This window comes from Scyliorhinus canicula, chromosome 7 (genome assembly GCF_902713615.1).
Source record: "Scyliorhinus canicula chromosome 7, sScyCan1.1, whole genome shotgun sequence".
Classification (NCBI taxonomy): Eukaryota; Metazoa; Chordata; class Chondrichthyes; order Carcharhiniformes; family Scyliorhinidae; genus Scyliorhinus; species Scyliorhinus canicula.
The window spans coordinates 152,157,290-152,229,378 of NC_052152.1; positions in this window are offsets into that span (position 1 = coordinate 152,157,290).

A 72,089-nucleotide genomic window follows, 5' to 3' on the forward strand; every position below is an offset into this window, starting at 1 on the left:
AGAATACCGCTCCGGGTTATTCTGAGCACAAATCAGGCAATTCTCTATATAGTGTGTTACATCTGTCCTGAGATTAGGCCACCAACAGAGTTGCCTGAGGTGCCTCGTGGTTGAATCAATACCTTGGTGTCCGTGGTTGTCGTGAATAAAGCGATCATTGCATTTCTATCCTGCTGTGGGCACCACATAAAGTTGATCCTTAATGATCACACCCCATGTGTGGTCAGTGCGTGTTTAAAGTGCTCGTACGCAGGCACAAAGTTTCCCCTTCAAAACCTCCCTGAGGTCTCCATCCTGTTTCTGTGCTGCTACGAGATCTTTAACCTCTGTTTGTGAGACTTGTACTGCGCTCACAGGGGCGCTAGCTGGTGCGCTAGCTGGGGGGGTCCATAAGTGTCCTCTCCTGGAACCTGCCTTAGCCAACGCGTCGGCTTTTACATTCCCAGGGGGTGATGACCTATGGTGGCTGCGAACTTTTATTATGCCGAAGGTCCTGTCCTTCGCTTTGTCTAGAATATGCTGGAGTAGAGGGGCTGATGGAAGGGGTTTTCCGTCTGCGGAGACAAAACCTCGTGTCCTCCACAGGGGCAAAAATCTGTCAAACTGTTGCAGACATATAAACGTGTCCAGAATATATGTCTGCTGGGCTGGGGAAAGAAGCGGGGTGGTCCACTATATACGCTATGGCTGCTAGCTCTGCTGCCTGCGCGCCTAAGTGACCAGGTAACTTCAGTGCTATTTCCTCGAGAGCGCGCCCCTGCGCGTCCTCGACGTAGATGCCGCATCCAGTGATACGCTCACCATTTAAAACTGTGGATGAACCGTCCACGATATCTTGAGGGGTCCACACGTGTCCTGTGTGTGGGGTGCCTTGTGCTGGGTTTCCTAGCTTCCTGGGGGGTGTCTTTGCTATGAAGGGCCTGTGTTATGCAGGGAGCTACAATTTCACAGTCATGGGGGCTGTCCGGGGTATTGGAGGTTGTCTGCTAAATATGTGTGGGTGCGTGTCCGTTTTACAGTAATGTCCCGTCCTTGTAAAAGTAGGGTCCACGTAGCTGCCCTAATCTGGCTAACTGAACCGTCCTTTAGTCGACCGTCTAGTAGTAGCTGTGTGGGTGTATGTTCGGTCAGAATGGTTTATGGGTTTAGGTCCGGTTATGTATGAAAAGTACTGTACTGCCCAGAAGACGCAGGAGGTGCCTCTCACAGGCAGAGAAATCCTTGTTCTACTGGGTCTAACAGTCGGGAGGCATAAGCCACTGGTCTTAGCTGCTCGTGCCGTTCCTGAAGCAACACGGCCGAGGGGGTCAGATCTGTGCTAGCTACCTCGATTGCGTACGGGGAAAGTTGGTCTGGGACTAGCAGCGCGGGTGCTGCACTAAGGGCTCGTTTTAACTCTTCCACAGCATCTGTATGCTGCGGAAGCCATTCCCAGGGGGCTCCTTTCTTTAGGAGGTCTGAAAGTGGGGCGGCTTTTGTCGCGAATCCGTCTATGTGGTTCCGACAATAACCAACCAGTCCTAAAAACGACCGGAGGGATGATACATTCTGGGGAAGGGGCAATTTGACAATCGAATCAATTCTTTTGAATTCGATCTCGCGTTGCCGTGCGTGATGACTGTTCCCAAATACATCACTTTACTTTCCAATATCTGGGCCTTTCTGGGGGTTAACTTTACATCCAATTGAAGTCAACAATTCCAGGAGTTCGGCCAGAAGCGAAATGTGCTCTGCCTTTGTGTCTGTCTGCAGTAGTAGGTCGTCTACATACTGTACCAGACATTCGGGGCGGGAAAATTTTTCTAGTCCACTTGCCAGCTGTCGGTGGAAAATGGAGGGTGAATTGTGGAATCCTTGTGGGAGGCATGTCCACGTATACTGCTGAGTTTTAAAAGTGAATGCAAATTTGTATTGGCCACGCTTTTGCCAATGGTATGGACCAGAATCCGTTACTGATATCCAATACCGTGAAGTACTTGGCGTTGAGACCCTGCTTGAGCATGGTCTCGGGACTAGTAGCTACCGTTGGGGCTACTGCGGGGGTTACTTTATTGAGTTCCCGATAATCGATGGTCAGACGCCATGATCCATCGGGCTTCCTCACTGGCCAAATAGGGGCATTGTTGGTGGAGGCTACCGTTCTAAGTACACCTTGGTCCAACAAGCTACCTATAACTTTTTCTATTTCCACCTCTGCTTCAAGGGGAAATCTGTATTGCTTTTGCGGTCGGGGGTCCTGTCCGGTAACATGAACTTGTCCAGTCATTCTGCCACAGTCATGACGGTGACTTGCAAATGCTGTCCTGTGTTTGTTCAGTAATGCTTTAATTTGTCTGTCTGTGTGGAGTGTAGTCAGGTCGAATGAGTACTCTCCCACTGCGCTAATCCGATTAGCGTAGTCTCCTACTGTGAGGGTGGCTGGTGCTCTGTCTGCTCTTGCCATTCGCCAGACACACTGGTTTACTGGGTCGAACGATAAGCTGTGTGTGTTCATAAAATCAATCCCTAGGATGTGTTCTGCTGTCCTGGGAAGATTTACTAGAACTACGGGGTGCCTTGTGCTAATGTTCCCTAGCTGAATTGCTATGGGTGCTGTAATGTGTCCCTGCTGCGAGTGTCCGGTGAACCCGCTAAGTGTAATGGTGGAGGTGGTCGGCCACGTGTCTGAGTGTGCCGTGGTTGTGGAGTTAATGGTGGTGCGGGATCCTCCTGTGTCCCACAGTAACTCTATGGGCTTCCCTTTGACTTTCGCTGTGACTACGGGCCTCCCTGATGGATCCCATAGTGTGTCACAGACCCAAGTGGGGGAGCCCGAACACCGTCAGTCCGTCTCGTCCACATTGGTGGGTCCTGACTGTACTGTAACATTATGGATCGGTTTTGACTTATTGCGGTTCAGAGTGCCTGTCTGCTGGCCTCTCTGAGATCGCTGGGGTGCATTGCACTCTTTAGCCCAATGCCCTAACTGTCCACAGTTATAGCATTCCTGTCCTTTCTGCTGAGGGCTGTTCTTGCCTTCATTTACCCATGCGGGCTTCTGGTGCTCTCTGACTGCTTGGATATCTGCAGCAGCCTGAGCCTCTTCTGGGGATCTAACTTTGCCTTTTCCCTGAAGCGATTGCTCCCAAGCGCGGGACAATCTTTTCAGGACCCATTTCTCGTTATGGGCCTCTTCTGAGGGGTCATAGCTGTTGCAAGCGCTCTGTCCTGCTTCTGTTGCGTGGGAGATTATTGTGCGCGTCCACTTAACCATGTTTTCGCGGGTTAAATGCGCTCTATCTAATTGTCCAAAAACTGCGCTGAAATGAATCCACAGCCTTCCTGCGAATGCTGTGGGGTGTTCGGATCTTTTCTGCCTGCATTTGTTTAATCCTTCTACTGGGTCACCTCTATTGTACCCTATGGCATCTAAAATGGCGGTGTGCATCTCCTCTAGGCTGCCTCCTGCCACGTTCTGTGGGGTCGGGGAGGGCTGCTACTACACTTTGGTCTAAACTCAGCACTGTGAGCTTAACCTGCTCTCTCTCATCCAGGCCGTACATGGTAGCCCGCTGTTTCACTTTTGCGAAAAATTGGTGGGGGTCTGCGGTGGGGAGGAACGGAGTGATCTTTTCACACGCGTCCCTTAGCTGGGTTACTGTTAAAGGGGTGGTGTAGGTTATGTCTGGGGCGCCTTCTGATTCGGCTTTTCTCTGCGTGGTTACGGGATTCATGGGTGCGGTTATGGTCTGAGCTGTGGGGGGTTGGGGTGCCTGTCGTTTCTGCTGAGCTGCTGGCGCACATGTTCCCTGAACATAACGCTGCGCTGTCTCGCTTAATTCCTGCCAATCTGGGGCATTTTCCCCATCTAACTGTGCTCCAAAGGTGCTTTGGAAGCCATTCTGCACCGAAAGCAGAGATTGCAATTCCGCAATCTGTTTCCTGCATTTTGCGTGGTCAACTGTGCTTTGTCTTTGTTCGGTCGTTGCAGCATGGAGTGCTCTCAAAGCTGCTTTGAGATCAGAACATTGCCTCTGCAATGCCTCCACCTGCTTCTCCGATTCCTGTCTTATCAGAACGGCACGTTGCACGTCCTGATAGGCTTTCTCATACTGGGTCTGGGAACTGCTCAGATGAGCTAGACAAGACTGATGAGCCCTTTTGGCATCATCCACCTCTCTATCCTTCTCTGCCAACTTCCCTTTTAGATCCAGATTCTCCTTCTCGATGTCCCTGACATCGACCTTACTCGTCCTATTCCTCTCTTCTAAATCTGTCCGGAGCGTCCTGATGACCTCCTCTGCGCCTCGCAACTGTGCCAAACAGGACACAATCGCCATCGGCTTGCGTGCTTTACCTAGGTTCTTTTTGTGTATTTGAGAGAGGTTCTCCCACCAAGTATGACCTATACTCCCGGGACCTGTCTTCTCATTTGCACAAAACTCTTTCCAAAGGGGCCATCCCTTTCCTTGTAAATATTTGCGGAGTTCCAGCTCCCACGTGGGACACTGGCCTACCCTGCTACTGTTGCTGGTCGCTGCGACCACAAACCTTTCTGGATCCATCAGACGTTCCATTGCCTGCATGGCCATTTCCTCTGACTCTCTTTGTATAATTTGGAACAGGGGGTTGTTGGGGTTGTGTTTCAGGAAACGGGTACGGCTTACGCTATTTTCCGATCACAAAACTACCGAAAGTTTGTCGCAACAAAAAGCTTTCAGTTTTACCTTACAGCCCTGTTAGTACGCATGCACTAAACACACTTCCGAATTTCGCTTATTATTTTGAACACCTTGAATATTTGTGATCTCTTTCTTTCTCTGCAATTTGGAGTTCTAATTCAAATTTCAGGGTCCTGGACGGTGTGGGGTTTCCACTTACAACCGTGTCCCGTCAGGAGGTCGCCACTAAATGTATAAAATTCCAAGGTCAAGTTCAAAGTAATAAAGACGATACACCGATTAGTAAGGTTCAAACGATCAATATTTATTATACAGTTATAATAAATACTCATGCACACACTAAGAGACTAAGCTATAACTAAACTTAAGCAAACAGAATACTTATCTAACAGGAACAGGCAAGGTCAGAGAACGAGGCCTTCGTCCTGGTCTTGTACTGCAGCCTTCAGCAAGCGTTCTGGTACTGGGGGTCTAGCGGGCTTGGATCGCGTAGCGAGCGTTGAACTTACGGTTTCGGCGGCTGGTGCTCAACGGCTGGAGTCAGGATGCAAGATGTCTATCAGGGCCGGAGCACGGGTTTAACAGACCGGGCTATGTGGGGAATTTGCCTTTATACCCCTCTCTAATGTCCTTGCCCCCTTCTAGGCGGGCTCTACCTTTCGGTACCGATTGGAGCGTTTCCAAACGGTTACCTTCGAAATCCTCCAATGCGAGAGCCTTCCTCGATGTTGGGGGGTGGTTTCGATATTCTTTACTCTGGTGCCATCCTGTCTGCGCAACCAATTAAGTGTTACATTGAGATGGAAATGTTGCCATTGTCCGTGCCTGGATCTGGGCTGCCTCATCAGAATGCTAAGCGCTTTGCCATTAACACCTTTGGCTTGGAGATCTTGCACCTGGCCAGAAACTGGTTTGCTGCTTGCAAAATGCTAATTAGTTGAGAGCAGACTGTCTGTTCTCACTAAACAGGCTTTTCCTTCTGTCTTCCATTTTACTTTGGCTCAGTGTCCATTTTGCGTGGCCAGCATGGCTACACCTTGAACTAAACGGAACAGTTTGAAACATAACCATTTTACAAAGCCTCACACTTATGTCACGACAACCTGGGCTGGTGCACGATGAATGTCAGCCCCATTTGAATGGGAGTTGCAACATAATTGTATTAATCAATAATTCTCAGAAAAATACCAGAAAAGGCTTTGGCCCTTGGCTGCCCAATAATTACAGATATGCAGCAAATATAGCTGGTTAACTATATTGAATACCTAATTCCTTGCTTTAACTTTTCCCCTACCCTATACACATACACACATGACAGACAAACACAGAGGGGTCGACAAGGGTAAACAAATCAGAAGTAAAAGGGGAAAAAGAGTATTTATTTCAGATGGTGGTTACTCCTCTTCAAACTTTGATTTTATTTTCAAGCCTTTCTAGAGAGAGGGAGAGAGAGAGAGATCTTGTTTTTGTAATGGTTCTCCTGTAGATGAACTAATTGAGGTTCTCATAGAATCCCTACAGTGCAGAAGGAGGCCTGTTCCTGTTCCAATGTGATGCATTCGTATATAAATAAGCACATCATCATCTATCATAACAGACAAGGAAATAGACGGACATCCAGCATACGTCACCCTATGAATTAAAGGTTGAGGTGAATTTATGGTTTACGCATAGATGCAGCTAATATGAATATGTATGGTGCAGCAGCCTAAAGTCAGCACAAAGTAAATGGAACATTAGAAATTTGTCAAACAGTGAAGGGTTTGTTGATTTTGGGAAGAAAGCGCAGTGAAGAAGGGAGGAGAATGTGAAGAAGTGGAAATTCACTCACTCTCTCAGCACTTACAATTGCCAGTAGTTTTATCAATCTCTTTGTTACTGTCCGTTATACATTTGTCATATCCATCAGCAAAATCTTTTTAAAGATTTAGAGTACCCAATTCACTTTTTTTTCCAATTAAGTCATACGATGAGTTAATCACTGTGCTGCAAGAAGATTTCTCTCCTATCCACTATTAATAGCTAAAAGATTCCGCTTTCACCATCATGCACAGAAGGGAGGCTAAAATATTTCATAAATGTTGCCAGACTTTGGATGATACACTTCGCAATAGATTAATTTGTGGCCTCAGCAATGAAACCATCCAAAGTAAATAGTTGATTGAAGGTGCATTCACCACAAAATCTGCAAAAGTAAACACAATGGGCTGGGATTCTCCCAAAATGGGACTATACCCCCACACCATCATAAAAAATGTGGTGTTTTACTCCAGAAAGTCAGAGAAACAAGTTGTGCTAATTCAATGCCCTGCAGGGGCCTAGCAGGGACCCGGAGTAAATCTGGCAGCTTTGGCTGCGAATACAGGCCCCCTGCACTTCCGGTTTGGAGTCCACACATGCGCACGACGAGCTCCATGGCGGATTCGGATCGCGGAGCTGGACAGAAAAATGAGATCCCCCCCGATCGGCCGTGCACCTGAGCATCAAACCAGGCGGATCTAACCCCAGGCCGCCTATAAGGCGCCCCCCCCCCCCCCCCCCCCCCCCCCGGTGTCCGGTACCCTGCCCCAGATCAGGGTGGCTGTGGACTAAGTCCCCAACTGCCATGCCAGCATCCCAACCGGCATTAGGTGGTTAGTTCCACGCCGTCGGGAACACGGCCGGTAAGGAGTGGAGGTTTGCTGGGTGGGCCTCTGTCAATGGGCCCCCAGCCATGTGGCGTACTCAGCGGACAAGAGAATGTGCAGACCCCGCACAGACAGTGACCCAAACCGGGAATCAAACCTGGGACCTTGGAGCTGTGAAGAAACTGTGCTAACCACTGTGCTACCGTGCCGCCTGATCATAGTGACACCATCAAGAAAGAGAAGTGCGAATTTTTAAAATCTTCTATTCACCATCTCGGACACATCATTGACCAAGACGGTCTTCACGAAGAGACTAAGAAGATTTTGGAGATCCTAACCGCAGAATGTGATTCAGTTCAGGTAATTTCTAGGATTATTAAATTACTGTGGAAAGTTTGTACTTCACTTAGCACCAAGGCCTTTACACACGTTTCTTTGCAACAAACAAGCTTGGCTCTGGATGAAAGATACTTACTAAAATGTCAAACAACAATACAAGAATCTGAGTAACAAAGAGATTTTCGGGGCTCGGTGAATTGCCAGACTGGCGGCGGACAAGGTTCCAACGTAAAATTGGATTCTCCGACCTGCGCTGGTCACGATTTCGGCGCGGGGCTGCAGAGAATCCAGCCCAATGTCTATTGAACGTGCTGCGAGAGAAGCTTAGTTGATTGGAGTTGGAGCTAAAGTCCATAAGCTGGAGCCACTAAGAAGCACGTCCAAGTACCTACCATGTCATCGCTGCGAACGGTTTGCCATGGCTGGAAATTGTTGAAGCAAGGAGAACAAATTTAAAAATTATGGTAAAGTTGGTGACATTACCAAGGCATGTTGGTCATGTCAACCTTCATCAGCACAAAGGAAGTATACCAAGAAAAAACTGTGAAGTCTACAGGGCGAGTTTACCAGTTAAGTGATCCTACTGAAGATTCATTGAGTACCAAAATGTCACATCAGCATAACGATGTAAGCTAGGAGTCCTAGAAGTACAAGGAACCAGCAACAATTTGGGTCTACCCAAAAAAATTAAATGAGAACACTATTGAGATGGAAGGGGATACTGGCGCTTCAGTCTCACTGATACCTGAATCGATACTGTGGAAGTTAGAGAGCAGCAAGTAGAGTTGCCGCTTCACATTATTCAAGGAAACTTTCCAACATTGTTTGGGAGATCTTGGTCAAGGATGATTCAGCTAAATTGGGCTATCGTGAACCAACTTATTGATTCTATGAACAATTTTCAACCACTTCTGAGAAAGTATGCAAAGATATTCAAGGGGTCACTTGGATTCATGACTGGTGTTGAAGATAAAGGCAGACAATGTGCATGTGTTAGAAAGCACAGATCATACCCTATGCCATTCGATGCAGAGTGGAAGAATAACTCGAGACGCTACTGAAGACACGGGTCATTGAGCCTGTTACCACCAGCAATTGGGCAACCCCAATCGTCCCAGTCTTAAGGAAGGATGGTTCAGTATGAAAATACAGGGATTTCAAAATTACTATTAACCTTGTATGTGCTAATCAGTACCCTCTACCACTTTTTGAAATAAATTTAGAATACCCAATTCATTTTCTTTCCAATTGAGAGACAGTTTAGCATGGCCAAACTACCTACCCTGCACATCTTTGGATGTGTGGGATGAGACCAACACAGACACGGGGAGAATGTGCAAACTCCACACGGAGAGCCTCTGCCACTTATCAAATTTTTTTTGTAGGCTTCTCAAATAGCCAAAGGTTTTCGCAATGTTGATCTCTCCCAAGCCTACCTTAGCTATTGAGTCTCAACTGTTATATAGAATTCATAGAATTTACAGTGAAGAAGGAGGCCATTTGGCCCAGCGAGTCTGCACCGGGCTCTTGGAAAGAGCATCCCACTAAAGCCCACACATCCCCGTAGCCCAGTAACCCCACCTAACCGAAGGGCAATTTAGCATAGCCAATCCACCTAACCTGAACATCTTTGGACTGTGGGAGAAAACCAGAGCACCCGGAGGAACCCCGCGCAGACACGAGGAGTAAAGAGGGAGAGGTGTTGGGCGCGATTCTCCGCCCCCCACGATGGGTCGGAGAATAGCGGGAGGGCCTTCCCGACATTTTTCCCGCCCTCCCGCTATTCTCCCCCCCCCCCCCCCCCCCCCCGCCCAACTCCCGACACAAATCGCTGCCGCCGTTTTTTTACGGCCGGCAGCGATTCACAGCTGATAGATGGGCCGAAGTCCCAGCCCTTTACGCTGTTTTTACGAACGGCAAACACACCTGGTTTGGCCGTTCGTAAAAACGGCGGGAACAACTCACTTTTTATAACCATGGCACCGATTGGCACGGCAGTACCACGGTCGTGCCAAGGGTGCCATGGGCCCGCGATCGGTGGGCACCGATCGCGGGCAGCAGGCCCGATGCCCGCGCACTATTTCTCCTTCCGCCGCCCCGCAGTATCCATTCGCGGGGCGGCTGAGGGGCATCCCGGCCCGCGCATGCGTGGGTTTCGCGCAAATACGTGATGACGTCATCCGCGCATGCGCGGGTTGGAGTCTTCCAATCCGCGCATGCGCGGCTGACGTCATATGACGCGTCAGCCGGCGCTAACTCGGGCAAGCGGGCTTAACGAAATTCGTTAAGCCCATGATGCCGGAGCTTACGGCGTCGGGCTGCTAGCCCCGACCGGGGACCAGAATCGGTTCCCGGTCGGGAAGGGGCGCGCTGGCATCAAACCCGCCCGGGTTTGACGCCAGCCTTACGATTTCTCCCGTTTTGGGAGAATCGCGCCCGTTATGTTTCAGAGTAACACCATTGGCTGGTATAATGTCATGTGTTACGCAATTGCATGATTGGAGTTGTCCGCAGACTTTTCTGGAGTTCACATTGTACCCTGTTCAAACAGCATCTTGTTATAAACCCTTGCCCTTTGTTATACAAAATCAACATGTGCCATCTCTGATTCTTTCTATTTGCAGCTAAAGCAAAGAATATAACACTTTCTAAAATTGCCTTTCCAATAATTACGGTCAGTTGATGTGAGTGAGATGCATTAGCAACAGCAGAAGCCAACAACTTCAAGAGAAGCAGGAACTGGACTTCAGAGTAACTTCCTCAGTTTGAACAAACTACAGAAAAGCAATTGAGGGTGAAAATATTGACCATGGCGAGATATATTGGGCAATAATTAGTTAGGTATTATAAAATGAGTGAGAAATAATTATCAAGATGAAGGAATGCATCAAGGGAAAGAATTACAGAGATAGAGTGATAAAAAGAGGGGAAAATAAACAGATGGTGAGAGAAGAGCAAGAGATAAGGCTTTGCAGGTGTTTATTCTTTGAATATTTATTGGCAACTATGTTCAAAAAAACTGTCAGAATTCCTTGGTGAGATCTGGCACAGAAAAGGTCTCGAGTTGTTGCCGCAAGTCAATCATTTTGAATGCATATTGTTTTGGTGATCTGAAACAAGATGGGAGAGGAGAAAAATATCTAAACAGTAACATTGCATAATCAAAGGTGAAACTTACAGACAAATTGCTGAGGAGGAGAGCACAATGTGCAACACGCAGATCAAAGTTTTGTCTGGCACGCTTTATCTACAAATGTCAATGGTTTCTGCCAAGGTGTCAACTGATAAGGCAGGTGTGTAAACGCAAAGTTCCTGCGACAAATAATTGATTCGCAGTTGTAGCACTTAAGCTAAAGTTCTACTCTAATTGGACAATTGAAGAAATTCTTGCATACAAAGCATGCAAAAAGCTAATATTCTCACTCCCTGCAGTGACAGTTCTTAGATTGTAAAAATTCAGACTGTGCATTCTTGTAACAAGTATCTATTTTTCTTTCCTGAATTCTCAAAATCTTGTTTATGACCAAAACCGCATCTTTGCCAACGTGTCTATTTTTGACAAATAACAGTGTACATTGTTCATGGTAATCCAATGTATTTCAATGTAAAAAGCAAAGAGAAGGATAAAGCCGGTTATTGTAAACAACATAAATTGACACTGTAGTTCGTCTTGCCAAGGATTAATTTGTTCTGGTGTCAGCTAGTTTCAAATCACTTTAAGTTTTTATAGTAAAACAGAGATACTGAAAATGCTTCATTTATTTCAACGACAACACTTCTATGCCTGGATTATAACAAGAGGTTAGGTGCAGGGGGTGTAGCTGCTGTGAAGTTGGGTAACCCAAAAGAATGGGAATCCCAGATGTCCTTCAGAATTTAACTGCAGGGTGTCTTTAAGAACATAAGAACATAAGAACTAGGAGCAGGAGTAGGCCATCTGGCCCCTCGAGCCTGCTCCGCCATTCAATTAGATCATGGCTGATCTTTTGTGGACTCAGCTCCACTTTCCGGACCGAACACCATAACCCTTAATCCCTTTATTCTTCAAAAAACTATCTATCTTTACCTTAAAAACATGTAATGAAGGAGCCTCAACTGCTTCACTGGGCAAGGAATTCCATAGATTCACAACCCTTTGGGTGAAGAAGTTCCTCCTAAACTCAGTCCTAAATCTACTTCCCCTTATTTTGAGGCTATGTCCCCTAGTTCTGCTGTCACCCGCCAGTGGAAACAACCTGCCCACATCTATCCTATCTATTCCCTTCATAATTTTAAATGTTTCTATAAGATCCCCCCTCATCCTTCTAAATTCCAACGAGTACAGTCCCAGTCTACTCAACCTCTCCTCATAATCCAACCCCTTCAGCTCTGGGATTAACCCAGTGAATCTCCTCTGCACACCCTCCAGCGCCAGTACGTCCTTTCTCAAGTAAGGAGACCAAAACTGAACACTATACTCCAGGTGTGGCCGCACTAACACCTTATACAATTGCAACACAACCTCCCTAGTCTTAAATTCCATCCCTCTAGCAATGAAGGACAAAATTCCATTTGCCTTCTTAATCACCTGTTGCACTTGTAAACCAACCTTCTGTGACTCATGCACTAGCGCACCCAAGTCTCTCTGAACAGCGGCATGCTTTAATATTTTATCGTTTAAATAATAATCCCGTTTGCTGTTATTCCTACCTAGTGGTATTACTGCCCACAGGTCACCTCATTGCAAGCCTTTTGGATAGGAAGCCTGCTTTACAGGACTGAAGGCGGTGAGGGTACGTGAGGGTAAGTGGGTAGCGAGAGAGATGGGAACTGTGATGTGAGGTACATGTAGCTTTAAAAGTGTGTGATGTACATTAAGAGAATGTATCATAGGGCGACATGGTGGTGCAGTAGTTAGCACTGCTGCCTCACGGCGCCGAGGACCCGGGTTCGATCCTGGCCCCGGGTCACTGTTCATGTGGAGGTTGCACATTCTCCCCGTGTCTGCATGGGTTTCATCCCGACAATCCAAAAAGATGTGCAGGGTAGGTGAATTGGTCACGCTGAATTTCACCTTAATTGGAAAAAAAATTGGGTATTCTAAATTTTTTTTAAAAAAGAGAATGTATCATTGTTATGGGCCAAGCTTTAGAGAACCCAAAGTGCATCATGGAGTTCACCTGACCCACAACTTTTAATAGATCATGGTATGGGGAGCACACGGCTCACTCTACAGGGATGGTACAGCAGACATGGACCAGTGGTTTTTAAAACAAAATAATGTTTATTCTATGAACTAAAGTTAACCTTTCTAAAACAAACAGTGAACATCTTAGCAACCAGTAAATCAAATACACCCCCCCGAAGAATACAACACTAAGTAATCTGTATGCTGTTCTTTTAACATCCAAAAACTTAACAAACCTCTAAACAGGAGCACATTAGGGTTTACATTCAATACTGAAATCATTTATAATTCTGAATTCACCAAATGATTAAGGTAGTCTTTGGGTGGCAGACTTCAGATGCAGCTCTCTGAAAAACAGAGACACACCAAAGCTCCTCTCAAACTGAAACTAAAAAGCAGAAATGGAGCTCAGCTCCACCCACACTCTGACATCACTCCAGTAACATGAGCAGCTCCATTTCTTAAAAGGTACATTTCTTAAACAACCGTTTCTTAAAGGGTACTCTCACATGACAATAATAAACTACTATCAATCACAGCCATCAAAAGAGGATGTGATGTACCTTCCCATGCCTCTGTATGTAGAATACAGCAACAAATGTATAAATCAGACATGTGTACTTAACTTCCAAAGTAACATTGTATGTATGTACAGGGGCTGGTTTAGCTCACTGGGCTAAATCGCTGGCTTTTAAAAAAAGCAGACCAAGCAGGCCAGCAGCACAATTCAATTCCCGTACCAGCCTCCCCGGACAGGCGGCGGAATGTGGCGACTAGGGGCTTTTCACAGTAACTTCATTGAAGCCTACTCGTGACAATAAGCGATTTTCATTTCATTTTCATTTCATATATTCTTATCTTCAATAAAGAACCCACATCATTATTCAACAGTCCTTGTAGGGTTTGTGTGATTACTTAAAATAGAAGAATATAACAAGTGGGATCCTGATCATTTGGTGCAAGGGGCATCAAATAATTCTGGGGCAGCTGGGTCCGATAACAGTAGGGCTGAGCAGTTAGCGGTCAGGGGGGAACAGTTTAAGGCTAGTATGGAGGAATTGGTGATCATGAAGGGACAGTTGGAACATTGGATAGGAGCAATTGGCGGCTGGGGGCGGCGGCAGAGGATTTGGTTGTTGGGGCCTTCATGTTCTTTTATTTGTCACAAATGTACCAATCATAAAACAAGGATTGGTAAAACAATAATATGGGTCCTACATAGTGTTAAGTATAAAGTCATGGGATTACATATCCTGTCTGAGATGGATAATGATTGACAGCAGTTTAACATGTGCACCCTTAAGGGTACATGTACACCATGGGCGGGATTCTCCCCTATCCGGCGGGGCAGGGGGTCCCGGCATAGCGGAGCGGTGCCAACCACTCCGGCGTCGGCCTTCCCCAAAGGTGCGGAGAATTCCGCAACTTTAGGGGCCAATCCCTCACATTGAGGGGCTAGGACCGTGCCGGAGCGGTTGGCACCACACCAGCTGGCGCCCAAACCGGCTCCAGCGGCCTTTGACACCCGGCGCCCGGGCTGGCCGAAAGGCCTTCGCCGGTTCGCGCATGCGCCGGTGCGTCAGCTGCCGTTGACGTCACCACCGGCGCATGCGCGCTGTGGAGATTCTCTTCCGCCTCCGCCATGGTGGAGGCCATGGCGGTGGCGGACGAAAAAGAGTGCCCCCACAGCATTGGCCCGCCGGCCGATCGGTGGGCCCCGATTGCGGTCCTGGCCACCGTGGGGGCATCCCCCGGGTCCGATTGCCCCGCGCGCCCCCAGGACCCCGGGGGCCCGCTCGCGCCGCCCATCCCGCCGCCACCAGAGGTGGTTCAAACCACGGCGGCGGGAGAGGCCTCCCAGCGGCGAGACTTCGGCCCATCGCGGTCCAAAGAATCGCCGCAGGGGGCTCGCCAATCGGCGGGTGGTGTTTCCCGCCCCCGCCAATTCCCGGGTGGCGGAGAATTCCTGCCACGGCGGGGGCGGGATTTTCGGCGGCCCCGGGCGTTTCTCCGACCCTGAGGGGGGTCGGAGAATTTCGCCCCATATCTATGCAGGGACCATAACAATTGGCAGCCAGGGGGAGCAGTTGGTGGTCAGGGGGTGAAATTGGTAGTCGGGGAGCAGTTGGTGGTCAGGGTGAGCAGTTGGCGGTCGGGGGGGCAGTTGACGGTCAGGGGAGAAGTTGGCAGTCGAGGGGGGCGGGAGCAGTTGGTGGTTGGAGGGGCAATTGGCGGTTGGGAGGAGCAGTTTCTGGTTGTGAGGAGCGGTTCCTGGTTAGAGGTGGCAAACAGACAGATCCTGGTGTTTTATTAATTGTCTTGTTGGGCCTGGAGGAAGCATTTTTGCTCTTCGTGGCCCTTATGCTTTCCTGTAAACATACTGACCTTATGGATTTGGCCCTTCTTACCACCTTTAAGCTCCCAGTTGAAAAATAGAATGAATGTTAAAATAAAAACACACAGTGCCTCATGATTATATTTAAATAACCAACGCATTAACTTAAGACACGACCCCACCTCACCCATTTTGGTGAGTTAAAATTCAGCCCCTAGTATGTTATGAAATATGTAACTCATTCGCACTGAACATTTCTTCAGCTTTTCAATTCCTACTGAGCCATGAATTTAAACATTATAACTAGCTCCATGACCAACCATCAAAATACATTATTACTGGAGCTTATAATAGCTTATTCTATATCATCTACTCCCACTTAGAGGATTTCAATTATGGTTGGCAAACACTTCTGAAAAGAGAGTAATGACATCTCATAAATGTTAAAGGCAGGGCTGATGTCCATTTTAAATGTTGTAATCTCTACTAACAGACAGCCATTGACCTCCCTTATCCTGATGAGCATAAGATCCCCAAAGAAAAAGCAATAAAATGTTTCTGTCATAAAATAACCATCACAATGGGGCATCCAGGCAAGATGCAGATAACTGCAGTCTAACATTGGTATAAAATAGCTATAATTTAGCAGATAGACAAGCCACAATTTTTCACCCGGGAACAGCTGTGTCTCTCTGCAGGGCGGGATGTTTTAACCATCTAGTGGAATGACAATGTTTGGATAAAGTTCTGTACCTGGATAGGCACTTGTTCCCTGAAAACCTACATTCTCACACTGGTCTCGGTCCCTGAGATAGTGCAATGGTCCTTAGTTCAAAAAGACCATTCTCAATTTCCTTGCACCTCATTATGGTATTTGCATGTAATGCTGTCATAATGAAAACACTACAAAGGTATTTTTAAAAATTTCCTCACATGCTGACACTTAATGAAGAAACACACAAAGAAAATACAGATTGAATAAAGTAGTCTACGATTATTCATCTGCTAAAAAGGGCCTGAGTAATAAATAAGTAATTATTTTTCAAATTTCACAAGGATGGAGTACGTTTCTATTAGAGGTCTAGCGACCAGTACATATTTGCCTGGTATGACCAGTATTTTCAGTTGCCCAATGGAGTCAGCCGAAACCCCATGCATGTAAATGAGATGATGCTGCAGCCACCATTAGTGCCAGAACGAGAGGCAACACTTGTAGTCAGCTTCCATCATACAGATACATCCAAACCATACCAAAAACTGAACACTGGACAAGCCATATTAATACTGTGGCTACCATGGTAGGTCAAAGGCTAACAATCCTACAGCTAGTAACTGACCTACCGTCCGCAACCCCACCCCCCCCACCCCCCCCCCCCCCCCCCCACCCCCCGCCCAAAGGCCTGTCCACCATCTACAAGGAACAAGTCAGGAGTGTAATGGAATACTCTCCACTTGCTTGGATGAGTGCAGCTCCAACAACACTCAAGAAGCTCAACACCATCCAGGACAAAGCAGCTCCTTGATTGCTCCTCCTTCTACAAACATTCAAACCCTCCACCACCGAACAGGGGCAGCCTTTTGTAACATCTACAAGAAGCACTGCAGTAACTCAGCAAGGTTCCTTGGGCAACACCTTCCAAACTCACAATCACTACCATCTAGAAGGAAAGAGTAGCTGATACCTGGGAACCCCACCACCTGGTCCCCTCCAAGTCACTCACCACCCTGACTTGGAAATATATCACCGTTCGTTCATTGTCACTGGGGCAAAATCCTGGAACTCCTTCCTTAACAGCCCAACGGGTCGACCTACACCTCAAGGACTGCAGCGGTTTAAGAAGGCAACTCACCACCACCATCTGAATGACAACTAGGGATGAACAATAACATCTGGCCTAACCAGCAATGCCCACATCCCTTAAATGAATTTTTAAAACCCACCAATTTAACAAGGCGGTGAAGAGAAACACTTCTATAGGTGAAGGAGAACAAAAGTAAATGCAATGCAGAATGACTGAAACAGATAAAAATAGAAAATGAAGCAGAGACAGGGCTTGGAATTTTATGGCCCCTCCTGGTGGGTGGTCTTCCGGTTTCGCCAGAGTCAACAGACATTTGAACAGTTCGCCGCATTTTATGACTCAATCCCCTCGATGACAGGGACCCAAAATTCCAACCAGGCGTTTAGGGAGCAACATCTCTCCGAGTTGAAGTTGAACTTTCAAAATACTGGACATGACTGACACAGAGCTGATTTTTTTCTGCCTCCCTGCACTGACTCAAGGATAGTCTTTCAATGACCAGCAATCTAATTAATGGCACCTCTGTACTGGTATGTCTTTCTTGTCTGTCTCTGAGGATGGTCTCCCACTATCCCCATCTCGTCTAGTCCTGTTCACCCTTCCCCAGTCTTTCCTGTTCCCAATTTTGCCTCGGTCACTCCCCCCTCCTGGAAAGTCTTTCCTTTTCCACCATCAACCAACTCCACCTTACTGCTGGTCTGATATGTTGAGCCCCCAGAGGTCCCTCTGCTGTTGCCTGTGCAGCATGGCTTGGAGTTGGAGCGGTCAGGAGGGCGGCGCAGTAAACTAGAAAAGGTAGACTAGCATATATCGACGCCACAAGTGAAGTGCACTTCCTCAGGGGCACATTACTTTTATCTGATCGTGAATGACGCCATTCTAATTAGATGCTGGTGTGGTCATTTGACCAGGAGCTGGTGTGTGATTCTGGCAAACTGCCTCCTAATGGGTGTTTAACATTTAAATGTCTTCAAATGCCATTTCCGATATAGTGTGCCGGGAGACACGCAACAATAAAATCACAGAGGTGCTCCTTCTGACTTCATGTTAATATTTCAGCTGCATGCTGGCATGTGCTGGCCTCCACCCCGATTGCTATCCCTCAGCATAGTATCTTAGAATGGTACAGCACAGGAGTATGTCCTTTGTTGGCCCATTGAGTGTGCGTGGGTTTTTTGATGAGCAATCTAGTTACTCTCTCTCCTCCTCTCTTTCCCTGTATCTTTTCACGTAATTTCCTTTTGAAGGCCACTGTTGAATTAATAATCACTAGTCTATCAGCCAGTGTATTCCAAATACTAACCACTCATCGCACGTTGCTCTTCAGCTAAGCTAAGATAGCAGAAGTATCCTCTGAAGAGCCGCTGTGGGCATTGTCTCCTGCACAACAGTACCCTCTTCCTCTTCTCCGAGCTGCCAAGGCTTGCAATCTCCTTTCTGCTTGGCTACTCCACCTCATTGGGTAGCCCCAAAAGCAGTTCTACCAGGTTACGCATGGCCACAGAAAAAAACATTTTGAAGGCAGACAAACAAAGTCCAGTACCATGAAATTGTGTTATCAGAAGCAAACATGAGTTGCAGGAGTCAGAAAATAGGTCTGATATATAGTTGACCAGTGGTGCAAAAGGATGAATAAACAACTTTTAATGAGTGAGCCCTTCAAATAGCAATGTACTGAATGGTCCTTACTGGTTGCTTACCTCACAAGCTGTTGAGTGAGATATTCATGTGATGGTGGGTCAGGCTTTGAAGCAGCAGAATTTCATAAAGGACTCAATCATGGTACAACCCTTGTTTGGGGTAAAGGCAGGGAAAAGGCAGTAAGTAATGATACTTGTTTGCAAAATCGGTACAAACACGATGGGCCAAGTAGCCTCCTTCTGCGCCAGACCAAATCTGTGGTTCGCTGTGAATTGTTCAGAGAAGCAACATCCAACATGGTGGGTGGCGTGTTTTTGGCGTGGGGTGGCCGTGTATGTGACTCCTGTTGTATTAAGTGCACATTTTACAACAGACACAGTGCCAACAGATTGCTTGCTGCTACTTTCAGAACCAAATTATTTTTAAGTTGGCCATTAGTCCGCAATTTAGGCACAGACAGATGGCGGAAACAATTAAAATCTTAAATAAATGGCCTGGCTGAGACTAGCAAGTGTTTTACAACATTGTGATGGCCAATCACAGGATGTGTATTGATTTCACACAAATCTAATCAGTCGTTCACAACCATGTTATTTCTATATAAATTATTGTCATGTCCTGATTCCATAAAAGGGATGTTAATCACATAATTATTTATGTCTCAAGCTACTTCAGTTAACAGTTTGGGTACAATTACTGAACAAATGTGTAAAATGTTGGTGCAGTGAATTTTCAAATTCATTTCTGTAATTCATATGAGCCGGGATTATTTGAACAAATTCTGCAGATGAAGCATTTTTTCTGGTTATGATTTTTTTTGTTCAAGCAATTTGGGTAAATGAAAGACATGAGGTAGAATGTATTAGATTATATTTAGATATACAGAAAGGGGCTGACGATGACACTCAGTGTGCATGTCATAGAATCATAGAATTGACAGTGCAGAATGAGACCATTCAGCCCATCGAGTCTGCACCGGCCCGAGGAAAGAGCACCCCACTTAAGCCCATGCCTCTACCCTATCCCCGTAACCCAGTAATCCCATCTAACCCTTTGGGCACTAAGAGCCAATTTAGCATGGCCAATTCACCTAACCTGCACATCTTTGGACTGTGGGAGGAAACCGGAGCACTCGGAGGAAACCCACGCAAACATGGGGAGAAAGTGCAAACTCCACACATAGAGTCACCCGAAGCCAGAATTGAACAAGGGATCCTGGAGCTATGAGGCAGCAGTGCTAACCACTGTTCCACCGTGTGGCCCCTGTCGAATCAGCGGAACCGGAAGCAGATGTAATGTCCTCTTTTGCCTAACCACCGGCTGCCTTACTAATGCCCATGGTGCTGCTGGAGCATGGAGGGTTTGAGTCTTGGTGTGCACCCAATTAGGGGAGAGGGTGTGCACTGTTCTGCCATTTCATGTTAAATGACTTTATTCTGTTCTTCCCTTGGTTCTGATGGGGTCACAGAAATATTCATTTGGTTTGGCCCAATGATTGTACCAGTGATTGTTGCATCGTTCTCCTGTTCCATTTTGAGCCCAAGTATGTTGAGCCTTTTATTTTCTGCTCTCGTTATGTATGGTATTATTTTGTAACTTTGTTGCGTCTGCTTCTAAAATGTAAAATTCCTATAAATATACTTTTAAAAAACACACCGGCTGCCGATAGAAATGATACGCTGGTTTCTCAATTGACAGCTGGCCAGCAGGAAAGGTGTTTGCGGCCTCAGTGTACAGCTGTAAGGTTGTACGTAGAGTTTGGGTGCAGTGTTAGAAGAGGGTCAATGACTTTCTCAGCTTTTTAAGAACAGGAAGGATGGCAGGACCACCGAGAAGGAAAACTTCCTGCAATGTGTTGGACACATGAACCTGCAATGTTGAGGAGGAGCAGGTACACATCCTGAGCCTTCCCAGGAGACTAACAGTTGGAGGAATGTTGGAGACCAGAAAGGTACTGAGCCACAGGTCGGTGTCAAGCCTCTGAAGTCGCCCGTCAAGCAACAAATGCTGGATGTCCGGTGGGGAACTCCAAATGTTATGTCCCAGGGTCAGGAGGGGTGAACTGGCTCCCATTCTTTATTCAACCTCCTTGATTGGTCACAAAATATTTAATTCCCTTTCTGAACCCCGTTATATTTATGTTTTAATAGGAACCAATTAACTAGGCTTTCTTGAGTGAAAGGAAGAAGTTACTAAACGCAACAAAAATAACAGAACACATGCACATACGTTCACAGAGATTGGAAATGAAAAGTGAATTCAAAAATAAATTTAAAAAAATATGCAAATCGGCCTTTGTCCATGAGGAGTAGATGGTGAAACATTGCAGCAGGTTAAGATTTGTGATGGAGTAGCTTTGACATCAGCAGCTGAATGGTTGATTTTGAGATTCCAAAGTCGTGTGGCTTAGCTGGAATGTTGTCCTGCTTCCTTTTCAGCTGTGCCTTTGCTGACTTGTCCTGTTTCAGCAATTAGAGAGAGCAAGACTTTTATTTTACTTGCCGGAGCAGGACAGCCGCTGTTGTCTTTATTTGCCTCTGTGTCACACATTCTGACACATCCAGCGCTAAACCACACTGACCAAATTTTCTGAAATCCAAATCTCCTGTCTATTCCTGGAAAAGGGGAGAGCTCACAACAGGTCAGGAACATAACTTTCAGGATGTGAATCATGCTGAGATAATAATCAACTTTGATTATCTCCACAGGAGATTACAGTCAGTTGCTTTGTGCCTTTGATATGTCCCTGTCCGGTTTGCCGTGAAATTCCATTGTCTTTCATGACTTACTATTATTCACACAGGGAATTCTCAGATAGTCACTGAATTTACATCCTCAGAATTTAAATTATCAGCCATCTTTGGCTTGTCTGTCCATTTTTAAAAACACATTTCCAATTAAAAGTTCAAAATGTCTGTATGCAATTTGTGGCTTTGCTCCATCATCATGACACCAGGAATGGTGATCTAAGCTGCATGTTAACCCAACTCCAGCCGGGAACTATGACAGCAGTGGCACAAACTCTGGAAACACAATGAAGGAAAATAGTAGGAGGTGAGAGAAACAAAAACTGCTGCTGAGTCAATTGTTTGAAAAGGAGAAAGAAAATAAATTTGAAACCATCGCTCAAATGATGGGAACTTCTCCCAACGTCTGTGCCAAAGAATCTGAAACATGAGAATTAATGGGAAAACTTAAGGCGACTGGAATTTGTATACATTTCCTGTTGTTATATGATGAAGGGGCTGGTTTAGCTCACAAGGCTAAATCGCTGGCTTTTAAAGCAGACCAAGCAGGCCAGCAGCATGGTTCGATTCCCGTACCAGCCTCCCCGGACAGGCGCCGGAATGTGGCGACTAGGGGCTTTTCACAGTAACTCCATTGAAGCCTACTCGTGACAATAAGCAATTTTCATTTTCATTTCATTTCATGAAGACCATTTTTGTTATTTCATATTTAGCAACTGAATTTATATTTCCCAGTTTATTTGATGGGATTTCAATTCATCTCCCATATACCATAACCTGTTCACTGATGCTCAGATTACTTCCACCAGGGCCACTCCTCACCCCATTACAGTCTTGGTCCACCATGGAAAAAAGAGCTGAATTCAAGAAAGTGACTGCTCTTTACATCAAGGCAGGAGTTGTCCCAATGTGCCACCAAGTAGTCCTAGGTCCAATCATCTTCAGCTGCTTCATCAATGATCTTCCTTCTCTTGTAAGATCAGAAATGGAGATCTTGGCTAATGATTGCGTATTGTTTAGTGCTATTCATGACTCCTCACATACTGAAGCAGTCTCTGTTATATGCAGCAAGATCTGGAAAGCAATCAGACTTAGGCTGATGAGCCCCAAGTAACATTTGCGCAACTCAAATACCAGTCAATGACCTACTCCACCAAGAGAGAATCTAACCATCTCCCCGTGACATTCAATGGCATTCCCATTGCTGAATCCCCAACTATCAACATCCTGGCTTATTCCATTGACCAGAAATTGAACTGGACCAGCCATATAAATACTTTGGCTACAAGAGCACATCAGAGGCTTGCAGTTCTGCAGTGAGTAACTCACATCCCAACTCCCCAAAGCCTGTCCAGCATCTAGAAGGCACACGTCAGGAGATGATGGCATACTCCCCACTTGCCTGGATGAATACAGCTCCAACAACACTGAAGAAGATCAACACCATCCGAGACAAAACTATCCATCAACCCCGTCAACATGAACAAATGTGAAGAATTGTACCATTTACGATCCAGTAAAAAAGGAAATGTTAGAAAATTAGGAACAAAACAGAACAGTTCATAGAATCCCGACAGTGCAGAAGGAGACCATTCAGCCCATAGAGTCTGCACCGAAACTAGGAGAGAGTGCCCAATCTAGGCCTACACCTCTATCCTATCCCTGTACCCCAGTAACCATTCCTAACCTTTTTGGACCCAAAGGGGCAATTTACCGCAGCCAATCCACCTGACCTGCACATCTTTGGACTGTGGGAGGAAACCGGAGCACCCGGAGGAAACCCCCCCAGACATGGGGAGAACATGCAAACTCCACACAGACAGTCACCTGAGACCAGAATTGAACCCGGGTCCCTATCGCTGTAAGTCAACAATGCTAACCACTGTGCCACCATGCCGCCTATTCTAAGGGATAATGGCATTGCTTGCATTGATAAAATAGAATGAGGAAGGTTTTGACCGGCAGGAGTTGCCAACGAGAGCACTTCAAAAGGGTTTATGTGATCTGAAAATTTGAGATAAAGTTGACAATGGAAATTAATCAGTGACTGGAATTACTTTTCCTCCTTCTCCACATAATTATCTACAGAGTCCCCCAAGTATCTGCACCTGTCCTCTCCCTCATCTGCAGATTGATGACATCATGGTTCTAGGTTCGATTCCCGGCTTGGCTCACTGTCTGTGTGGAGTCTGCATGTTCTCCTCTGCGTGTATCCGGGTGCTCTGGTTTCCTCCCACAAGTCCCGAAAGACGTGCTTGTTAGGTAAATTGGACATTCTGAATTCTCCCTCCGTGTACCCGAACATGTGCCAGAATGTGACGACTAGGGGCTTTTCACAGTAACTTAATTGCAGTGTTAATCTATTTGTGACACTAATAAAGATTATTATTATTATTATTAGTGTACATGGGTTCAAATTTAACATGAATGCTGATGATGCCCAACTCCACTACCTTCTTGTCTACTCGAAAGCCATCGTGTTGTCAGACTGATGAGCTACAATGTCCCCCAGTTAAACACTGCAATGGTGATAACCTCAGTTGAGTGGTAGCTCCCATGCCACTGAGTCTGAGTGTCAAGCTCCATTCCAGTAAATTGAGCACATCATTCAGGTGTCAATTTTCAGATGAAATACTAAATCAAGGCATTGTCTGACGTCTCAGGTGAACATAGAAAGTAACCGCATCAGTTTTTGAAGAGACGTACTTTGTTGGCCAACATTGTCCCTTCAACCCAAACCAGATTATCAAGTCATTTACCGCATTGTTGTTTGTGGTATCTTGGACATGTGTAAATTGGTTGCCATGTATCACTTCATTATAAGAGTGATTATAATTTCAAAGTCAGTCATTGGCAGAAGCACTTGAGGATGACATTGTGAAATTTCAATATAAAATGTAAGTTAATTTGCTCTCTGTATCGCTCATTTTCCAAACACTGGACTGTTTCCATAGTTTCTTTCTCTCTCCTTCAAAACAGCTTGTACCAAAACGTATTATTCCGTTGTGACTTTGCAACATAATTAGTACCTTATCCTCCAAAGAGTTCACCTGTTCTCAGCTGAAAATTGAGCATTCTTTTCAGCCAAATAACATTCAACTAGCCACTCAAATATTATTCCTAGTATTGGAAAATTGTGAGCAAAGAAATAGGAAAGAGAAGTTGACCTATTTTATTAAAAATGAGATTGCAAAGCCTTGCCCTTCAATAAATCAGATAACCCTCTGTTTCACATCAGCACACAACCATGCATTTGCTATTACCATCCCAATCATAATTTTGTTTTTCAAGCTATTTCCAGGGCGAGAAATTAATTTGTTTACTCTTTGTTATAGATGTCATCAGGATGAGACTGCTTGTGATGGAAATGTCTTGTGAAGTCATCTTCAATTTGTCTCAACCGTTACGTGGTCAAATCCCTGCTAGTCAATCACAGTCATTCTTTCCCAATTAACAATAAAGTTAAACCTCCACAGTTATTAGCAATGGTATTTGTTTAATTTCCTTTTTGATATATGTTGCTAACTCCATCTTGTGTCAGTGTGCAGAAAGATCAGCAGTTTTGCTTGTATTTTTGGTTTAGCTATTAGAAGGTGAAAGGACCTTGGTTGAAACTTGTTTCACTGAGTGTCATTCACTGCCGGCCAAGGTGAGGTTTTAATGTTGGCACCCTACCCAACATCACCTCACATAAAACGTCCCATTCTGCTGGCTGCAGAGTTGGTCAGACAGCTGCAGTATAAAATTAAAGTAAAATAAAGGCGCACAAGAAACTGCGAGGCATGATATTGTGCTGCAACGAAGATTGAGGGCAGGCTAGCTTCAGAGGTTCATGAAAAGTCATTTCACAAGGGCATAATGTGTATGGCACAAGAAATTTATTAAATTCCTTAAGTTAACATTCAGTTCATCTGAGGTTTGGCTGTATGATTGCAGACAGTCAAAAAAAACCCTTCTTCTACTGGCTCTCTGTTAAATCAACATTATATTCCCAAAGGTAACGTAACAAAGTTAAAATGTTGTTTCGTTATTTCTCAAGAACAAAGAACAAAGAACAAAGAAAATTATAGCACAGAAACAGGCCCTTCGGCCCTCCCAGCCTGCGCCGATCCAGATCCTTTATCTAGACCTGTCTCCTATTTTCCAAGGTCTACTTCCCTCTGTTCCCGCCCGTTCATATACCTGTCTAGATGCCTCTTAAATGATGCTATCGTGCCCGCCTCTACCACCTCTGCTGGTAAAGCGTTCCAGGCACCCACCACCCTCTGCGTAAAAAACTTTCCACGCACATCTTGTAGCCACCTAAGATGGACACTGGGCTACAAACATGGAGAACTGCTAAGGCTGCAGGGAGAAAACAGTCGTAGCAAGGACAAGCAGTTTGCAAAAGGCTAATTAGCATTCTGCACGTACAAAAACCAGTTTAGGGCCAGGTGCAGGATCTCAGCTTAAGGTGTAAATGGCAACAACGATTTGCATAGTAATGAGGTGATCCAGATCTAGGCCCACACAATAGAAACATTTGGGTTTGAATGGATACTTTGAGTGGACGCCCAGACGAAACGGCACCATAAGTATCCATCACAAAGCACCATAGAAACCGCCCCACCCATCGAGAAGCGACCCTCAGATTGGGGGTTTGGAAAATATCGATTGGGAGAAGACCCAATCGATACCTAGCAGGTGAAAGAGCCCGCCCCACAGGGCACGGACCTCTCGGACCTATAAAAAGAAGGTCAAGCACATGATTCGGTCTGTTGCTTCCAGACTCCGGCCCAGATCTGTTGCCTCCGACCCAGAGCTGTTGCTTCCAGACTCCGGCCTAGGCTGTTACATCCTGACTCCGACCCCAGCCTCCAGATCCTGTCTTTCATCACCGGCCGTTGAGCATCAGCCATCGTTCAGTAAGTGCCAAACCAACGCTCGCTACGTGACCCAGGCATTGCTTATACTCTAGCCGACTATTAGTGAACAGAAGGTGCAGTCCAGAAAGGAACAAAGGCCTTGACCCCTGACCTTGCTGGTTCCTACTTAGATAAGTATTTAGTCGTTTAATAGTAGAAATAAGTATTAGTCTTTAGCGTATGCATGTGTATTTATTATATTGATTATAATAAATATTAATCGTTTGAACTTACTAATCGGTGTACAGTTTTATTACTTTGAACCTGACCTTGATATACTTGTGAGGTGTCTAAATATGGCACCTGGTGACTCCGAGCAGAATTACACACACAGAGCTGTAGTAGTGTTAAGCACACGGCCTTTAAACGGAGGCGTGTTAATACACTCCAATAAACGCGTAATACACTCAAGTAAAACGTGCAACAATCTCCCTTAAACTTTCCCCCTCTCACCTTGAAATCGTGACCCCTTGTAACTGACACCCCCACTCTTGGGAAAAGCTTGTTGCTATCCACCCTGTCCATACCTCTCATAATTTTGTAGACCTCAATCAGGTCCCCCCTCAACCTCCGTCTTTCCAACGAAAACAATCCTAATCTACTCAACCTTTCTTCACAGCTAGCACCCTCCATACCAGGCAACATCCTGGTGAACCACCTCTGCACCATCTACAAAGCATCCACATCCTTCTGGTAATGTGGCGACCAGAACTGCACGCAGTATTCCAAATGTGGCCGAACCAAAGTCCTATACAACTGTAACATGAACGCCAACTATTGTACTCAATACCTCGTCCAATGAAGGCAAGCATGTTGTATGCCTTCTTGACCACTCTATCAACCTGCGTTGCCACCTTCAGGGTACAATGGACCTGAACTCCCACATCTCTCTATACATCAATTTTCCCCAAGACCCTTCCATTGACCATATAGTCCGCTCTTGAATTTGATCTTCCAAAATGCATCACCTCGCATTTGCCTGGATTGAACTCCATCTGCCATTTCTCTGCCCAACTCTCCAATCTATCTATATTATGTTGTATTCTCTGACAGTCCTCCTCGCTATCTGCAACTCCACCAATCTTAGTATCATCTGCAAACTTGCTAATCAGACCACCTATACCTTCCTCCAGGTCATTTATGTAGATCACAAACAGCAGTGGTCCGAGCACGGATCCCTGTGGAACACCACTAGACACCCTTCTCCATTTTGAGACACTCCCTTCCACCACTACTCTCTGTCTCCTGTTGCCCAGCCAGTTCTTTATCCATTTAGCTAGTACACCCTGAACCCCATACGACTTCACTTTTTCCATCAACCTGCCATGGGAAACCTTATCATACGCCTTACTAAAGTCCATGTATATGACATCTACAGCCCTTCCCTCATCAATTAACTTTGTCACTTCCTCAAAGAATTCTATTAGGTTTGTAAGACATGACCTTCCCTGCACAAAACCATGCTGCCTATCACTGATAAGTCTATTTTCTTCCAGATGTGAATAGATCCTATCCCTCAGTATCTTCTCCAACAGTTTGCCTACCACTGACGTCAAACTCACAGGTCTATAATTCCCTGGATTATCCCTGCTACCCTTCTTAAACAAAGGGACAACATTAGCAATTCTCCAGTCCTCCGGGACCTAACCCGTGCTCAAGGATGCTGCAAAGATGTCTGTTAAGGCCCCAACTATTTCAACCCTCGCTTTCCTCAGTAACCTGGGATAGATCCCATCCGGTTCTGGGGACTTGTCCACCTTAATGTCTTTTAGAATACCCAAAACTTCCCCCTTCCGTATGACAACTTGACCGAGAGTATTTAAACATCCATCCCTAGCCTCAACATCCGTCTTGTCCCTCTCCTTTGTGAATACCGATGCAAAGTACTCATTCATAATCTCACCCATTTCCTCTGAGTCCACGCATAAATTCCCTCTCTTGTCTTTGAGTGGGCCAATCCTTTCTATAGTTACCCTCTTGCTCCTTACATACGAATAAAAGGCTTTGGGATTTTCCTTAATCCTGTTAGCCAAATATATTTCATGACCCCTTTTAGCCCTCTTTATTGCGCGTTTGAGATTCATCCTACTTGCCCGATATTCCTCCAAAGCTTCATCAGTTTTGAGTTGCCTCGATCCTATGTATGCTTCCTTTTTCATCTTAGCTAGTCTCACAATTCCACCCGTCATCCATGGTTCCCTAATCTTGCCATTTCTATCTTTCATTTTCACAGGAACATGTCTGTCCTGCACCCTAATCAACCTTTCCTTAAAAGACTCCCACATTTCAAATGTGGATTTACCCTTAAACAGCTGCTCCCAATCCACATTCCCTAGCTCCTGTCGAATTTTGTTATACTCTGCCTTTCCCCAATTTAGTACTCTTCCTTTCGGACCACTCTTGTCCTTGTCCATGAGTATTCTAAAACTTACGGAATTGTGATCGCTATTCCCAAAGTAATCACCGACTGAAACATCAACCACCTGGCCGGGATCATTCCCTAATACCAGGTCCAGTATGGCCCCTTCCCGAGTTGGACTATTTACATAATGCTCTAAAAACTCTCCTGGATGCTCCTTACAAACTCTGCTCCATCTACGCCTCCAACACTACACGAATCCCATTCAATGTTGGGGAAGTTAAAATCTCCGTTCACAACCACCCTATTGCTCCTACATTTTTCTATAATCTGTCTGCATATTTGTACCTCTACTTCATGCTCGCTTTTGGGAGGTCTGTAGTAAAGTCCCAACAATGTTACTGCACCCTTCCTATTTCTCAGCTCCACCCATATTGCTTCAATGCTCGAATCCTCCATCGTGCCCTCCTTAATCACAGCTGTGATATCATCTCTGACGAGTAATGCAACTCCTCCACCCCTTCTACCTCCCTCTCTATCCCTCCTGAAGCATCTATATCCTGGGATATTCAGTTGCCAGTCCTGCCCTTCCCTCAACCAAGTCTCAGTAATACCAATAACATCATATTCCCAGGTACTGATCCAAGCCCTAAGTTCATCTGCCTTATCTGCTACACTTCTCGCATTAAAACAAATGCACCTCAGACCACCTGTCCCTTTGCGTTCATCATGTCTTCTTCCCTGTCTACTCTTCCCCTTAGTCACATTGAGTCTATTGTCTTGTACCTTACTGGCTTTAGTTGCTGCTTCTTTACTGACCTCTAACTTCCTAATCTGGTTCCCATCCCCCTGCCACATTAGTTTAAAACCTCCCCAACAGTGTTAGCAAAAGCACCCCCTAGAGCATTGGTTCCAGTCCTGCCCAGGTATAGACCATCCGGTTTGTAATCGTCCCACCGTTCCCAGAACCGGTTCCAATGTCCCAAAAATCTGAACCCCTCCCTCCTGCACCATCTCTCAAGCCATGTATTCATTCTGACTATTCTTGAATTTCTACTCTGACTGTCCCGTGGCACTGGTAGCAATCCTGAGATTACTACCTGTGAGGTCCTACTTTTTAACTTATCTCCTAACTCCCTAAATTCTGATTGTAGGACATCATCCCTTTTTTTACCTATATCGTTGGTGCCTATATGCACCACGACAACTGGCTGTTCACCCTCCCCATTTAGTATGCCCTGCAGCCGATCGGAGACATCCCTGACCTGAGCACCCGGGAGGCAACATACCATTCGGGAGTCTCATTTTCGACCACAGAAACGCCTGTCTACTCCCCTTACAATTGAATCCCCTATGACTATAGCCCTGCCAGTCTTTTTCCCGCCCTTCTGTGCAGCAGAGCCAGCCACGGTGCCATGAGCCTGGCTACTACTGCCTTCCCCTGGTGAGTCATCTCCCCCAACAGTATCCAAAACGGTATACCTGTTTTGGAGGGAGATGACCGCAGGGGACACCTGCACTGCCTTCCTTCTCTTTCTCTGCCTTTTGGTCACCCATTCCCTGTCTCCATCACCAATTCTAATCTGCGGTGTGACCAACTCACTAAACGTGCTATCCATGACCTCCTCAGCATTGCGGATGCTCCAAAGTGAGTCCATCCGCAGCTCCAGAGCCATCATGCAGTCTAACAGGAGCTGCAGCTGGACACACTTCCCGCACATGAAGGAGCCAGGGGCATCGGCCGCGTCCCTGAACTCCCACATTGCGCATGAGGAGCATAACACGGGTCTGGGATCTCCTGCCATTTTTACCCTTTACCTTAACTAATTACAAATATAGTATCAAATAATTAATAAGTGAAAGGAATAAAGATTTTACTTACCAATCACAATACTCACCAACACACGAAGAGTTAAATTTCTCCCAGCAACTGCTAACTGGAACACTTTCCTTGCCAGCCAATCAGGTCACTGCTTTGCTGTGATGTCACCCTTCAAGGTAAGTTTTTAAAGAGATAATCTTACCTTCCCAAAAACCACGGTTGTTTGTTTTTGGTTAGAGGAGGAGGTAGGAAGTGAAACACTGAGGAAGTGTTTCAGGTTTAATTGTCACTTGACAACAGCCCCTTCACAAACCACCTTCAAATTATGCTGACCACACAGCACGTATGTAAATCTCCCCAGAACAGCCAATCAGTAGCTCCACTCTGCTGCCCTCTGCTGGATGCTTGACATCACTCGAACACCTCGGGTCTCTTCCACAAGTACACCTTCAAATTACGCTGACCGCACTGCACGTATGCAAATCTCCCCAGAACAGCCAATCAGTAGCTCCGCTCTGCTGCCCTCTGCTGGATGCTTGACTTCACTCGAACACCTCGGGTCTCTTCCACAAGTACACCTTCAAATTACACTGACCGCACTGCACGTATGCAAATCTCCCCAGAACAGCCAATCAGTAGCTCCGCTCTGCTGCCCTCTGCTGGATGCTTGACTTCACTCGAACACCTCGGGTCTCTTCCACAAGTACACCTTCAAATTACGCTGACCGCACTGCACGTATGCAAGAGTATGGTACACCAGCCTTACTATGGTTGAAAACCATTATATATTACCTTGATAAAGCTTTTCATTGGGTGGCAACCTGACAGCGCCGAACTCTCCCCCGTTTGGAGTGCACCTGATTTTTATTTAATTAATTTCAATGGGTGGGTTGTATAGTGGACAGGGCAACTTCCATTGTCAGATGACTGCCAAGTGAAACTGAAAAGATGTCAATGCAATTGCATTATCCTGATACTGTGTTGTAATGATTCAATTCAGCAGACAATGACTGGACAAGGATCTATCTTTGGTGTCCCTCTTATTTCCTATCTACATGTTGCCCCTCAGCAAGAAACAGTCATTTTCAAACACAGGGTTGTGATCCATGGGTGGATCACAGGCAGATTTCGGGAAGGTCGCTGGGCTATCGGTTGCGGCATTCCTGATCATGGGACGAAGTCCCAACGGCCACGAACGGCTTTTAACGATTCCGGTCGCAATCAGTTTTCAGAATGCCAGCCGTCCCGCGCATGCGTTCCCCCTCAGCAGTGCGCAGGTCCGGAACCCAGCGAGGCAGACCGCCTCCTCCTGACATCAGCACACTGACCCAAGAACAGATTCTTTTTACAGGTCGATGCAGTCTTTGTGGTAAACACCACTGGTAACACACTACATGTATTACAGTACTGCCATTGTATTACAGGTACCACAGTAAATCCCAGCCTGCTGGCTCCTCCCAGCAGGCAATGTATAAAAATGTATGCTACTCTGCGCTGCTTCCATTCTGGTTCCAGCTGCAGGAGGCACAACGTCTTGTGCAATATAGCCTCGATTGTTTCACCATTCTCATCTCGTGGTAATTGACAGCACATCAGTCTTCTCTCCAGAAGTGATGGTAGAGAGCAGGTCACGCGCCCCATACACTGACGTCACGTGCTCTGGGTGTGAGAGAGATTCCACCATTTTGTAGCTGCCAGTAGTGCTGGTGAGAGTTCAGAGTCCAAGCTGAAATCAAGAACAAAGCAGTGCAAAGATGATTTCTTGAGGTATGAGTTCATTAATTGTGGCACTGCAATTCAGGATGCAAAGCCCATGTGTGTTATATGCAGGGAAGCAGCGGCAAATTTAAGTTTAAAACACTCAAAATTTCTAACGTATTTGAAGACTGAGCATGGCGAGTTTGAGGACAAACTTTTTATTTTTTTCAATGGATGCAATGAGATCTTAAATCATCAGCTGAAGTCATTGTCAGAAATGTAACATTGAATGAGAAAGCAAGTGAGATTGTGAGGACCATGGAGGCTCACATGTCACATTAAAGGTATGTGAAAATGGTGGGTGGCCAAGTTTGGCTGTCGTGGGTCCCTGAAGACGGATGCCATGAGTTCCTAAGGTCAGCCGCCATGGGTCCCGAAGGTCGGCCGCCATGGGTCCTGAAGGATGGCCGGTTAGTAGAAATGGGTCCCGGGCAAAACAGTTTGAAAAACACTGATCTAAAAGCACAATGTTAGTTTTCACATGCACACTTATCACACCCAGCTGTACCTAACCACCACCCTCCTGACTCCTCCACTGTTGCTAAAATATCAGACTACGTATCTGTATTGAATGAACAGGAATTTTCTCCAATAGAATATTGGGAAGGCTATAGCCATTGCCTTCGGTCACCACCACAAACTCCATTACCTGGCTACTGACTCCATTTTCCTCCCGACCAAGTGTCTGGGAAAAAAAACAGACTATATGCATAATTAAATGAAAGCGGGTGTCCTAATTAAATGGAAGGTGTACTCACAAACATATATTCATGGAAGTACTAAGACTGCCAATTTTCACCTCTGAAACTGCCCAATTCCACCCTTGACTCAGCTTATCTGCTTCTAAAACTCTCATTGATACCATTGTTATCTCTAGACTTGAATATTCCAATGCAGCCTGGCTGACCTTACACAGTTTACTCTCCGCAACATTCTCCAAAATGCTCTCCATGTCCTTATTTGCACCAAGTCCCATCCTCCTTCCACTGATCAACATTGGCTCCCAGTTAAACAATATTTTGATTTAACATTTTTCAACCTGGTTTTCAAATCTCTCAATGTCCTCCTTCAGCTCACTATTCTCTCCAGCCTGCAACCTTCCAGGATACCGGTGTTCATCTAATTCTGGCTTCTTGACCATCACCTATTTTAATTTCTCCAACATTGGTGGCTGTGCCATAAGAATTAAGAGCCACAGTGGGCCCCTCTAGCCTGCTCCACCATTCAATAAGATCATGGTTGATCAGATTATGGCTTCAACACCACTTTCTTGTCTACTGCTCCACCAGCTCCACTCCATACCCTGTCCACTCTGTCCTCTTCCCCATAACCTTTACTGCTTAGGGTCTAAGCTATGGAATTCCTTTCCTGAACTTCCCTGCCTCTCTGCCACTCTTTTCTCCTTTATGATTCTCCTTAAAATCACCTTCCTTGACCAAGGACGAGATTCTCCAGACTCCCAGCCGCATGTTTCTCGGGAGGAAGGCGGTGTGCCATTCTCTGGAGATTCTCTGCTTCTTCTACCATAGCAGAAAAGATTACCGGTTAAGCCAATGCGGCATTTTGGCAACACCACGTGAGAGAAAATGTCTATACCGAGGACGAACAAATTGTGATCGGCATTCATGAGTTTGTATCTGATTGAAATATTTGGCAAGTCAAGGGATAGAGCATGGACAGCAGACATTAGCCACATACACTTTGCAGCAACAGAGTTGTTGCCTCTAACTGCACATTATTATTTATATGACTACCAAAAGTACAGGAGTCAGCACAAGTTCCAAGCACAAGAACATCAATTTTCATCACCAATCTGCAATGTGTTGTCATAAGATGAATTAAGGTACTGCTTTAATATATTTGCAAATGACCTTTCAATCTGACATTCTAATTCTGGTGAGCAGAAGAGATAATTCTGGAATCTATTATCTGAAATGATTTGTTTCAAAATGAAAGAACATTTGCAAATTTATGAAAATAATCTTTTTTTTAAACAGAGGATGATCCGAAGGTGCTTTGAACTTCTCCAATGAAAGAGTGAAGGAACAAGATGGTGCTATGATACAGCAATGCCAACACTAATGGAGGACCATACAGAGATGAAGGTTCTACCTTGTAAGTCCTGGGGTGGGGCAGGATGAGACAGGGATTTATATCTGTTGCAGGATTTTACTTCAGTAGTTTTAACCTTCGACACAATTTAGAAATTTTAAGGATATACTTAAGTAGTTGAAACTGAAAGCTAGAATAACAAGATGTTTATGTGAATAAATGACACAATTCACTGATACCTGGTATCAGACAGCTCAGTAAGTTTCAGTGACAACTCCTTGTGTTTCTGTGTGATAAAATGGGAATTGGGTAAACTATATATTTTTCTTCACAAGGGAGTCAGTGAAGCAAAACTGAAAAAACTGCATTGGTGATGCAAGAACCAACATTTACTTTAGATCACCAAAGCAGTAATATAAAATAACATTGCATATAAACTGCTTTCCCAATGCAAATGCCATTGAACTTCCACATGATATATGCATTATTATGCATTAAGTCAGTTACATTGTATTATTGGTAGAATGGAATTCTGTTTTTTTATTGAAAAGGGTTTTGGAGATTGAATGAATTGTGAATTTGAACAAGATTGGAAATTTAGAGGCAAGGCTAAATTATTTCAATTTCATTACATATTTGGTTGCCCAGCTCAATATATCACATTGCATTGCGTTCAGCTTGCCCAGTCCCCCATACTGCATAAGCTCAGCTCAATACATCACATTGCATTGCCTTCAGCTTGCACAGTCTCCCATACTGCATAACTTTCAGGACTTAAAGTAAAATGGAACCCAAAGCCAGGTTTCTTTCTGGCCAGTAATCGTTTTTTGCTCAGATCAGATCAGCATTTTTACTGTCTCCATGTATTTTGTCGCAAAATTAATGCGTACAGGCAGCAAATGAGTCCAGGAATTTGTGGGAGATATTGCCAGATGTCAAAAGCTGCTTGATGACTAGATTTAATTTTTGCTTCCATCCTCCTCACAAAGCTCATTCCGTACGTCACCTTTGAAGGTTAAATCCACTTTCCACTATTTTAAAGTAATGATTGAAATACTACTATTATCAGTAGCACCTGAGAAGAAGTCTCAAGTTCCAAATACTCACTATATGGTCCATATTATCGTCAGTGTACAAATGTGACAATTTTGGTATTAGTTGACTTTGAAATATGCAAATTCCACTCGTCAAGGTGTCAGTCGGCTCCAATGAAGATTTAAACCCGCCACTTAAATGGGTCATATATTATATGTTATAATGATTTTGGTTAATTCTTGGCGATTCTAACATTCAAATTTCACCATCTGACAGGAGGCTATTCAACCTTTGGGTTCATTTTTTCTTCTTGTTTTTCTTCATACATGAGATGTGAGCATTAGTAGCATCCCTAATTGACCTTGAATAGGTGATTGTGAGCGACTATTTTGAAGCTCTGGAGCCCATGTATGTTGGCATACATACAGTGCTTTTAAGAAGGGCATCCATGTGGGTCTAAGTACATCCACTATGCTATTTGGGAGGGAGTTCCAGGATTTTGACCCAGCCAGAGTAAAGGAACAGCGATACATTTCCAAGTCAGGATGATGTGTAACATGGAAGGAAAGTTACAGGTCGTGGTGTTCCCATGAGTCTGCTGCCCTTGTTTATCCAGGTGATAAATGTCCCTTGTTTGGACAAAGCTGTCAAAGAAACATTCATGAGTATGTTTAGTGTGGTGATGATGGAAGGAGCGAATGTTGAAAATGGTGCATGTTGTTGGAGCAGCATTTCCTCATCTGGGCAAGAGGAAAATATTCTATCACGCTCCTAACTTGTGCCATATAGATATGTGGGAAGGGTTTTCTGGGTCAGGAGATCAGTTACTCACAGCTGTATTCTCAATGTCTGAACTGCTCCTTTATCGACAGTATTTATTTGTTTGGTCCAGTGAAGTATCTGGTAACCCCAGGATGTTGGATTTATAGAACATAGAACATAGAACAGTACAGCACAGAACAGGCCCTTCGGCCCTCGATGTTGTGCCGAGCAATGAGCACCCTACTCAAACCCACGTATCTACCCTATACCCGTAACCCAACAACCCCCACCCCCCTTAACCTTACTTTTTAGGACACTCAGGGCAATTTAGCATGGCCAATCCATCTAACCCGCACATCTTTCGACTGTGGGAGGAAACCGGAGCACCCGGAGGAAACCCACGCACACACGGGGAGGACGTGCAGACTCCGCACAGACAGTGATCCAGCCGGGAACCGAACCTGGGACCCTGGAGCTGTGAAGCATTTATGCTAACCACCATGCTACCGTGCTGCCCTAGAATGATGCTGCCATCATTTCAGTGATGATAATGCCATTGACTGCCAAAGGGAGATGGTCATTGTCTAACACTTGTGTTGCTTGCCACCCAAGCTTGAATGTTGTCAAGATTTTATTGCATACATACATGGACTGCTTCAGCGCCTGAAGAGTTGCAAAAGAATACTGTGAAACTGTCACCAAATATCCCCACTTCTGACCTATTGATGGAGGGAAGGTTGGTGATGAAGCATCTGAAGATTGTTCGGCCTTGGGCACTAACTTGTGGAACTCCTGTAGAAATGTTCTGGGGATTAGAAGGTTTTCCTCCAACAACAACAGCAACCATCTTCCATTTTTTTAAAATTCATTTTTATGGGATATCGGCTTTGCTGGCTAGGCCATCATTTGTTGTCCATCCCTAAGTAGAATCACAGAATCACTACAGCGCAGAATGAGGCAATTTGGCCCATCAAGTCTGCACGGACCCTCTACTAGGCCCATGTCCCACACTATCCCCATAACACCACCTAACCTTTGAACACTATGGAGCAATCCAACTCACTTGCATATCGTTGGACTGTGGGAGGAACTGGAGCACCCGGAAGAAACCCACACAGATACAGGGAGAATGTGCAAACTCCACACAGACAGACACCCAAGGTCGGAATTGAACCAGGGTCTCTGGCACTGTGAGGCAGCAGTGCTAACCACAGTGCCACCATGCAACCTTTGAGAAGGTGGTTGTGAGCTACCTTCTTGCACCACTGCATTCCATGTGGTGTAGGTACACCCACTGTGCTATTATGGAGGGAATTCCAGGATTTTGACCCAGTGACGGTGAAGGAACAGCGATATATTTCCACGTCAGGATGGTGAGTGACTGGAATGTCTGCCATGCCCCCCATCTGCAAGAACCATGAATTAACTTAGGCAACACTGGATGCCTCCTTTAAAAGCTGGAGACAGGACGAGGTACACTGATGGTAGGGGACTTTTATGCAGAAGGCAAGACAGCAAACCTGGGGGAATTGACGATCAAGTTACAAGTAACGTGTTGCGATACATGCAACCAAGGAATTTCCTATGCAAGGAGACAGCAACGTTCCCCCAATAACCAGGACACTCCTTCCTGGACAGACTTCTAACCGCAGATGATCTAGGGGGTGGTAACTGTGCCGACATGTACGCAAGTTGACCGGGGGAGATAAGGTCACCACTGGACGAGATGAGGGAAAAATGGGAGGAAGAACTAGGCATGGAAATAGGGGGAGGACTCTGGATCGAGGCACTGCACAGGGCAACCTTCGCCTCCTCGTGCACATGGCTGAGCCTAATGCAGCTCAAGGTAGTGCACAGGGCGCACTTGACCCGACACGTATGAGCGGATTCTTCCTGGAAGTGGAGGTCAAATGAAAACAGTGCCAGGGAGGCCCAACCAACCATGGCCACATGCTCTGATCATGTCCCAGACTGGTCCATGACATCACCACCTTTTTCGAGGCAATGTCCAATGGTGTAGGGATGAGGGTGGAGCCATGCCCAAAAGTTGCGGTCTTCAGGGTATCAGAGCAGTCAAAACTCTTTATGGGCATAGGGGCAGATACTATAGTCTTTGCATCCCTAATCGTCCACCGCAAACTCATGCTCAGCTGGTGATCAGCAGCACCACCTAAGGCCGTAGACGGGATGCCCGACAAATTCCTCAAATTGTAAAAAAGGAAAATTCACAATCAGAGATTTGGAGGACACAATCAATTAACCAACTTGTTTGAGGACCTGTTTGTAACCAACAACCAATAAGGGACAGGAGGAGGGGATGACACAACCCAGAACATAGGGGAAGCAGGGCAAAGGGACCAAAAGGACATCAAAGGGGAGAGAAAAACTCAGGAAGGATGTCCAAATCATCAACAAAGACACCTGGGAGACTGCAAGCAAGCTCCCAGTATGTTTTAATACCAGGAAGCCACACAGAAAAAGGAGAACAGAGCGAGCGGGTACCCGATCACCAGCGGACTAAAGCAATCAGGCCCTAAACCTGTACTTATGTCCAGTTATATTTGCATTATATTTTATGCTGGACATTTATCGCTGGATCTCTCATTCTTGTATGTTTATACACTGATGTAACAATGTTATTACAATCCTGGTGGCTGCTTCAATGATGAAGCATGTACGGTGAGAAATCTTCGCTATCAGTTAAAATATTTGATTTTTTATCTTCACTCTGAACACTTTGGATCCTTCTGTCGTCATTGTAGGACTTTCTTTGTGTTGCTAAACTCAGGATGGAAGGCGTAGAGTTCATAAAGACCACAAAGTAGCTTTAACTTGAACAAAGCTATAAATTTATCAACACTACTAATTTGGATTCGCCACGTATTCCTGAATAATGCACAGGTGATAATTAACATATAATCTACACTCACCTGCAACTAATCTCTACACTATTCTAAACTATGATCTGCTTACTCACGTTATCTTTCCTTCAGTCTGTACACTTGCTAACTCTTTCACTTTACCTCCCCCTCAAGGCTCAGCTTATATGTTTTATAGACTTGTAATTCTCGTTCCCTCTAGTGGCTGATCTAGACATTTCATCCACCCTTGCAGTTCTTAACATTTATGATAATACCCCAGCTGCTCCAAGCAAAATGCCACTGTTTTAAAGGGCCCCTTCAGCCCAACAGCCCAAGCACAGAGTCTAACTTCTACTGCCTGCTTGGATCTTGAGGGCTTCTCCTCGGCCCTGTTCTCTTATTTTCTGACAACCAAAGCCCTTTTCCAACTTGTTGCCTTTTTATCTGCATCTCTGTTTTTAACTTAAATGAACTAGGATCGCTCCCTGTCACTGTCCTCTGTCTGGGACTCTTCTATCTGGAATACATGTCTTCAATGGCACACTGCTCCCAATCATACAACCTGGGTTTTGGCACCTGTAAAGATGCACTTTATCAGACCTCATTAGAAACACAAAAGATATTTATTAATAAGAAAAAAGCAGCCTTATGACTGTAGCTAGCTTCCCAAAAAATGTCTCCTGCCTAAGAAACCTCTCATATCCTGGGATGATTCCACACTGTCTGTCCCAATTGGCCGCACAGGCTATGTGACCCTTGCTCTATTGTGTTGCCCTTAAAAGGGACAATCACCAAATCCCTCCACCTTTAAGTCCTTTATACAATCTGCAATAACTAATTCACTCAGTACTAAATACTAACTAAACATTATATGCATGAGTTGGACTATTATAAATCAAGACTTTGAAGGATTATTATGTTCCTTGCAGAGTGGTGTAATTCTGTTGTACGAGACACTTCCACAGGATCAGCATTAACAGGATCTACAATAAGAGATACCACTCTGACACAAGTGATTTATCACTATTTGCTTTCAGAGACATCAGTTATGTTGACAACAGGCCGATCAGGTACATCAGTGCTTATGTGTTCAAAAATATTTCTTGATGGCAAGACTGACTGCTGGAGCATCTCTCTGCTCCTCAAGAGGTCCACATGCTTACGAACGATCCGTCCTTCCACGTCCACTTGGTATGAAAGGGATCTCAGAGACAATAATTTGGGGACTCAACTTGATCCACGACCAAAGTTGCTCATGTACACAGCTTCATTTACCATTAATGATCGTGATCTTTTATGAGGATAATGACTTTGTTAAAAAGTATTAATTAATAAGAGTTGTACAGCAGCCTCATGGCTGTAGCTAGCTCCCAAAATGGCTCCTTGCCACGGTGCCTCTCTCAACATGAGGTGATTCTACATTTTGAGTCCAGATTTGTCATACTGACTATGTGACCGTTACTCTGCTGTATGCCTTTAAAGGGACAATCACCACAGCACCATTTTCCCTTTCTATGCAGGTGTGCTGGACCCAACCTCAGGCCAAATAAATCAAAATGCCTAACTGAACATGCGCAGCCCGCTTAGTCTCTGCATGCATGAAAACTCCAAGGTCTGTTGGGACTGCTCTCAAAGAGATGCTAAGTTGGCTTTCATTACAGCCGTCAGTTCCACTCACGGGACAGTGTGGCAATAGGACCAGCACCTGCTTAGCTCAGTCGGGACAGTCGAGTGACCAGGGGGTGGGCTGGATCAACAGCAAGCAAGGAGATTCAAAACAAAAGCCATAAAACAAAACTCTCCGAAAAGATTTAAACTAGAAAAGGTTGCAGGAATAATAGGTGGCAGAGTTCCTGAAAAATAAATTGAATAATAAGCAACAACACTATTACTCTGTGGTGAATTCCAGCCAAAACTCATCTTCATGAGCAGAACTTCATAGAATTTGCAAATGTGGCTACAATAACACTTATCCCAGGTATTGCATCAGCAGGATGGTCAAAGGCAGATTGTCAGCATGTCTACAAAAGTTTCCAGTTTGAATTGGGATACAATTGACCTACTATCCAAATTGAAAATGTTTAAAACAGCATACAGAACTATGGTTTCTTGGTTCGGGTGTGCCAGAGCCAGGCAAGCAATCCATAAATATTTACAACCAAACACGCGTCTTGTTATGCTCTTGACTTAGCATAAGCGCCGTCTTTGATGTGCACTCTGACAAAGGAAGGTTCAGACATGGAAATAACTTCAACACATTTATTAAACTATTTTCAATTCTATCACTTAGGTTCGCCTCTACTGTTGATCCTTCTATAGCTACTCAGACTGACAAACCAGTCTGCTACAATCCACGTGGTGGGTGTGATATTGAATCAACCCTGTGTCTCTACTCACTGAGTGTCTCCACTGGAAAGAGGAAGATCATGTGTGCTGTGTCCTTTATATATGGGTTGGTGTAATGCCCTCCTGTGGTAGTGTCACCTCTGTGTGTATCGTGAATGCCCATTGGTCGTGTCCTATCTTACTGTTCTATTGGATGAGTGTCATGTCTCTGGTGCTCCCTCTAGTATCTAGCTAGTTTACATGTATTTACATTAACCCCTTGTGTATTTACAGTGATGCATATCACCACATCCTCCGTTTTTCCGTGTTACATATTTTCTGTACACTTAAAGAAAATTGAACAAAAACAGGTAGATAAGTGATTCTATGTACAAGTCATGAGAACAGTGATTAAATAATAAGTCCAAATCATATGTGTGAGTCCAAAACCCATTATCATGGTCGAATGTCTTTCTTGTTGGGTTGGTGAGTTGGTGATTTTGATGGTGGCATGTCCTTGTGAACGCCATCAGTGTCACTGTGCATCAGGAACCAAGAAGTGGTCAAATCACTTTGGTGTCTGATTTGGAGTCTTTTTTTCTTCCGATGCTTGTGATAGCGATGTTGGATGGCATCTGTCCTGAAAGCCAGGTTGCCTGTTGGTAGTGCAGCACACGTGAATTGGGAAGATGCATCGTCCTGCCATGGCATGTCATTGTACTGAGCTGAGCAATAACAGTGTCCCTCAGAGTCGTATCATGTAGTATCAGTCGTAGTTCCATTGGTGTAGTCTTTGTCGTTGGTATGCGTCGTATCGTTGTCTTTGAGATGGTGTTCATAGGTTGTGATGTTGTGTTGGATGGTTCTGTTGTTGTGTTCGCTGTGCTCAAAGACCATACTCTGTGGATAATACGCGTCCTTTACACAGTTACTTGTGTCAGTGTGTGTTGTGGCAACTTCTGTCACCCTGCCGTCACTGAGGTTGCAGCTCTCCCTGTCTGGAGTCAAGTCCAGCTTACTTGAATCAGCTTTGGCTCCCCATCTGGAGTCTGGTCTGTTTCACCTGAGTCAGTGTTGGTTTGTCGATGTCCCCCGTCTGGAGTCATAGCAGATTCACTGCAGTCGGCTGAGATTTCTTGATGCTCCATGTCTGGAGTCAAAAAAACATTCAGGAATGCATTTGCTTGTGGAGAGGCTCAAGCGAATGAGGTTTGAAGTAACGTGGTGTCACCGGAGTCACCAGTGGTCTCAATGTGATCATCGAGTGCCTCTGTACACACTAGCTGAGGTCTGTCACATTGCACATCTTGTATGGAGATAACTTCAACACGTTTATTAAACTATTTACAATTCTATTACTTAGGTTCACCTTTACTGTTGATCCTTCTATAGCTCCTCAGACTGACTAACCAGTCTGCTACAATCCACGTGGTGGGTGTGATATTGAATGAACCTTGTGTCTCTACTCACTGAGTGTCTCCACTGGAAAGAGGAAGATCATGTGTGCTGTATCCTTTATATATGGGTTGGTGTAATGCCCTCCTGTGGTAGTGTCACTTCTGTGTGTATCGTGAATGCCCATTGGTCGTGTCCTATCTTACTGTTCTATTGGATGAGTGCCATGTCTCTGATGCTCCCTCTAGTGTCTAGCTAGTTTACATGTATTTACATTAACCCCTTGTGTATTTACAGTGATGCATATCACCGCAACATGGTTGGTCAGTATATTACACTGAGAATCCCAAAAGCTGACTATGTTTTGTACCCAATTCAGATGATATTGCTTTCAACGATTTGGTCTCTGGCTTGTAGTTAGCCAGGACCTCTTCCAAGCTCACATGAACCACATTACATGCACTGTACCAGGATGCACATTTATCACAGATGATATAGTTGTTGTGGGAAAGACAGAGCAAGAACTTGACCACGATCTCAAAGAAAGAAGAATTGATGTTCAACAGTTTGAAATGTGACATCAAAGTGCAGCATATCAATTTCTTTGCTTCTATTTAAGTGCTGGTATATGTCCCAATCCCAGTAAATTAGAGGATATTCAATCCATGCCAACACCCTAAGGTCATCTTTAAAGATGCTGAGATCGCTTTAATTTCTTGTCTTCATATTCAAAATTTCACTCAAAAATCTTCACCACTAAGGGAATTATTGACAAAGGATGTTCTTTTCTTGTTGCATGGAGACCATCAATACCACTTTTAAGCACTGAAACAGTCATTATCAAAAGCATCAACACTGCAATTTTATGATCCGAGCATGATAACCATTCTGGAGAGAGTTGAAGCACAGAAAGGTCTGGGAGCATACATACTATAAAAAGACAAATGAATGTATCCTACTAAAACATCGAGCAGAAAATATGAGATTCAGTGTTTGGAATTATGCATTTTCATATCTATCTATTTGGCAAAAGATTTCTGGAAGAGATAAAGGTTAAGCCACTAGAGATGAAACCATTGAGCAATCCACTGCCAGATTGCAACGGCTCTTGAAAAAATTAAAGTTTACGAATATGAGATTAGGTACAAGGCAATAAACTTGATGGTCACACTGGATACATGTAGAAAATTGCCTCACCCAGCAAATACCCTTAGATCTACAAGTTGACTTAATCAACATCGAACTTGACGACATTCTCCAAATTGACCTGTTAGATTTTGTGCAATGCAAATGCCAGCAGCTACAAGAAGGAATGGCAAAAGATTCAACACTATAAAAACTGAGGCAATCCATAAATGAAGAATGGCCTGAGTGAATTCAGCATATCCACTGACATTATTTTATCCTTCTTGGGACGAGTGAGGCATCTCCCACGGTGCCACTTACAAAAGCAGGCAGGTCACCATAACGGTATTTTTGTAATCTGATATTCTTCAACGACTTCATAATTCACATATGGGCATAGGTCGGATTAAAGCCTTTTTCAGGCACAGGCACTGCACATTGATATCTTCACTTTATGGTGGATAGCGTACTGCTAGCATGTAATGGTGTGCACGTTCTGTTCGCCATATTGGAGGCCTAGAGTCTGTTTAGCATCCAGAGAATGGACACTGTGTGGGTGAATTTCAAAGCCCTGTATTTTCGGCTCTATTACAGGTCTTCAGAGCCTTGCAAATCATGCTGGGTTGATTCACTTACATTACAACACAATAGTTAATCCCTTTGAAGATGCAAATAAGTGATCTAACACTTGTCCAAGGCCAGCACTGCAAGATTGGATTCCTTTGAGTACCGAGCATTGACTCTTGACTCTTGTCAGGAAAAAGAGACCTACATGCAGCCTTAGAGGTGTTCCTTAAAGGAAGCACGTGTTAGGCCACCATCAGGAAAATAAGTTTTTAAACTGCACTTACCAAAAATAAGGCCAGGAAGTGCAGACGTGCTCCTCCTGACTGAACTTTCAAAGAATATGGGCCACTACCTGCCATGCGTTCCTCCTACCACCCTGATTATTAATTGCATCAATTGAGCTTAAGTACATTCAAGTGGCAGATGTTGATTGGATGGTTGCTTGTGCACATATAAAAAGATTGTCAATTTGTGCCCCTTTATTAACTGATTTACCCAAAAGAATATAAAGAGATACTTACTGAAAGTCAAATAGATTGAGATCAAGAGATGTATACCTGTACTATTCCACTCTGTGAATAAAGTTATTCTAATTAAAGACTACGTAGAACCGCTAAAGTAGCATGCATTAACCAAGCAGGTGGAAAACAAAGGTTAAATTTATTTATGATACACAAGATCTCCACTCCCTGAAGGATCTCCCTCCCTGGCCTGCACCCAGGTCGAGGTTTTACTACATGTGGTTTAATCCCCTGTTAAGGGGAAGCTCCATCCCCTCATTACCGGGGACGCTCGGATTCAGTTGAGGAATCTGATAATCCTGATGCAGTGATCTCCACGAGGGTTATAACGCACTGCCTCTGGTTTTCGTCCATCACCATCAGGAATATAACACCAGTCACCACTTACACGCAGCCTTGCCACCTTTGCACCACTGGCTCGAGGGAAATTAGGCCCAAGCTTCAATATGAGTCCTCTTGTGGTGTTTGGAAGCAGGGACTGTACCATACATGGGCTTAAAAATGGACTTGCCCAAATTCCTGGGCCATAGGTTCCTCCACGTCTAGTTGAACATGGATCAGGTGCATTTATATTTCACAGACCCATCAGTTGCAAGAGACCCATAGGTTACGAGTTGATGGGCAATGTAAAGCCACCTCGACACATAATATTCAAATCCGAATGCTCCAAAAGTGTATCATTAACAATTAATTCAAAGCCAAGGGAGATCAAAGTGTGACAATTCATCCAAGATGAGGAAACAAAAACCTAAATGAGGTTAATTGATATTTTTACACCCAATTTACTGACTGACTCCATAATCTATAATTAGTTGCTTGCTAAGAATGGTAAAAAAACAAAGCTATTATGGAATTGACCACAAACACTGGCATATCTGCAACCTTTTCAATATTTTATTAAAGAAGGTATGAATAGTAATAGCATGAATATAGTTTAAGATAATAGCAATTCTCCACAACAACTATCAAGGTTTAGCACTGTGGGATGAACAGCTGGCTTGTAATGCAGAACAAGGCCAGCAGCATGGGTTCAATTCCCGTACCGGCTTCCCTGACCAGACACCAGAATGTGGCGACTAAGGGCTTTTCACAGTAACTTCATTGAAGCCTACTCATGACAATAAGCAATTATTATTATTATTATTAAGGCAGACATGACTTGAAAAGTTATGGGCGGAATTCTCCGATCCCCCGCCGGGTCGGAGAATCCCTGGGGGGGGGGGGGGGGGGGGTGCTGTGAATCCTGCCCCGCCGCTCCGACGCCGGCTGCCGTATTCTCCGGCACCGGTTTTTGGGTTGGGGTGGGGTTTACGCCACGCCGGTTGGGGGCCGTTGGCAGCAGCCCACCCCGGCAATTCTCCGGGCCATGATGGGCTGAGCAGCCGCCAGTTCCTGGCCTCTCCCACCAGCGTGAAATTTACATGGTCCCATACGGCAGGACCTGGCTGGTAGACCATCTAGTGGAGTCCTCGGCGGGGGGGGGCGTTGGGGGATCTGGCCCCGCGGGGGGCCCCAACGGTGGTCTGGCTCATGATCGGGGCCCACCGATTTGTGAATGGGCCTGTACTGTGGGGGCATTCCTTCCTTTTGCGCCGGCCTCTGTAGGGTTCTGCCATGGCCGCCGCGGAGAAGAACACCCCTGAGCATGCGCAGGAACGCGCCGGTCGGTCTGGGCATGTGCCAACTAGCGCCGGCCCTCCGGCACCGGTTGGCATGGCACCAACCCCTCTGACGCTGACCTAGCCCATGGAAGTGCTGAGGATTCCGCAACTACCGGTTGGCCCGGCGCTGTAGTGGTTTGCGCCGTTCTTGGTGCCAGCGTCAGGCCAGCCCGCCAATTGCAGGAGAATCCCGCTGTATATCTTAGAAGACCATCATAGGGGACATGGTGGTGTTGTCACTAGATTTCATTATCCAGAGACACAGGATAATGGTTTGGGGACCTGGGTTTGAATCCTATCACAGCAGACGGTGAAATTTGAATACCATAAAAATCTGGAATTAAAAGTCAAATGATGACCATGATTGTCATTAAAAGCCCATCTGGTTCACTAATTTCTTTCAGGGAAGGAAATCTGCCATCCTTACCCGTCTGGCCTATCTATCACTCAAGACCCACAGCAGCGTAATTGACTCTTAAATGCCCTCTGCAATGGCCTAACAAGATACTCAGTTCAGGGATGGGAAACAACTGCTGGCCCAGCCAGTGGTGCCCACATCCCATGAATGAATAAGTTTCTAACATAGTAAATTCAGATTTCACACTCACTGATGATATTGCTAGTTTTACATGTAGCAAATGTTCAAAATTTCTTAATAGGATCGGTCCAAGACATCAGAAATATGGGGTGATATTTATACTGATTCTTAAATGCTCTTAATTTTCCTTTTAAATTATACCTATACTTTTACAGTTACTTTTGCAAATGTTCATTAATTAAATAATGGTATCATATACTAACAGTACATATATTTATACTTGGTAACTTCTGCTTCAAATAGACCAAGAAATTAATAAATAAAGATGATTTGGAAATGTGCATGATAACATCGTTCTTTCATATCTTGCACTTGGCTGTAATCCTGCATGCACAGATGGATTGGGATTTATTTTTCTGCTCAAGGCCAGTTCCAACGGCAACAAATTAAACATACACCTACATGAACATAACGGGCAGAGGAAAGTTGTACAAATATGTCAAAGATTCTTCTGTCAATATTGCTTGAAGTAATTCTTGCAACTGACAGTTCCCCCACATTGCAGTTAAATTATCCATTTCACGTAAGAATAAATATGTGAATCCTCATGGCTGTACAGGTTTCTTATTCAGAAAGCCATGAAGGGAAAACTGATGTGATTATCAAGGATTGTCCTCATGATCAGGACATCTTTACTTTGCTTCTCCCTAGATGGATTTGTCTCTGATTCCAGATTGACAGTGCATTCAGACTTGATCACATAATCCAGATTGACACTTCAGCCCAGTACCGAGAGAGTTCTTTTACTTTCTCTGCTCAATTTGAAACACAAATTATACAATCATGTTCTGGACATGCAATGTTATATGAGCCTCTGCCAACAGTGAAATGTTAAAAATTTACATAGATGCAAAGGGGAGACTTCCCTATACATTTAAGCTAACAGAATATCATGTTAAAAATGCATAAGGATTCAAAGGACCATTAAGAAAAATGTGTAAACCAGGTTTGTCAGAGCACTGGATTCACACTATATGTTGCACTGAAGGATATGAAACTTAAACAGTGTTTGGTCGCTTCTAGCCTTGCCCAGAGAATCCAGATTGACAATGCTCTTCAGACTTAAGAACATTACCCAGGATGACACATTGGTGCAGTATTAAGGGAATTATACATTGAGATATTATCTTTCAGGGGAGGTATTATAGTAAGGCCTTTATTGCCCTCTCACGCTTAAGTAAAAAATCCCACGTCACTATTTCAAAGAATGGCAGGGGCGTTCTTCCTGGGGTTCTGGCCAATATTTATCACTTAAGCAATATAATTAAAATAGAATATCTAGTCATTACCTCTTTGATATTAATGGGAGTTTGCTTTGTGTAGATTAGCTGCTACCTTACCTACATTACAAAAGCTTTTTTATAAATGTTTTTTATTGGGTTTTTGAACAAGGTATAATTACCGTTATGTACACAGAATAACAAAACATATATATATATATATACACATATTTAGAAGAGAAGGGCACACCCCAACATAAAATACAATTAAATATGAAATAGAATAACTGGTAGGGTATTGTGCACCTGCTCGACAGCGGCAGCTCTGTACACCTGGCAAAATTATTTGCACCACGTAAGTAGGCGACTGTTTGTGGGGGGGAGGGGGGGGGAGGGGTGATGGGGATTGGAGAGGCAAATATATATTTGGGTGCCGAGAAGATAATTACAGTGTGCGATACTTGGCTGTGTTTTGTGTTGTTGTCGCCTGCTTCTCCCGGACGGGTCTCGCTGCCGTTCCGCGCTCGCCTCCGCTTCTGCTGCTCCTCCAGTCCTCCATCTGTATTTTCCTTGTTCCCCACTCCTGGAGATGTCATGCACATTTTGGCATCCCATGCCTTCCTTCCGGCTCCCGTTTCCCCCCCCCCCCCCCCCCCCCCACCGCTGGTTCTCCTCTCTTGTTCCCCCCCCCCCCTCCATGGTTCGCCTTTCTTTCCTGAGGTTTAGCCGTCCCCCTCCCTCCCAGTTTATCTCTCCCTTTCATGCCTTGACTACCTTCCCCTGGTTCTTGACTAATTTCCCCTGATTCTTAGCTACCTGGCTATTCTTCCTCTTGTGCGTTGGCCACAAACAGGTCCCGGAACATTCGCATGAATGGCTCGCACGTTCTGTGGAAGCCGTCGTCTGACCTTCGGATGGCGAATTTGATTTTCCCCATTTGGAGAGATTCCGAGAGGTCGGACAGCCAGTCTGCAGCTCTGGGTGGTGCAGCTGACCACCAGCCAAACAGGATTCTACGGCAGGTGATCAGGGAGGCAAAGGCAAGGGCGTCCGCCCTCCTCCCCAGGAATAGATCTGGCTGGTCTGAAACCCCGAAGACCGCCACTTTCGGGCAGGGCTCCACCCTCACCCCCACCACTTTGGACATTGCCTCAAAGAAGGCTGTCCAGTACTCCACATGTCTAGGGCAAGACCAGAACATGTGGGTGTGGTTGGCCGGGCCTCCTTGGCACCGTTCACATTTAGCCTCCATCTCCGGGAAGAACCTACTCATACGGGTTCTTGTTAAGTGGGCTCAATGGACCACTTTTAGCTGCGTTAGGCTCAACCTTGCGCACGTGGCGGTGGAGTTGACCCTATGCAGTGCTTCGCTCCAGAGTCCCCATCCTATCTCAATCCCCAGGTCCTCCTCCCATTTCTTTTGTGTTGCGTCCAGTACAGTGTTGGCCCTTTCTGTCAGTCGGTCGTACATGTCACTACAGTTTCCCTTGTCTAGTATGCTTGCGTCCAGTAGTTCTTCCAGTAGTGTCTGTCGTGGCTACATTACAAAAGTGACTGCATTTCTAAAGTATTTAATTGGTAGTGTTTTTAAATTCATTTACAGGATGTGGGCAATACAGGTTAGACCAGCATTTATTGCCTATCCCTAGTTGTTCTTTTGAAAGTGTTGCTGGAGCAGGAGACAAAAGAGTATCATGAGTTACTCTTAGCTTCCCAAGTTACCGACTGTTCTCGCGCATCAACAAACTATTCACTATTCTCATCAATCTCTGCACATGTATTGTGTACATAGTCGTTAAATTGTGCAGCTTTCTTAATGGTATATGTGTGAGTTGTTGTTGGCCAGTCATCTGGGTGATGTTCCCTCACCAGGGAGTGTCTTTCAGTGGCACTTATTGGTGCCTTTAACTGTTGTCGTTCCATTTCTATAATTGGGAACCAGTAAACCTCTGGGAGTGATCATTGTTCTTTACTCTGTGTAGCTGGTGAGATCTCACCTTGCTGGTCGGCCACCTGTAGTGAAGGAACAGCTTCGCCAGTTGTTCGTATGTGCCTGCAGTTGCACCAGTATATTTGATTGTTCACAGCCATGGTATACGATCAAGGTGGCGACTGCTCTATGCATGTCCCAAGTAGTTACATGGGCTGATTCCTGTTGAGAGCATTGCAAGTTTCCACCTGGTCTGGCTCTCCGATGCTCACTTCTGGTAATGTTTTGCCATTTATTTCTAAATTAAATTTGGCTTTCTTTTATAATGATAATCTTTAATATCACAAGTAGGCTTACATTAACTGCAATGAAGTTAATGTGAAAAGCCCCCAGTCGCCACATTCTGGCGCCTGTTCGGGTACACAGAGGGAGAATTCAGAATATCCAATTCACCTAACAGCACGTATTTCAAGACCTGTGGGAGGAAACCAGAGCACCCGGAGGAAACCCACACAGGCACGGAGAGAACATGCAGACTCCACACAGACAGTGACCCAAGCTGGGAATCAAACCTGGAACCCTGGAGCTGTGAAGCATCAGTGCTACCCACTGTGCTACCATGCTGCCCACTTCTGTCACTTTGCCTTGATTTTTTTCACTCATGTCTATCACTACTTCTGGGATTTAGTAGTTTTTTTTGGCTATTGGAAAAGTAGCTTCAGTTCAGCGTCACATTGGCCTTTGGACTGAATTGCTTTCCATTCCTTCAGTTGGTGACTTTCTCCACTCGAGAAATACCTTGTATACATGTTTGCCAAATTTGCTTGATTACTTGATGATTCCTTTGGCAATTTTTAATTGTAGCCTCAGCATTTAAATTTGATGGAGGATAGTGCAGAGATGATGTACAATGTTGAATTTCCAAAATCTTCTTGAAGTGACTGAATTCTTCACTCATGAACTAAGGGCCACCATCGCTCATCACAATGTCTGGAATGCCTTAACTACTGAAGTGTGCTTTCAGGTATTCTACAATCTCACAGGTGGTCAATGAAGTCAGCTTGTTCAACTTTCAGTAGTCAGAATAATAGTCTACAGTAATAAGATACTCAGTTCTTGCTGAAATGAAGAGGATCACTCCCATCTTCACCCATGGTCTGCCTGGGATGCTATGTGTCATCAAAAGCTCTATAGCTTGTTTAGCTTGGTACTGTCATGTGAGAGCACCTTTAAGAAATGGGTGTTCATTACTGCAGTGATGTCAGAGAGTGGGTGGAGCTGGGCTGTCTGTCAGCTTTTTCTTTTGCTTTAGGCTTTTTGCTGCAGGGTTGGTTTGGTTTCCTTTTAGTTTTGGAGAAGCTGAAATCACAGCAGGATGTGTATGAATCTCTGCAAGCTTATGAATGTTCATTTGCTGATTTCAATGTGGTAACTGTTCTCAATAGTGAATTTAAACCTGATATTTGTGTTAAAAGGATCTTTTGTCTTCTGAATGTTGTTTGGGAATTTATTAACAATTACTTAGTGTTGTATTCTTTGGGGGTTGTATTTGAATTGATGGTTGCTAAGATGTTCACTGTATAGTTTAAAAAGGTTAACTTGAGTTCATAGAATAAACATTGTTTGCTTCAAAAAATACTTTTTCATTCCTGCTGTACCACACCTGTAGAGTGGGCCGTGTGTTCCCATACCACAATCTATTAAAAGTTGTGGGTCAGGTGAACTCCATGATACACTTTGGGGTTCTCTAAACCCAGGCCTATAACAATTTGGGGGCTCAAGGGGGATAAAAGTCTATCCATTGGATTGGCTTAGTGAAATTAAAGACAGTGAGGGGTGAGCATATTGTGGTTGCTTTCAGGTGTGGTATTCCAGTTTAAGTGGGGAGTGTGTTGTGGACAATGGCTCTTTCAGAGGCTCTGAAGTTTTTGAGGGTGGAGACAGTCACACGCAGTACCTTATGGACAGAGACTAAAAGTCTATACAAGTCTAAAAGTCTATAAAAGAGACTATACAGTGAACATGAAGCTCTCAGAGAAATTATGCTTTGGGAGGAGTTTAAAAATTCAATTCCTGATGTAGTGAAAACTCATGTGGAAGTGCAGAAGGTTAAAACTGTGAGGTTAGCAGCAGAAATGGCAGATGATTATGAATTAGTTCATCAATCAAAGCTTGGTTTCCGACATCAGTTTCAGTCTGTGAGGGACAGAAACTGGGGACACGAGAAATACTCAAGTGGTAAAGGTAAAGGTGATTTGATGGGAGATAATAAGGGGAGTGTACCTCAGACGAAAAGAGAAATCCAGGAGGGTGGAAAGAAATGAAAAGTTTCAAATGTTTTCACTGTACTAAACTAGGCCATGTAAAGTCACAGTGTTGGTGGTTGAAGAAAAGAACTGGGAAGGCTGAAGTGGTAAAACAGAATAAGGGGTTTATTAAAGTGATAAAGGAAAGTGCAAGTGAAGTGAAGGAGGTGCAAAAGATTGTACAGCCTGATCAAGAGGTGATTGATAAGAAGGTGCCAGATCTCTTTAAAGAATTTACTTGTGTGGGTAAAGTTTACTCATGTGTATCAGGAGGAGCAGGTAAAGACGTCACAATTTTAAGAGATACAGGAGCTAGTCAATCTTTAATGGTAAGAGATGAGGAGTTATGTAGTTTGGGAAGAATATTTAGAGAAAAGGTAGTAATATGTGGAATTCAGGGTGAGAGGAGTAGTGATCCATTAAGGTAAGGGTAGAAAGTCCAGTGAAGAGTGGTGAACAATAACGAAAACAACGACAAAAATGACAACGAAACAATGACCTGCACAACATGGTACAACACAACAACTACAGGACAATATTACAGAACAGTCCAAGACAATGGCAAGAGTACAAACATAACATAGACATTATTCACACAAAACAAATGTCATACGAATGAATTTCGCGAATTCATATTTGCTCCAAAACAAAGAAGCAACACAATGTTTAAGGCAAATTACATATTAAATCGATACCACAAGCACAAGAAAAAGTGCACGCCAGACAACATACGTGATTCGACCATTTGAATGATGACTTGTTGGTACTTCAACACACCACAATTGCTTTTTTCCTCAAGTTCCATTTAATGAAGAAATATTTTGGGACACCATAGCCAACAACTCTACTAGTCGTGATTCAAACACATCTATCAAAACATCGATGCCTCCACCGCAATTTTTACGAAGGTTATCGAGAACAAGAAGACGACCTAAAAGACTGAAATTATGAACATTTTATTTTGCATATTTGTTGTGTGTATACGTCATACATCTTATCTTCTTATCTTTAGTCTCATATCCATTTTTACTTGTTACCAAGCAAGAAATGTAAAAAAAAGGGAGGATGGAATGATATGTGAACAGACATGTAACTAAAGGGTTAATTGCAATACCTGGCTCTGGCACTATCAATAGAGGGCATTACAAGACCCACTATATAACTGAGTTCCCAGAAGTTATAGCTCTCTTTCAGCTCCCTCTCCATGCAGGAGTTACCAGATGTAGTAGAGAGGATCTCAGCCTAGGTACCACGAGTGGCTTAGATACAGTTTGTACAGTTAGTTAACCTTACTTTGAAGACTCGAGTGCTCTTCAACATCATCTACAGTTAGTAACAACATATATTACTTAAACTCAGTAATATAACATGCTAACAGGAGTAGCAATATAATATAACATACATGACCCATGTACTTGATTTCAGGCATTTTCAATTCCAATTTTATTTTGTTCAGAATGAGCTTCAGTTTTCTAGCTCATCTGGCTAGTTCTGTCTAGTAGTTACATGGGAACATCAAAATTAGGAGAAGTGGGCAATTCAGCCCCTCGAGCTTGCTCCACCGTTCAAGCAGATCATGGCTGATGTCTTCCTGGTCTCAAATCCAACTCCCCACCTGTTCCCCATATCCCATTAACCCATTTTTCAAATCAGAAATATATCTATTTCCTTCTTGAAACCAACTAATGACTCACAATCCACAGCACTATGAGACAGCGAGTTCCACAAATTGACTGCGCTCTGCGAGAAATAGTTCCTCCTCATCCCAGTTCAAAATATACCACCTCTCAAAATATATCTGTGACCTCTCATTCTAGATTGCCCCATGGGGAACATTTGGTCTGCGTTTACTTTATCAATCCCTTTAGTATGTTAAATACTCGATCAGATCCCCTCTCATCCTTCTAAACTCCAGCGAGTACAAGCTCAAACTGTTTAATCTCTCCTCATACCTCAAACCTTGCACCCCTCGAATCAATCTGGTGAACCTCCTCTGAACTGCCTCCAATGCCACCACATCCTTCCTCAAGTGAGGAGTCCAATACTGGACACAATTCTTCAGATGTGGTCTCACCAACATCCTATGCAATTAGAACAGCACTTTTCTACTTTTATACTCCAGTCCTTTTGCAATAAATGCGAACATTCCATTTTCCTTTTGAATTATATGCTACACCTGCATACCGACTTTCTACAATTCATGAACAAAGACACTTGGATACATCTCTGCCTGTATTTTGAATCTGCTTTCCATTTAGATAATAATTTGCCTTTCTATGTTTTCATCCAAAATAGATAACCTCACACTTATCCACATTAAACTCTATCTGCCAAATTTTGACCTAATCTCTTAGCCTATCAATATCAGTTTGTAAAATCTTTATCTCCTTGTCACTGCCCGCTTTCTTGTCTATTTTAGTACTATCCACAAATTTTGCTATGTTATACTCTGTCCCTGATTGCAGATCATTTATATAGAATGAAAACAATTGAGGTCCGAGGACTTACCCCTGCTGCACCCCGCTAGTTACAGTTCGACCCTCTGCTTTCTGTCAGTTGGCCAATCCTCAATCTAATCTGGTACTCCACCCCAATCCCCTGTGATATCACCTTCTGGATCAGTCTTTTTTGCAGTACCTTGTCAAATGTCTCTGGAAGTCTAGAGATACCACATCCACAGATTCTCCATTATCCATCTTGCTGGTTACATCCTCAAAGAACTCCAGCAAGTTTGACCACCATGCTGACGATGGATTGAGCTTGTCTTTCCAAATGTTCAGTCATTGCCTCCTTAATGATTGATTCCAGCAACTTCCCCTTCAGAGCTTCAAGCTAACCGGTCTACAGTTTCCTACTTTTTGCCTCTCTCCCTTTTTGAATAGGGATGCCACATTAGCATGCTTCAACTCCACCGGGACTCTTCCAGAATCTCGGGAATTCTGAAATATCACAATGAATGCATCCACTATCTCTGTGCCACCATCCTTAATACCAAGTGTGCAAACCATCGGGACCCGGAGATGTGTCTGCCTTTAGTCCCAATAGACTATTCAATACTGTCTCCCTAGTGATTGCTATTGCACAAAATTCATCTGCATTAACAGCAGTTTTTGGAAAATTATATTATCCTCTACCGTAAAGACAGAGTCAAAATATTGGTTCAGTGCCTCCACCATCTCTGTGTTCCCTATTATTACCTCACTAGTATCATCCTCCAAAGGGTCAATATTTACTTCAGCTATTCGCAACCTCTTTATATACTTATAGAAGCTTTTGGTATTGGTGTTTATGCTTTCTGTTAGTTTCCTTTCATAGTTCAACTTAGCTCTTTTGATTTATTTTTAGTAGCCTTTTGCTGAACCTTAAAGTTTTCCCTATCCTCCAGTTTATCACTAGCTTTTGCAGTATGGTATCCCCTAGTTTTTGCCTTTATGACTTCCTTGACTTCCTTGTTTAGCCATGGAACATTTCTCTCCCTTTTAGAATTCCTCTTCCTCTCAGGAATATACTTTAATTGAGAGGTATTTAATATCTCCCTCAACATCTGTCAGTGTTCCTCAACTGTGCTACCCTCAATTATTTGTGCTCAGTCAGCTTGGGGCACCTTTTTCCTCAGACTTGTATAATTAATTACCTCTGCCCAACGCTAAATCTCTAATATGGCATTCTGTCTCCTCTCGCTCAATCTGAATTTGAAATTCTAGCATCCTGTGATCACGCATTCCAAGAGGATCCTTAACGACAAGACGATGTATCAACCCTTCTTTGTTCCATAATGCAAAATCTAAAATAGCCTGCTCCCTGGTTGGCTCCATAACATATTGCTCGAAGAAACAATCCTTTGTACACTCTATGAAATCTCCCTTGAGGCTACCCTTGCCAATTTTATTAATCTAGTCAATATGCATGTTAAAATCATCTGTGATTACATTGCGACCTCCCCACAAGCCCTAATTATTTCTTGATTTATATTATACCCCACTTTGAAAGCCGAAAAATTATACCTACAACGAAACTTTTTCCCTTGATTTTTATTTCCACACAGACCAATTCAACATTTTGGGCCTTTGTGCCAATATAATTTCTTAATACAGCCTTGATGTCAACTTTAACTAATAATGCAACTCCACCTCCTGTTCCATCCTGTCTATTCTTTTGGAATGCTGAGTACCCTTGGTCATTCAACTCCCAGCCTCGATCCTCATGCAACCATGTTTCAGTAATTCCCACCAAATCATATCCATTTGTTTGTATTTGTACTGTCAGCTCATTGGACTTATTCTGAATACTGCGTGCATTTAGGTACAAGGGGCGGGATTTTCCATTGCCCGACACCGATATCGTAATCGGCGATTGGGTGGAGAAGTCCTTCCAATGCCCAAGTCATGGGCGGCACCAGTTTGATGCCGGTTTATGAGTCTCCTGCCCCATGAAACCGGTGTCATCGCATCGCGCACCGTAGGCTTTTGGAACGGCGTTGGCACATCATCGGAAGGCCCACCCCCAATGCTCCTCCCCCGATGGGCCGCGTTCCCGATTATGCAGTTGACGTGTGGTCTGAGCGGTCGGGAACCTGACGTAGCAGCCGCGGACTGTGTCCAGTGCCGCCACAGTCAGCCGGGAACCGTGCTGCTGGCTGGGGGCTTCCGCAAGGGCTGGAGTGTCTGATGGGAGGTGGCCAGGGAATGGCCAGGGGGTTGCTTGGGGTTGTCGTCTGGGGTTGTATTTGGCAGGTCGAGTCCGAGCATGGCCAGCGACATATTGTACGGTGGGACCACTGCAGGCCAGCGCCGTTGCTGGCCTCTTATCGGTCCTGGAATCGGTGAGGATTCAGCGCCAATTTTGGTGTAAAACGCCACAGTTCCCACAATGGCATCGCCACTTAGCAGCCCAAGATTCTTAAATATGTCCTGCTGATTTGTCTTTCCATTGCAGGATTTTCTTTTGCACTATGCGTTCACACATTCTGACCTCCTTTATTAATCTCTGATAACACTCAGCCTCATCCCCAACTTTCACGCCCCCAATCACAATTTCATTAGATTCTGATTGTGGTCAGCAATGGCTTCTTCCACTGTGTCTCCAAATCCATAGACAAGCATATCATCCATGGTAGCTTCCAGTGTGGGAAGTTCACTGACTATCTCATGGTGTGTGTGTTGATGCTATTTGGGAGCCATTCAAATGCCAACCATCGTGCACAACCATCTGTATCTCCTGAATAGCATCCAGAATGTCATTAGAAACTGTTGCTTTCTTCCAGCCTCACTTGTCAGTAACCATCCTTCACATCTAAGGTAGTGAAAATTTTAGCCTTGGCAAGTTGTGACTAAATTAATTTGATGGTTGGCATGGGACAGTGAAACACTTTAACACATATTTAGATCTTTCGGGTCTGTGCCTACTCTCAATGTTTCTCATTGTTTCACTGCTAATCTCGTCTGGAGGAGTTGTTATTTTCTTGACTCCTCCCATTCTTTTCTGACTCTTCAATCTTTGTTTTTAGGTTAGACTTGAGGGCAGCTCAAGCAGATGGTGAATTGGTCTTACACTCTCACCTGCTTCAAAATGATATTCACCAGGAAGATGTCCAAACCGTAAAAACATCTTTTACTCCTCTAAAATCTGTTCAGCGGTCAATAATATAATGTGCTGTGACACACTGTAAATCTCCTTTTGCATGTTTAGGATTATTAGTCCAAGTTTTAGACTTGCTCCAGCTGAGGGAAATGATTTTTACTTACCATCGATGCTCTTGAACTCTAGATCATCATTTTTACCATTGCATTTTCCTCTCATTATGAGAATTGTGCCATCTGTTAGCGTCAAGCTAATTTAAAGGGGCTTCATTTTTGGATCGACATTATTTTGAGTGGGAGATATTAGGAACTCCAGAAATAGGATCGAAGATGTAGCAGGCAATTTAAGGTTAACAGACTGAGGTGAAAAAAACGCGAACAAGGAGTCATAGAGATATGTCTACTGGGCCTGAGTTACATTACCCATTCAGAATTAAACTTGTCGATGGGAATACACAGGATGCCCCTGTTCAGCAAGGGTGAGTCATTTGAGATTCAATGGCCCCTTTGTTCGTCAATGGGAGGTAAGTTGCATATCTATAGCTTGGCTCCGTTCTTTTGTATAAACAGGAGTGGGAAATCAAACAGCCAAGATAATGCTGATAGATTCAAGTCTGGGGACGGCAAGAGAAAACCTTTGTTTGTGGGGCTGGGCAGAGCTTAGAGAGAGAGACAAAACAAATCCTGTTTTGAACAGGTGAGGAGAAGGATTTCAAAAGCCACCAAGAGAAGTCATAAAAGAACTGTCCCAGAATCAGTCTTTTGAAAAGGGTCCAAAAGGAACTTGGCTAGAAGCAGAAAATGTCTTCATAAATACAAGTGTCAACTTTACCTGTCTATGTAAGTGGAATGAGAGTTGTATGTTCATTTGAAGTGATGTTTAATGGGAACTCGTGAGTTAAGTTTAAGAAACTACCTATTAACTGTTATTGTTAGGCATGAAGTTTAAAAGTTTAAATTATAGGCACTATGTAATGGCTGTGTTGTGCTTCATTAAGCATGAGAGGGCAATGTGGCAGTTAGATCATGGGAGAGGCCAAAATCGAGAGCCTCACCAGGCGCGGACAGTTTGCAATCTAGTCGGACCACTCCCATTGGCAAAATCAGGATCCTGCCTTGCGTGAGGAGAAATCAATAATCACCATTTGATCCCAATCTCCATAAAATTAATGAGAAAGGCCCCCTGTCTCACGGCTTCCTGTGATTTAACCACTTCCCGAGCAAGTGGTCACTCGGGCACTGATTAGCACAACTTTATAAAAGCGTGAAGCTGGCGGAATGGATTCTGCGGGGACCCGAGGAGGTGCATTGCTATTATCGCTCCCAGGCAATGAACACGGGAGCACTGGGGTTGCTCCCATGCTGCTTGAGAGAGCCGCCATCGATGAGGGGGCGTGGCCCTGGGCTGGGAGGGGGGTAGGTGTCTTAGCCATAGGTCCGCAATGCCACCACATGGATCACATTTACCTATTAGGGGGGGAACTACAGCCCCTGCCTGTCTGTCCCACCGACCACCCATAACTCTCACTTACTGCGGAGGCCTCTGGCCGCATGGCTGAAAGCTATTGCCCAATGGAATTGGAATTGTAGTCAAGTGAGCACTTCACGGCTCCCAAGTGGGTTCCACTCCCTGAACGTTCAGCTCGTGCGTGACCACCACCTAAACATCATGCACGTGTGTGCACGCTTCCCAGGGCAGCTACATCATGGAGCAGTTGGACATCCCTGGCCTCTTCATGGGCCACGCCAGGATGGCTGGTTGGCTGTTGGGGAATAAGAGGTACCTGCTGAGGACTGACCTGGTTGATGACTCCAGCACAGAGGCCGCTGACCGATGCAGAGACAAGATACAATGAGACCCATGCGGCCACCCGGCCATTGAGTGGTGCAACAGACTCTTCGAAATTCATTTCCGATGTCTCGGATGCTCTGGTGGTGTAATGCAGGACAACCCCCAGAGGGTTGCATGCTCTCTGGTGTCCTGCTATGCCCTCCACCATCTGGCACAGCAGCAGGGCGACATGCTGGAGGAGGAGGGGGAGGAACATCTGGCACCTCCACGGAGGCGCTGGACCAGGAGTGGCTTGAAGGGCGAGGCTAGGGAGGATTCATAGGACCAGCATGAGGATGGAGGACAGGTGGCAATGGCGAGGGTTCGGCAAGTCCAGAGGGCCAGGGAGGCCCTCATCCTCACCCACTTCACATGGGACATGGCCTCTTCCATTATCGCACCCCTCCCTCTTCGCCCTCGCCTTCCGCCAACCCATCCCTCCCCCTTCCCCCTACTCCTCCCTCTCCCTTCCCCCCTCTTCCATTACCCCCACCACACATTCCCCCACCCTCACCCTATTCCACCCTCTCAAGGTCTGTGGAACATCACTCCAGGGTGACGTAACTGTGTTGGCACTGTCAGCAGACCACTGTCGAAGGGAGGGTAGTGATGATAAACCGCTGAGAGCTGAGTGCTGCTCCTCCTCAATCTATGCCATAGTCTGACTCCTGTATGTCTGCTGAGTGCTCGCTCACACCGATCACCTGCATGTGGTGTGCCAGAAAAGGTGGGGGATGTTTGTGACCGTGTTTGAGGAGCTGCTTGTCGTAGCAGTGGGGGAGGGGTGGGGGGTGATGGGGAGGGGGGAGAGGGGGGGGGGGGTGAAAAAGAAGGAAAATCTGTACAAACTGTATAGTTGATTGTTGGGAAGAATGTTTCCTGGGGTGTTTATTTGCTGCAACTACTTTGATACAAGTTTGAATAAAATGCGTTGAAAAAAGAACTTTGTATTGAAACTCTTGTTTCCTTTCCAAAGTGCAGGTTTGAACTCCTTCCAGAAAACAATTATTTATTTTAAGTTATCAAACATTCTGGAAAAAGCTTTTAAAATGAAGATAGAGAAACGCTTCTTTCAACTTGTGCAGTCCAAAACAGTCCAAACTCAAAGCGAAAGTAAAAGTCAAAAGTGAAAGTAAACTCACAGTGCCACAGCCTAGCTCCACCCACACAATGACATCACTGAAGCCATGTGATAAGACAAAAACATTTCTCAAATGGACATTCACATGACACAAGAACAGCAGACATATTTGGGCAGCACGGTAGCATAGCGGTTTGCACAATTGCTTCACAGCACCAGGGTCCCAGGTTCGATTCCTGGCTTGGGTCACTGTCTGTGTGGAGTCTGCACGTTCTCCCCGTGTGTGTGTGTTTTTCCTCCCACAGTCCAAAGATGTGCAGGTTAGGTGGATTGGCCATGATAAATTGCCCTTAGTGTTGGGTGGGGTTACTGGGTTATGGGGATAGGGTGGAGGTGTTGACCTTGGGTAGGGTGCTCTTTCAAAGAGCCGGTGCAGACTCGATGGGCCGAATAGCCTCCTTCTGCACTGTAAATTCTATGAAATCTATATGGAAACACCACAACCTGGAAGTTCTCCTTTTAGCCATCCACCATTCTAATTTGGAAATCCATCGGCCCATAACTTCCTGCTAGCAACGGGAACCCATAGGCGCTGATTTTAAAAGAGAAATGTGCACACATTCCTGCTCTCCGATGACGACGAACCTTCCTTTCTTTTCGGCAGCCTCAGACCTCCAGCACCCAGGTCTGTGCAGGCTCCAGCGTGGTGCATGAGGTGTGCAGCCCTGCCCCCTTATGCTGCAGCCAGCTTGGGAACGTTCATTGAGGGCAGGCATTTAAACAGCCTATTTATATATTTCCGTGACCGATTAATGGTCACTAGAGTCTCATCCTGTTGTCTCTGATATTTTACCCTTGTGAGGGAAGGCACACATTGGCAGCTTTGGCCTATTTGAGGTACCCCTCCACCAGTTAATTTTCCCTTGTTTGGCCCCTTGAACCTGGCCCCCGATTACCTCGGCTCCTTGGTACAATGGGATTGCCTGGAGTCCCAGCAATGGTCAATTTGTCTGTCTCGCACTGTTGAGTCTTTAGAGTTGCTGGCCATCTGGTTAGCTGGCAGCTCTCTGAAGTGAAAGTTCCTCCCAAGATAGGAGGTGAAGTCTCACCTTAAAGCAATTCACAGCTCCAGGGTCCCAGGTCGATTCCTGGCTTGGGTCACTGTCTGTGAGGAGTCTGCACATCCTCCCAGTGTCTGCATGGGTCTCCTCCGGGTGCTCCGGTTTCCTCCCACAGTCCAAAGATGTGCAGGTTAGGTGGATTGGCCATTCTAAATTGCCCTTAGTGTCCAAAAGGTTAGATGGTGTTACTGGGTTACGGGGATAAAGAGGATAGGGTGGAGGCATGGGGCTTAAGTGGGGTGCTCTTTCCAAGGGCCGGTGCACACTTGATGGGATGAATGTCCTCCTTCTGCACTGTGAATTCTATGATAATTAATGCTGCTCCCCACATTGAATTGCTGCAGGGCAGCCTTCTGGATGATGGGAAGGCTCCTGTCCTCCGGCAATGTTTTAGCTGGGGTAAGGGGACTGGAGTAGAGGAATAAAGATATTTTGCTGCCATTGTCTAGGGTTTTGCTGAGACCGCATCTGGAATGCTATGTGTAGTTTTAGTCTTCACATTTAAGGAAGGGTATACATGCATTGGAGGTGTTACAGAAAAGGTTCACTAGATTGATCCCTGGGATGAGAGTGTTGTCTTATGACAATGAGAGGCGATTTCATTGAAACCAACAAAATTCTGAAGGGGATTGATAGAGTAGATGAGTGACATTGTTTCCCTTGGCCCGGGAGTCTGAAACATAGGGTCACAGTCTCAGGAGTAAGGGGGTCCATATTTAGGACTAAGCTAAGGAGAAATTACTTCATTCAAAGGATTATGAATCTTTGGAATTCTCTTTCCCAGAGGGCTGTGGATGCTCCATCATTGAACACATTTAAGGCTGAGATAGTCTCCGGGAATCAAGGGATAGAGAGAGCAGTTTCATTAGTGCAGTTTTAACCCAAGAACAGTCATAGAACATAGAACAGTACAGCACAGAACAGGCCCTTCGGCCCTCAATGTTGTGCCGAGCCATGATCACCCTACTCAAACCCACGTATCCACCCTATACCCGTAACCCAATCACCCCCCCCCCCCACTCTTAACCTTACTTTTAGGACACTACGGGCAATTTAGCATGGCCAAGCCACCTAACCCGCACATCTTTGGACTGTGGGAGGAAACCGGAGCACCCGGAGGAAACCCACGCACACACGGGGAGGATGTGCAGACTCCGCACAGACAGTGACCCAGCCGGGAATCGAACCTTGGACCCATCATGTCATGATCCTATTGAATGGTGGAGCAGGTATGATGGATTGCATCATCTCTCATTGCTCTCATTTCTTGTGCTCTTGTGTTACTATGACCATGGCGACGTGTAAAATTCAGTCCAATGAATAGAAAATATAACTATTGGGGAATGATAATATGGAACTTCCTTATCGGATTGAATTTCCAATGGGAACTTGAACTCTGTACTCGATATTCAAAGGCTGAGATCAATCCAATTCCCTTTTTCTCGTCATAACATTGAAGTACAATGGACACATTCAGATTTCAGATCAATGTTTTGTGCCAGCTGTAATTCAGAATTGAAAATGATTGGGCAGAAGTCCAGAGCAACTCTTTCTCATACTTCACACTTGAAGCAGAAGGAGGAAAAATTTATCATCTAACTGAGCATGTACCATCTATCAAATCACTAGCTATACACATGATAAAGCGGTTCCAGGAAAGTCTCTCGGAAAGTGATTGCTCAACCAACTGCACCAACCTCCAGGGTATTTCTTCCAACTTCAGAAAATAGATGCAGATAAAAAGAATTTTGGACTGCATTCTCCGTCCCACCACATTTCTATTTTACCCCACCAGCGATATGTTCCATTATGCCGGCTAGTCAATGGGGTTTCCCATTGTGGGGCTGCCTGACGCCGTCAGGAAACCCTCGGGCTGCCAGCAAAACAGAGCATCCCGCCGGCAGCCCCTTATTTCTGAAAACTATGTGTATCAAAGTGGACAATCTTCAAAATTTAATGGAATTGCACATGGCTCTTGTCAGTTTTCAGAATAAGATTAGTGATATAACCATCACACACACACCTCATACATGCTCACATGTGCATGCACACACACGTATACACATGCACATGCACATGCATACACACACACGCTCATGCACACACATACACTGAAACAAACTTGGTTAAAGTGCTTCTCCTCGTCCTCTATTCTTTCTTCCCACAGACATAAATCATGCTTTAAAGGCAAAGAACAGAAATAACATGCTGGTGTTAGCCATTCTATCACGTTTCTGGGTTCTCCACAAAAGTTTTTTCATTAGATTTTGCAGCTAATGTGTTCAAATAGCAGTGATTGTTAACTGAATGTAAACCTCCTGTTTGTGAAATCATAAAATTCATCAGATTGGCAGCTTAGTTTGATTGTCATTTCTCAAGAGAAGAACTTGCTGACAGTCCTGTTGACCTATTGGCACGGACTCTCAGGAGTTTGTACCCCTTCTCTTCAATTACCCCCAGGAGGGTTTGAAGGTCAGAATCAGAAAGTTCTTCTCTTGATTGCTGCCATGCCCTGCTGTTTTGCCTGGCTGCCTGGTGCTGATGGTTTCACTGAAAGGAATGACAGAATGATTGATGAGGTATCCAGTCAAGCCATCTGAGACTCAAGTGAGTGAGCCATCACTGTTGCTTCCCCAACTTGTCATCTCCCAGTCTTCTGCTGAAGAATACAAGCAGAAGAATCTTTTTAAAATGTCCATGCACCCCAGCAATTAACACCTGTTTTACATGGAGTTTACATCAATGACTACTCCAATGGGCATGCAACTCAGCTAACCAAGGGCATCTTTGTGTAGATTCATTTGCAGAACACTAACAGGCCCAAATTACTTTTCATTGACACAATAGGGTTGTGGTGAATGTAACTCAGTAATTCACACTGTATTTACCAATACCATTGTAAGCGCAGAAGCGTTATCCGACCACTAGGGGGAGTAGCTATAGGAATGCTCAGGATTTTGTACAGGACTCCATCCTTGGCTCCACCCACAACTCCTCCCCCTGGACTACTGTATAAATACCCTTGTCCAGAGCCAGCCTGCAGTTCATCGAGAGTTCAACGGGAAACAGGCTGGCTCTGTAGTAAGTAGATTAAAACCACTGTTCATATCTTAAAGCATGTGTCTAGTGAATTGATGGTTCCATCAATTTAATCTACTTAAGAACAGTCAGGATCGGTCATGGAATCAGCCCTCAAGCCTGGACACCTGGAACTCGACCCACAGGATGCAGAGGCAAAATAGATCTTCTCCCACTGGCTGCGGTGCTTTAACGCCTACCTGGCAGAAGTGAGCACAGCCGAAACAACAGAGGAACAGGAGTTAAGTCTACTGCACACGAGGGTGAGCCACAGAATCTCTACGCAACTAAACTCGGCCGGTTCATATACTGCAGCGCTAGCGATACTCGATAAGATGTATATAAGGCCCATTAACGAAGTTTACGCACGCCATGTGTACATGACTCGCAGCCAGCGGCCTACAGAATCACTCGCCGAATTTTTAAGAGAGCTCAATAATCTATCAAATGACTGTAACTATCAAGCGGTTACCGCGGCTGAACATAGAGAACTTGCTGTACGTGATGTTTTTGTAGCGGGCCTCAGGTCTAATTATGTGCACCAAAGACTGCTGGAAAAGGGGGCCCAAGACTTAGAAACAACTGCGGAAATTGCTACCACGATGGAGGTCTCCTTCCGCAGCCTCACCTCGTTCCCCGCGGACCCCGCGACCCAATCATGGGCCCCCGACCAGCGACTCCCCCTGGCCTGTGCCACGCGGCCGCCCAGCCACCATGCTGCCACAGCCAGCCACTATGCTGCTCCAGCCAGCCATTTCTGTGGCCAGAATCAGCACCCGCGGCAGCACTGCCGGGCCCGCAACGCGACCTGCAGCAGCTGTGGGCGGAAAGGCCACTACGCGAGAGTGTGCCTCGCAAAAAGGGCCCAGCTTCCAACTCCCCAGCGGCATGAAGTAATCGCTCCCCACACCCGCAGGCCCGCGGGGCCCGAAACGCTGCGGCCTATGCCCCGACCCCGCCCCCTCCCGCCACGTGCGATCCATGGGGACCGCCATCTTGGAAAACCTCCTCCACGCGGCCTGCCACGTGCGACTCATGGGGGCCGCCATCTTGGATGCCATCTTCCTCGCCGCCCACCACGTGCGATCCACGGGCCCGACCTGCATACCCACGCTCGGACAAGTCATCGGAAGAGTAAGACCTCCCCGGGGGCTCATCACGCGGCCCGCAACTTGGCGCCGTCACCCTGGATCAATCACGCCCAAAGCATCTGCGAAATTCGATGGCATAGGTCCAAATCAACGGGTACAACACGCCATGCCTTTTCGACTCCGGGAGCACTGAGAGCTTCATACACCCAGACCTGGTAAGACGCTGTTCGTTCCCCGTTTTCCCCATGCGGCAAACTATCTCGCTCACTTCAGGCTCCCATTCTGTCCAGATCCAGGGGCGCACCGCCGCGACACTCACAATCCGAGGCGCTAGCTACTCAAAATTTCAACTCTACGTTTTGCCCGACCTCTGTGCGCCACTCTTATTAGGCCAAGATTTTTAGTGTAACCTTAAGAGCCTGACCCTCAGCTTTGGCGGGCCCCTGCCCCCACTCACTATCTGCAGCCTCGCTATGCTGCGAATCTCCACCCCTCCTCTCTTCGCCAATCTCACAAAGGACTGTAAACCCATAGCCACTCGTAGCAGGTGATACAGCCTGCAGGATAGGGTATTTATCAGATCAGAGGTCCGAAGGCTTCTCAGTGAGGGGATTATAGAGGCCAGCAATAGTCCCTGGAGAGCTCAGGAGGTGGTCGTTAACACCGGGGGAAAATTCCGCATGGTTGTCGACTGTAGTCAGACCATAAATAGATTTACGCTCCTTGACGAGTATCCCCTCCCCAGGATTGCAGACATGGTAAATCAGATCGCCCAGTATCAGCTCTTTTCCACGGTGGATCTGAAGTCTGCATACCACCAGCTCCCAATCCGCCCGGAGGACCGCCACTACACGGCATTCGAGGCCGATGGCCGCCTCTTCCATTTCCTCCGAGTCCACTTCGACGTCACTAATGGGGTCTCGGTGTTCCAGCGAGCAATGGACCGAATGGTGGACCAGTACGGGCTGCGGGCCACGTTTCCGTACTTGGACAATGTTACCATCTGCGGCTATGACCAGCAGGACCACGACGCCAACCTCCACCGTTTTTTCCAGAAGGCACAGAAATTAAACATCACCTACAACAAAGAGAAATGCGTTTCCCGCATAAACAGACTGGCCATCCTACGAGACTGGCTACGTCGTGGAAAACGGAGTCCTGGGCCCAGACCCGGACGGTATGCGCCCCTCTTAGAACTCACCCTCCCCCATTGCCCCAAGGCCCTCAAACGGTGCTTGGGCTTCTTCTCCTAATACGCCCAGTGGGTCCCTCAATATGCGGACAAAGCCCGCCCACTCTTTAAGGCCACACGATTTCCCCTGTCAGCTGAGGCACGCCAGGCCTTCAACTGCATCAAGGAGGACATCGCCAAAGCGGCCATGCGGGCAGTGGATGAATCCACTCCATTCCAGGTTGAGGACGACACCTCAGAGGTAGCTCTAGCAGCCACACTAAATCAGGCAGGGAGACCAGTCGCATTTTTCTCCCGTACCCTCTCCGCTTCAGAACTCCGACACTCCTCAGTCGAGAAAGAGGCACAAGCCATTGTGGAGGCTATTCATTACTGGAGGCACTACCTCGCAGGTAGGAGGTTCACCCTCATCACTGACCAAAGATTGGTTGCCTTTATGTTTGATAACTCGCAAAGGGGCAAAATAAAAAACGATAAAATTCTTCGGTGGAGGATCGAACTCTCCACCTATAGCTACGTTATTAAGCATCGACCCGGGAAGCTCAACTAGCCTCCGGATGCCCTATCCCGCGGGTCATGCGTCAGCGCGCAGATTGACCGACTGAAAGTCATCCACAACGACCTCTGCCACCCGGGGGTCACCCGGCTCGCCCACTACATCAGAGCCCGAAACCTGCCTTTCTCCGACGAGGAGGTAAAAGCGGTCACCAGGGACTGCCCGATCTGTGCAGAGTGCAAATCGCACTTCTATAGACCAAACAGGGCACACCTGGTCAAGGCTTCTAGGCCCTTTGAATGCCTCACGATTGATTTCAAAGGGCCACTCCCCTCAACTAACAAGAACATTTACTTTCTAAACGTAGTAGATAAGTTCTCCCGTTTCCCATTTGCTATCCCGTGCCCCGACATGACCTCCCACACAGTCATTAGGGCCCTGCATAGCATCTTCACCCTGTTTGGTTTGCCCAGCTACGTGCACAGCTACCAGGGTTGGTCCTTCATGAGCGACGAGCTGCGTCAGTACCTGCTCGACAAGGGCATTGCCTCGAGCGGGACTACCAGCTACAACCCCAGGGGGAACGGGCAGGTGGAGAGGGAGAACGTGACGGTCTGGAAGACCGTCCTACTGACCCTCCAGTCTAGAAAGCTGCAAGTCTCCCATTGGCAAGACGTCCTCCCAGACGCGCTCCACGCTATTAGGTCCCTCTTATGCACAGTGACCAACCAGACCCCTCACGAGAGGCTCTTCATTTTTTCCAGGGGCACTACCACGGGGGTCTCACTTCTGGCATGGCTGAGGACACCGGGCCCGGTACTCCTGAGGAAACACGTCAGGGCACACAAAACCGACCCCCTTGTTGAGAAGGTGCGCCTGCTCCACTCCAACCCCCAGTACGCCTTCGTCGAGTTCCCTAACGGCCGGCAGGACACAGAATCCCTCCGGGATCTGGCACCCGCCGGATCCAGCGCCCCCTCTACCCCCACAGAATGACCCTTCACCCTACACCCCATGCTGCCGCCCCCTCGCGCTCCCGAGACCACGAGCTCGCTCCACCAGTTCCGTGCACCTGCGCTGGCCAGCCCCCAGCACCCCCAATCCCCAGTCGAGCCAGAAGAGTATGAAGCGCGGACACAACCCTCCCTGGAGTCCGCCATCGTACCCCAGCACACAACACCCATCCAGCCACCACAAGAGGCTGCAACCCCGGTGCTCCACAGATCACAGCGGACAGTTCAACCACCGGACAGACTTACTTTGTAGACCACCACCCCTGCCGGACTTGATTTTTTTGCAGGGGGTGAATGTGGTGAATGTAACTTAGTAATTCACACTGTATTTACCAATACCATTGTAATTGCAGTAACGTTATCCAACCACTAGGGGGAGTAGCTATGGGAATGCTCAGGAGTTTGTACAGGGCTCCACCCTTGGCTCCGCCCACGACTCCTCCCCCTGGACTACTGTATAAATGCCCTTGTCCAGCCTGCAGTTCATCGAGAGTTTAACGGGTAACAGGCTGGCTCAGTAGTAAGTAGATTAAAACCACTGTTCATATCTTAAAGCACGTGTCTAGTGAATTGATGGTTCCATCAAGGGGTACAATTTACCAAGTGGAAATTCACCCTTTCAATTTTTTCTGTTCACCCACCCAAGGAAAACGTCATCTCTATGTGCATATCAATATTGCCTGTTATCTAAAATAGGGTCAGGTGTGTAAAATAGTCTGGGAAAATAGACCACAGGATGAACATCCAAATTCTTCTCTGATGGGGTCAGCATTGGCACTAGTACACTGTGAACTATTTGTTTTATCAGTTGACGGATCAATAACCCTTTGACAAAATGTAAATCTCAGCCTACGATTATGAATCAAGTTCATAAAGATGCACAATTGAACAGAAAAATCAGGAAACGTGAATTTTACTATTGCAGTTCATGCTCAGTACAGCCATACAGCACAGGAAAAGACATTTGGCCCAGCATAGTTGTGCCAACAGCTGTGCTAACTAATTAGCCCCATTCTTGTTTCTCCATAGGCAGGAACATTTCTCCTTTTCATATCAACACCCTTTTTGAAAGTTACATGCACCAGCTTCCACCATCCTTTCAGTTTCTATTTTAAAATAATAATTGTCTTGGAGCTCAAGTAGATCTTGGAAGGAATATTGTTAGTCAAGTGTCACTGTTTTGTGACACTGGTGTACCATAGAACCATAGAATTCCTACAGTGCAGAAGGAGGCCATTCGGCACATTGAATCTTCACAGACACTCTGAAAGAGAACCTTACCTAGGCCCACTCTCCCATCCTATCCCCTTAACCTCACCTAACTTGCATATCTTTGGACACTAAGGGGTAAATTAGCGTGGCAAATCCACCTAACCTGAATATCTTTGGACTGTGAGAGGCAACCGAAGCACCAGGAGGAAACCCATGCAGGCATGGGGAGAATGTGCAAACTCCACACAGACAGCAATTATAACACTGGTTCATACTGATATATTTCACAATTGAAGGGAAGGTTTGGTATATGGGGATGAAACCACGAGAAGGGTGACCACAGGTCGACAGGATGACCCCTTTCTTGTCCTCAACATAAAAACGTAAACAAGGATAATCACAAATGTTCAAGGTGCAGAAGATGTCTGACGAAGATAGACTATCTGACCTGTCACTTTTTCCTCAATAGACTTGCTGTGGTATCTTGTTGTTAACATCACCTTCAGATCACGGTTCTGCTAGAGTGAGGATGGCTCTAAAATGTAGTTATGCAGCTTGCATGTTTCTATACTTCAGTCAGAAGGATAGACAAGCTGAAACTGTATGCACTTTGCTAGTGCTTTTTCAATATGTATTAGTGCCTTGAGTAATGTACATAACTGTCCTTCCTGAAATCTAAGTTTTTCTTTATACAACTGAGGTGTTAGTAAATCCCATTAGCCAAAATGCCGCAGTCCTTTGTTAAGTTAACTTATCCTGCAGTGCAACGTCAGAATGACGAGAACTAAATTAGAATGCATTCATTCAATAGTGCTTTCATGAATGAGCAATCGTGAATCATATTTTACTTGGTTATGCTTAATTTATTTTATGAATCATGCAAATCTATGTGGCACTATTTCGAACATAATCGCCTCCACTTTTCCAACAAACAAATAAAAGACAAGATAAAAAGGTGTTGTGGGCATTTATGCATGATTAGTTAATCGAATCAGACTATTCCTGTCTGTTATTCTTTAGTCCTGGATATCCAACAGGCCTCTTTACTATATTACCACTGTTAGGGTGCTCCTTTAGATCTCCCTCATATAATTGTTTTCATGCAGTTGCTTTCGTCATAATTATAAGTTACTTAAAGTCCCCATCTGAAAAAATAAATAGCAGCAAGTAAATTAAATAAACCAGTCTGGACATGAAAACCAGTTTTATACATATTTTAACATACCATCGAATGATGTGTATAGTTAGACATTGAATGATTTATTTGTGGGGTTTTACGACATCCTCAGGTATTGAAACATGAATTCAATGGTTTCCACATAGCATCTTTCAGCTATATCTCCATCTGCGGTTTACTACCGCAGTTGTATTGTGTTTCATGTCTTTCTTTGAATTAAGAATTAATTTATTTTACAGGGTGGAAAAGCTATTTGAAAACAGAGTAGAAAATTGTGATGGACCAAGACTTCACACTTGTACTTTTTGTTTTTTTTTTTTGCATTGCTCTTTCTAAATTTTAAAACTGGACTTTGGCTGAACAAGATCCTGAATATGAACTGATATCCGTCTGTGATCCCAGAACAAATTAAGCCAATCTGCAGTTTTTGGAAAATTTACACCTCATTATCTCTGAGGAGCCACTAAGAATCACATGGGGACTGCCCAGCCCAGCTTCGAAGAAGGTACTTTGTATTGGATAACGCAGGATTGTCAGCAGGAGACAAAAAGGTTAAGACAAAAAGTCCTCTCAAGCATTCATTTCAACTCATAATGGCTGGGATGTTTAGCAGGGGCAGCATGGTGACACAGTGGGTAGCACTGCTGCCTCACAACACCATGTTCCCCCGTTCAATTCTGACCTTGGATGGCTGTGTG